We start from the raw sequence: 72089 nt of genomic DNA, 5'->3' as shown, positions 1-72089 counted from the left end.
CAGGGGCTTGATTTTGAAATGCCTTCTTGCATGAGCACAAAACAAGAGGGTGAGACAGTCCTTCACGGGCTTGTCACCAGGCACTGCATTCTCTTCTTCTGTAATGTAGGTGCTCTTTGGCATCATTTTCCAAGAAAGCCCCATCTCATCACAGTTAAAAACTTGCTCCAGCAGGTAACACTTGGAAACCACGAGCTTCTGAAACTTGGTAGGGAATGCCTCTGCTGCCTTAGCATCCAGACTTGCAGCCTCTCTGTGCCTCATAACACTATGGATGCTGCTTCTACTCTTAAAGTTATCAAACCATCCCCTGCTTGCCTTGAAGACTTCTTCATTTCTGTTGACATACCTGGCAATTTACTTACAGGGTTGGTATACTAGGCCTTTGGCTTCACGTAGATAAAGTTCTCAGTCACAGTGTCACCTGCTAATTGCTTCTTTTTTATCCAACCCAGAAGCAAATTTTCTACACCTTCTAGAACACATGGCCATTGCTTTGATATTCTCATGACTCCTTCTGCTGCATCTAACCCCTTTATTTCTTCTTCATTCTTTAATATTGTGCAAATGGTTGGGATGCCTGGGTGGCTCAGTTGGTTAAGTGTCCGACTTCAGCTAAGGTCATGATCTCACAGTTTGTGAGTTTGAGCCCCACGTCAGGCTCTGTGCTGACAGCTCAGAGCCTGCAGCCTGCTTTGGATTCTGTGTCTCCCTCTCTCTCTGCCCCTCTCCTGCTCATGCTCTGTCTCTGTCTCTCAAAAATAAATAAATGTTAAAAAAAAAAACTTAAAAAAATATTGTGCAAATGGTTAATGTAGACTTCTTATAAAATCATACAATTTCAGCCTCTCACATACCTCATTCTGACTTCTCAATGATTTCCTTCATAATCATTTCCTTCTTATTATCACCTTTCTTTTCAACTTTTTTCTGCATGAGAGCTATTGTATACACTCACACAGATGTTGACTACAGTATTAATAAACTCTAATCATTAAATATAGGATTTAATGTAATTGGCATTAAGGCAGCAAAGGAAAGGGTCTATATTTGCAGGTAGCCTGACCTAGAATGAAGCAAAGCATTCCTAAGCTTACTCTTATAAGGAACAGCAAAGGACTCTCCATAGGTGCTTTGAAGTGACAAAAAATACACTAGTGCCAGTGGTGGGCACCTTCCAATGTCTTAAAAATCACTGCTTTCTGCCAAACACAGTGGCCTGGGACCAAACATCTGAGCATGGGAAATGATCACCCACAATCCCGCCCTGGGGTAAGGGGAGAACCATTGGCTCAGTTGTGATCATGTGACATTCAGCATCACATAATACTCATATTGCAAGATATCGCTCGTTTATCAAGTTAAAATGTATTAGAAATGTTTGCTTATCTTGGGGAACATTAGCAGAACAAGTTACTTGCAATCTAAGGCTTTACTGTATGAGTTCTGCTATGTCTTTTAGTTTTTTTTCTTTTTGTATATCCATAGCTCAGATTACCTGAAGAGAATGCTATGAAACTTTTGAGCAATCTAATACGTGAAAAATGATATGACACTTAAAAATGATCTTTTCAGGGCACCTGGGTGGTTCAGTTGGTTGAGTTTCCGACTTCAGCTCAGGTCATGATCTCACTGTCTGTGAGTTTGAGCCCCGCATCAGGTTCTGTGCTGACAGCTCAGAGCCTGGAGCCTGCTTCAGATGCTGTGTCTACCTCTCTCTCTGACCCTCCCCGGTTCACTCTGTCTCTCTCTGTCTCAAAAAAAAAATAAATTAATTAAAAAATAAATTTAAAAAATATTATCTTTTCATATTTTAAGGGCCTTTTTCCCCCCTGTGACCCATCATCATATTGGCTATCTTTACATGGTATGTCTTTTTCTTTAAGAGCCACTTTCCTTTGTTAGTGATATTTTCCTATTGATTGTCATTTACTGTTTGCTATAGTATCTCTTTTCTGCTTTACCAAAGTTTAAAAATGGCATTATTACATTTTATATGGTTCTAATTTATTATGTATTTCTTTTATGGTTTTGGATTTTTTAGTTATTATTAGAAACTGTTATAGATTGAATTGTGTTTTACCAAAAAAGATATGTTGATGCCCTAAGACTGCAGAATGTGACCCTCAGAATGTGACCCTATTTGGAGAACAGAGCTTTATAGAAATAACCAAGTTAAAATGAGGTCATTCCCATGAGCCTTACTCCAGTATGACTGGAGTCTTTATAAAAAGGGGAAAATTCAGTACAGAAACAGATATAGCTAGAGGGATGAGGATGTGAAGAGACACCACCAGGTTTGTGATGGTTTGTTACAGCAATCCCACAAAACTAAAAATAATTAAAGAACTGTTTTTTCCCACTGTCAGGTTTTAAACAAATTTGCTTCTATTTTCTATTAGTGGTTTAGTGATATTTGTGATTTTTTAATTATTCTTTTCAAAAAGTATTTAGATTACTGACATATTAAAAGTGGGATATATTCTAGAAGTACAAATTTAATTTTATCTTTTTCTTCAAATAGGTTTTTCCTACATTATTTATTAGCAAGCCGTTTTTTAAAACAGATTTGAGACGTCATTTTTGTCAATTAGTGAATTTCATTTTATACTTAGACCCATTTCTGTAATTTCTATTCAGTTTATTTCTGTGTGTACCTATTCATGCATCAATATCATACTCATTTTTTTTAATATGAAATTTATTGTCAAATTGGTTTCCATATAACACCCAGTGCTCATCCCAAAAGGTGCCCTCCTCAATACCCATCACCCACCCTCCCCTCCCTCCCACCCCCCATCAACCCTCAGTTTGTTCTCAGTTTTTAACAGTCTCTTATGCTTTGGCTCTCTCCCATTCTAACCTCTTTTTTTTTTTTTCCTTCCCCTCCCCCATGGGTTCCTGGTAAGTTTCTCAGGATCCACATAAGAGTGAAACCATATGGTATCTGTCTTTCTCTGTATGGCTTATTTCACTTAGCATCACACTCTCCAGTTCCATCCACGTTGCTACAAAAGGCCATATTTCATTTTTTCTCATTGCCATGTAGTATTCTATTGTGTATATAAACCACAATTTCTTTATTCATTCATCAGTTGATGGACATTTAGGCTCTTTCCATAATTTGGCTATTGTTGAGAGTGCTGCTATGAACATTGGGGTACAAGTGGCCCTATGCATCAGCACTCCTGTATCCCTTGGATAAATTCCTAGTAGTGCTATTGCTGGGTCATAGGGAAGGTCTATTTTTAATTTTCTGAGGAACCTCCACACTGCTTTCCAGAGCGGCTGCACCAATTTGCATTCCCACCAACAGTGCAAGAGGGTTTCCGTTTCTCCACATCCTCTCCAGCATCTATAGTCTCCTGATTTGTTCATTTTGGCCACTCTGACTGGCGTGAGGTGATACCTGAGTGTGGTAATATCATACTCATTTAGGTATAGAGCCTTTGTAATATGCTTTAATATCTGAGTAACCCGCTCCATCCTCTCTCACCTCTCTACCACACACGTATAAACACACATTTTGCTTTTCTTTATATCAGTGTTTATTTGGAAATTTTTGCCTTTTTTCTTCCTTTTTCCATAGGAACTTTTAAATGAAATTTTCTACCTACTGAATAAAAGTGAAACTTTTTTTTCTAGTGTAATTGCATGACATTTCTAATTAACTTAGAAAGCCTTGGCAGCTTCTGGATATTGAATATTTTTTTTATTCAAGATGATACTATGTCTTTCTTTTTGTTCAAATCTATCTTTCTATTTATTTTTCAGGACTAACTAGATTTTTATTTAGGTTTATGTGTAGGTATTTTATTTAATATTTTGTTGCTATTTTATTTTATTATTTTTTTTTAATGATAATTTATTTTTGAGACAGAGAGAGACAGAGCATGAACGGGGGAGGGTCAGAGAGAGAGGGAGACACAGAATCCGAAGCAGGCTCCAGGCTCTGAGCTGTCACCACAGAGCCCGATGTGGGGCTTGAACTCACGGACGGTGAGATCATGACCTGAGCTGAAGTCGCAAGCTTAACCGACTGAGCCACCCAGGCGCCCCTTTTGTTGCTATTTTAAATGGTATCTTTATATCTATCATATTACCTGTCTGGCTATTAAGAGTGCATATGAAGTTTATTAATATTTGTGCTAATTTTATATCCTACTATTTTATTAAATTACATTATTATTTTAAAAAATTGTCTTACATTTTTTCCTAGAGATAATTTTACTTCTTTTCTAATTTTCATGATTTTTTTTATTAATGCTTACTTATTTTTGAGAGACAGAGCATGAGAGGGAGAGGGACAGAGAGAGGAAGATGCAGAATCTGAAGCAGGCTCCAGGCTCTAAGCTGTCAGCAGAGAGCCTCGCATGGGGCTTGAACCCATGAACCAAGAGATCATGACCTGGGCTGAAGTCAGTGCCACCCAGGTACCCCTAATTTTTATGATTCTATTTGCTGTGTCTGATTATATTTGCAGATGTGTCCAAAGTATTGCTAGTTACAGTGGTCAAGCATATCTTTTACTTGACAATAGTACAAATGACCTTAGAATCTCTCTCTTATGTAAAATGAAGATTTAGGGCTGTTACGTACACAAGCACATATACCAATTTTGCTGTTATTTTAATATCCATTAAATATATGTTTTTAATTTTTTAAATCAGGATTTTGTCCAATCCTTTCAAAAATATTTTGGGTATTTATGGAGATGATCATGTGATTTTTCTTTGGTCTGTAATATGATATATTATGATGATTGACTTCTTTTTTTTTTAAGTTTGTTTATTTATTTTTGAGACACAGAGAGAAAAGAGAGAGAGCACAGATAAAGGGCAGAGAGAGAGATGGAGGGAAAAATCCCAGGCAGGCTCCACACTCAGCACTGAGCCTGATGCAGGGCTTGAATCCACAACCAGGAGATTGTGGAAACTGGAGCCAAAATTAAGAGTCAGATACTTGACAAACTGAGCCACCCAGGTGCCCGTACAATGACTAATTTATTAATATTCAACTGCATGTGACTTCATGTAAATAATAGGGTTTGCTGTATATTATTTTCATCAATTTTCAAAGGCAAGATGTCTATTATTTGTGTGTGTGTGAAATTACAATGTTTGATATCAATGTTAAATTTCTTCATAAAATGAAGTTGAAAGTGCTGTTTCTTTTGAAGTTTAACTTCAATAAGGACAACTATGTTTTATAACAAATTTTATACAAAGACAACAGAAAATATTGTTACTATTAGCTTTGTTAAATACTCTATTATCTACTTCAGATATATAAGATTTTAGTTGATAACATTTCAATTAATATCTGCTCAAGATCATAAGTATTAAAGAAATAATAAATAAATATAGCACTCTGCTAAAGATGCATGTGCTTTTGTCTTTTTGTTTCCTGTTCTGAAAACCTGAAGATGTAGTGGAGAAAAAGAAGGTGAAAAGTCAAGATCAGCACATTTATTGACTTCAAGACCCAACAAAAAAAGGCATGGAATATAAATTCAGTTATTAGGTTTCTGGCTTTGCTGCTTATCCCAAGAAAAAAGTAATCTACAGACCTGTCATAATCACTATTAATTATTCAATCAACTCATAATAATTAGGCATTCAATACTGATGTTTAGAGCTTCTTCTCCTTTAAGATATACTATATGAATGAGTATTCATGCAAACCATAAACTGGAGTGGATGATGTTTTTTGGAAGACTACTCCTGGTATTACTATATGCCACAAATTCAGATCTTCCATGGACATTGGCTTTTTGAGATTTTGCTCAATTGAAGCTGTGAAAAAAACAAAATGTAGCCACTATCCTTGTCTTAAGTTAAAAAATGAAATTATCTGTCACTTAACACTTTCAAGACTGCTGGCTAATAACAGGTGTGAAACTGACAACTATTTTGTCTTAAAAATATCTCCAACAGTGGCAGCGTGGACTCACTTCCATAAAATCCTTAATCACATTGCTTTTTATGGCAAAGCTCCTATATCATTCCTACAATAAGGAGGATATAAATAATAAATAAATAAATAAAATCACACATTCATAAATGAAATTTTAAATACTAAGGGACTAATTAATTTCTAAGTAGAGATAACCATCTCCTGTAATGTACAGCAAAGGTTGCTCTCCAGAGCCATCTCCATTACCTACTGTATTAATTAACTAGGGAGAAAGCATCTCAGATTAAACTTTTATATCAACAAAGTATAAGATATTTATCATTATATGAAGCCTTGACATGCTGTTGACAGATGGAGAGCCTATAATCCTTTGAACCATTAACTTGGAAACCTAAAGTAGTATTAGCTGGTGGTAGGACCAACCAAGAATTTAATATTAGTAACATTTTTTGTACATCGGAATCGGTGGCATTTGAACTCAGTTTCAGAAGATTGACTTCTATCCATTTTCCAATTGCATAATATGATGATACCTGATTTGATTAGATTTTTTGAAGAAAATATAACCTTCCCTGAGCTTTTAACTCTTGTGTCCTATTTTAATTTCTTGGTGATAGTAGAGAGGGAAAAGTGGTCTTTTTAAAAATCAGATTAATTTGGAAGTATGCATGGTACAATCTCAACAAAGTCTAATAGTTAATAGCTTTTATTCCTTATTATTGCTTTTTTCATGAAGTTAATGCTTGTGTTCTGTTGCATAAGGGTTTTGCATGTAAAGGAAATTTTTATAAATTTATAGTGTAAAATAAAACATTTGCTTATGAATCCTTTTCTTTATTTCTTTCTCAGGAGATATGAAATTGTGTTCATTTAGTTCATTTCCTCTGTTGATCCCAATGAAAAGACCCTGTGAGCTTGCCATTATAGTCACACATTTTAAATTCTCTGCATTTTCTCTGCTATTATGTTGACTTAATCTGTGATTTAAATGATTAAGCCATGCAACACTTTCTGCTTTTCCTCTCCCCAATGTTTGTCTCCAGCTGCTCCCTGTTGAAGGTTTTGTTCTCTTTTCAACAGGAAGGAATATCCACCCACACCAGCTTGAAGTGCTTTATTAATGTCAACCAAAGATGTAAAACAGAAAGTTTCCATACCGGTTGCAGATGTAAAATTCTCAACATCAAGCACTTTTTTTTAAAGTAAAAGAAAATAGATTGGGGATGTTAAATAATACGCATTAGGTGACTTCCATGAGTCTTGCACTTTTAGATAAATTATCTCATTTAATTCTCACAACACACTTTCACATGATATGCAATATCATCTACATGGGGGTCTACCTGTGAGAAAAAAAGTAGCCATAAAATTGTAGTACATCGTGAATGACCATCTAGGTAGCAATTCCCTCATTTGAAATGTAAACTACCTTATATATCTTCAGAATATACCCTCCTTCATTTGTCTCATCATAATAGGTGAGGTGAGTATTGGTTTGGCATACCCTGGATTTAAACTTACATTTCTGGACTACAACATTGTGCTCTGCTTTTTATAGTGGGTGCTGGGAAGTTTAGATACTTGCCATCTGTAACCTTTAACTGTAACCCTTAACTGAATCAGAGTCTACGACCTCAGTCTTAGCTGAATCAGAGTCTACAACCTAGAACTGACACATCCAATATACCAGCCTGAAGCTATGACGCTTCAGTGAGTATCACAAAGAAGAAAGAGAAGTTCAGAGTTTACTTCTATAGTGGCAACCACAGTGTCAAAAGGCCCATGGTGACCACTGGAGCAGTAGTGGCAACGGATAGCTATGCTTTTGGCTGCTTTACCTCCCTGTTTCTCTGATTTTTCAGTGTCCAGGTCTCTAAGCTAGCCCTTCAGTAACTTTTCCATTAGTTTGGTGGGCTATTCAAAATGCCCTCTTTGAATCTATGATCTGCTTATGTTATCCAGAGTGGATTTCTATATTTTGCAACCAAGAATATGGATAATAAATCAGATTCCTAGTGGTTAGTGCCAATAGTAGATAAAAGAGTTATAATAAATGAAAGTGACATGATCACCTCAATTCCCAATGGTCCTGATGTTTAATACAGTGTCACAGCTAATAGGAAAAATGAAAAGTGTTATATGTATATTAGTGGATCATTTTCCTGAATATATTTATGCCTCGAGATTCAGCATGTATAACTTAGCAGCACCAATACCAGCATACATTTGCTCATGGTAATTCATACAGGTTTCTTCTTATGAGACACTTATAGTTCTCATTCGGTAATTTTAAATTAAAGTTCTAATTTATTTTCTCTTTTTAGGGGTTGCTTACTTGTATTTATTCAAGAGTTGTGAGCATTGTCTTTTTCTTGAATAATGGGCTTCATTCTCTTTCTAAAACACTAGCATATAAAAAACAGTTCTAATTTTCTGTGTCCTGATTCCTTGTTTTCTAATCTCATTTTAATGTACATTTTAAGACTCTTAGATGCTTAATTGGAACAGGATGCAGCAAATCCAAGCCCCTCACTTAATAGGCACACAAATTGCTGGAGAAATTATATATCTGGCTATGAGAAGCAGCTCCTGGGCATGAGTTCAAGTCTCTATTTTGTTTGTTCAGTGCTTACTATGTTGTAAGAATTGCTCTTATGCTAAGAACTGCTCTTATATAAGCACATGTAAAAGCTTTAATGATTAACTTTAATATTTCTAGCAACAAAGTAAGTGCTATCATAATATCAATTGTATAGATGAGAAAGCTGAGGCATATGAAGTTTGGGCAATTTGTCCAAGTCATCAAGCTAGTGTGTGTCAGAACCAGCAGTCACACACAGGGAGCCCGGCCTCACACTCTGCTCTCCTAGCCACTGGATTCTACTGCCTGCCAGATTTTTTGGGTGCTTGCCAAAAGAACAATCTAAATTATTTGACCACATTTTTATTAGACTTCCTTTTTTATTTTCCAAAGATATGTCTTATTCCCTTTTGATTCTGACACATTTAAAAAAATAATCTTTAAGATTGATTTTTAGGATGGCTTATTTTAAACAAATTAAAATTTATGTCTTTGAAAAGGTATTACCTTATGGCCCTCAAAGTAACCACTTTAACCACCAATACTTCTTTTACTTAAGATATATATGAATTACTGTGAGATAGAAACTCTTTATTATTTGGGGTTCAATTTGTTTTATGCAAACATTTGCAAATGCTTTTCAAAAGCTTTTCAAAAGCTTTTCATGTGTTGATGTGATGTCAAAATACATAACAGTATTATAGACAGGTTATACATCAAGTGATAAGAGTCTGTTTATTGTGTTTTAATGTGATCTGGAAGGCATTCCAAAGGTTAAGTTTTCTAGATATTTTAAGACATCACATCATTTTTACCTTAGTGGATATTGTCCCAGGTTTATGACACTAAAAAGGACAGACTTTGTCCTTTAGACACCATCAGTTATATGTACACTGATACTATATTATAGGTGCAGTGAACATGAATCTTCTCTAAACCTTCAACCACATCTTTTTCATTTCTTCTATACTCCCAATGTTCTAGATGTGGAATATGTGACACAGAAAAAGTCAGTCCATTTTCAGTAGGGTTAACCATTGCAAAGAGTATATAGTGTGCCAGTAGATACAAACAAGAAGAGGGGGAAAAAAGTTTTTTTTGCTTTACTTTTACTTTTTTAGCTTTAAGTCAGCAATAAAGTGTTTGAATACAAAATTAAACTATTTTTATTCATGATTTCTATAATTAAAGATTATGACTGAATTTTATTTTTGGAAACTCATGCTTTAAGTTTTTGTGAGAAGACATTTACCTTTACATTGGCAGTTTGTAAAAAGAAATGTCATAATTATCTATGTATATTTATAAATAAGATCTTTTCGAAATCAGGAAATATAGTAAAAATGTAGCTGGCTCAGAAAAAAAGACTTTACAAAATATCTATTCAAATGATGCAAATTTTAAAAAGTGCAAAATACTAGTGACTATTTGTGAAGTAATTACACACTGGGACAAAGATGTGTTTTCCATGTCCTCTCAGATGATTCCAGAGTCCATTTTATCCATCTTCATCACCTACTTTAGTTTAGCACCAGTGGTCAAATCAGAAACAGTTATGATTTCTGTTACAAGGAGAAGGGGACTTATAAGAAATGTTCAGGTGTGTTTGAACATAGGTATGATAAACTTATATGATTTAGAAATCATTACCAAAATGAAAGCTCTATGTTCAACAAAAGTCTAAAATATTGAAAAAAAACTTCCCTTAAATTATAAAAACAAAAACCTAACAAAGCTCTATAGGGAATTTATTTTTTGTTACGTTATCACTTTTTTTCCTATTTTTGTTTCTTAGAAAATTTAGTATATCTCATTCAATGAAGTCATCCTGAACTTGCTTACTTGTGGTCAAATATTTCACTTGCTTCACAAACAAGAGTGTGGAAAGGAGATAACTCATTCACTCCGGCATATGAATTCATGTTTCCCAAGTCACGTAAGAGTTTGCGAACTTCATTGGAATTTATAGACTGGTATGTTGTGGTAGCATTATTCCTACCCTAAGAATACCTTTTATATAGTACCCTACAGAATAAACTTAATAACCCATGGCTTAGTGTTTTGAATAATGTCAGCAAAGGAATAATTTTAGAGTGATTAACTTCACTGTTCGGTGTTCACTGGGACAGGACAGTACTTTGTTCCTTTATAGCTGTGTTCATATACTAATTTTGCATCTACCAGATTTAATTTCCCAAATGGTTTTTGGAATATGTTCACATTCGGGGGATTGACAAAATGCCTTAGTGAAATCGCCAAAAACTTTGTTATACGCTGAAAGCATTGTAGAAAGCATTTATCATTTATACACATGATTTTGTATAAGGTAAACAATTTCAACAGCTATTTCAGAATATATCTTTTACAATCTCCCCAATTATATATTTATTTGTAATTAATTAATAGTTATTTATATGAACATTTTTATTATACACCTTAAAGTGATGTGTTTCACTTTAAAAATTTTTTTTCAACGTTTTTTATTTATTTTTGGGACAGAGAGAGACAGCATGAATGGGGGAGGGGCAGAGAGAGACTGAGACACAGAATCGGAAACAGGCTCCAGGCTCTGAGCCATCAGCCCAGAGCCCGATGCGGGGCTGGAAGTCACGGACCGCGAGATCGTGACCTGGCTGAAGTCGGACGCTTAACCGACTGCGCCACCCAGGCGCCCCAAGTGTTTCACTTTTAAATTTTGACAGATGACTACAAGCAAGAGGAAAAGAACCAATGAAAACACCTGCCCCCCTCACATACTGACAGGCTGTCTGAAATCTCCAAAAGCTCTTAGAATCACATACATTCACATGTGTGATTCTTCTTCCCCAATTTTCCATTGTTTCCTTTGGGTCCTCATTTCTATTATATTTTCTTCCATACCTAAACATCTTTATCAATCTAATATGAGCAACTGGAGATTTCCATTCTGTTTCAAATTATTCTAATAAACATTTATTGAACAATTAATGTTGTGACAGGGCGAGAACTTGCCTTTTTCCGGGAGAGTAGCTATAACTCATCCAAGTTCAAATTATCCTTCTGCTACTCACCTTTCAATAGTTATTTTCTAAAATAGCCTTCCATTCAGCTAGCTGACAGGGATTCATTAATTCATGCAAACATTTATTCAATGCATGTTTTGCTTTACTCATACTCAAAGATTCAAAAGAAACTTCAAGAAATTCAAGTTATTGTATGAGATAAGCAGTAAACCAATAGTGACAGACATTTACTGTACAAAAAACAAGTCTCTCTCAGGCAGTACATACATTTTAAAAGAGAAACATATTAAGCTAAATTAATGGATTCCTGTTGATGTAATACAGGGCAAGAAGGAGAACTGGGTTTTATTTATCCTAATGTTCTCAATTTGTTTCCATAAACTTTTCTCCCCAAGTAAAGTCTAGACCCATCTCTTAGCTTTCCAATAATTCCCTGATTAAAACTAAACAACAACAACAACAAAAATTCTCTACAAAAAGTGACTTCACAGTGTGTACCCTGTGAACTTAAATATCATGTTAGCATAATCTTGAGCCATCATGACTGGAACTATATAAATAAATTTAATACTTCATGTTAGATTGTAAGGGGCATGGAATTTGTCATTGATATTTAAAATAATTTCCATAAAAATTGTTTAAATAGGTGTGTTGAAATACTGACTGCTCTAAAAATCAAGCTAAACTGATATGACACTTTATACGTAGGAGCTAAAAGTCTCTGAAAGGAAACACTGATGCCAAATGACAGAAGGTCAAAGAAACAACTGAATGAATGAAAAATTTGTTTCTAAATTGATATTATGCAGAAGAAGGAATATATATATGCTACAAGGGACAGCATGAGAGATATGACAAATTCATAGAAGATGAAAAAAAAAGAAAATTATTTTTCAATTAGCCAAGGATTATTGAAATTTGAGGGATTAGGAAAAGATCCCACATATCAGATAAGACTTAAGAAATGGAGATATAATGAAAATTTACTAGGCCATTTTTTAAGGCATTGGGCAAACTGTAGAGTATCTCCATGGTACTGTGTTGGGACTTGAATCTTCTTCAGTCATTCTCTAGAATCACCTTCTCCACGTGTCACATGGAAACCCGGATATCAAATTCAAATGCCGTGTTGCCTTCATATACATTAAAACTTGATGAAATATTTAGAAATACTAAAGGGCTATAGGAAGAGGAAAGACAAATTGCTAGTTTTTGCACAGTCCTTTATCAACGGCATTATCAGACATTAGACTGGCTCAGTGCTTTCCTAAGTTGTTTTTCCTGGCAACACTAGTCCTACAAGATGCTCTGAGGAAAGAAAGGAAGAGGGAACAATGATTCCATTTACAAATTACTTTTAAGTGCTATGTACTTTATGTCTCTTTTGAGTAGCCACATGTACATTAATATATTTTAGGGTACTATCTGAGAAAAGCCTTAACTTTGCTGAGCTAGAAATTTTCAGAATTTATTTGACTAAAGAACCCAAGAAGTCACTTAATACTTATCTTGCTCAGTTCTGACAGTACACTTAGAAAGGCCTTGGTCTGATTGTTTTTGATCCTAGGATCCATCAATATATTTCAGAGGAACTATCAACTCCTCAAATTGTGTACAGAAATTTCTATGTGTTTAAGTCCTTTCATATGGAGAGAGATTTTAATTCTTTATCTAATGTCTGTGACTCTTAATGTTGAAATTCCACTGACTAGAAAAAAAATGGATTAAATCCATCATAGAAAAGTTCCATATACCTAATAATAGTTTAATAATATTTAATTATTATTATTAATATTATTGAGTAAAAATTTGTCTCATTATTATGTATGATTATATAGCACAGTCTTTGTATCTGTAGGTAAATATCTTGATTTAGAGACATCTCTTCTTGGATTAGACATAATCCAAGATTTTCTATAAAGCCAGTTTGTGCTTAGCAAATATTATTTTTCCAAGGAAGTTATTATTTTGAACTTAAAAAAGAAGAAGAATGAATGGAAGTAATGAATTTCTAGCTAATTACATAAGAATGCACATGATACTTTAAAATAGTTTTAAATTAGAAAAAATTCTTGTCATTTTACAATGTTATACAATAAACTAGAAAGTATAAAAATACTGTTAAAATATGCTACTAATCAATGGGACAGAATAGAGTCCAGAAATAGACCCACTAAAATCTAGCAAATTGATTTTTACAAAGGATCAACAGCATCTCAAGAAAGGAGAATCTTTTCAATAAATACTGTTGGGACAAGCAAACTTTCAGGTGTAAAAAATGAATCCAGACACAGACCATTCATCCTTCACAAAAATGAATTTAAAATGAATCATAGACCTAAACATAAAACTATAAGACTCCTCAAAGAAACATGGGAGAAAATCTAGGTGAACTTAGGTTTGGCAATGTCTTTTTAGATACAACACCAAAAGTAAGATCCATGAAAGACAAAAAAAAGAAAAAAAAAAGGACTTTAAAAACTTCTCTGCAAAAAACACTTTTAAGAGAGTGTAAAGACATGCCACAAACTAGAAGAAAATATTTCCAAAATACACAGCTGATAAAGGACTGCATACAAAATATACAAAGAACTTCTAAAACCCAACATTAAGAAAAGGAACATCCAGATTAAAAACTGGGGCAATGATCTTAACAGAGATCTCACTGACGCATGTATATAGTTGGTCAATACACATGAAAGATGCTCAACAGTATATGTCATCAGGCAATTGCAAATTAAAATAAGAATATGCCTTTATGCACCTATTAGAATGGCTAAAATCCAAAATTCTGACAATATCAAATGTTGACAAGGATGTGGAGTAACAGAAACCCACATTCATTGCTGTGGGGAATGGAGTAGCCACTTTGGAAGGCCACTTTGGCATTTCTTACAAAATAAACATTGCTTCCTTTATGATCCAGAAATTGTGCTTCTGGTATATAATCTAATGAGTTGAAAATATATGTCCATACAAGCACAAATGTTCATAGCAGCTTTATTCACAATTGCCAAACTTGGAAACACCCGAGATTTCCTTTATTGGTGAATGGACAAACAAACTGAGGTATTTTCAGGATAGTGAAACTCTACTGTAATGGTGAATACATATCATTACATTTTATCATAACCAGTAGAATGTACAACACAGGGTGAAGATTTCTGAAAACCATTGACTTTGGTTAATAACATATCAATATCAGATTATCAATTATAAAAAAAGTATATAACACTAACACAAAATGTTAATAATAGAAGAAAGTAAGTATGTGAGAGTTAGGGATTATATTGAAACTTTCTATACTTTGTGCTCAATTTTTCCATAAATCTAAAACTTCTCTAAAAATAAAATCTATTAATAAAAAATCCAAATTATGGTAAAAACCAAATATTATAATGTAGTCTTATATACCATATACCCAAATATGAGAAATAATTTCTAAAATAGAAAAATTACTTTAAGTAAATTCAATAATTTTCTTATCATTTTTTCTAGTTTCAAAATTAGTTTCTATTTATGTGTTTGTTTATAATACACTTCCAAGTACTTACAGAAAATTTGGTGTTGGCATTGGTTGTGTATGGGCAATAGTGCATCAAACCATAAACAGATTTTATTCACATGTAACAAATGAGATCCACAGATAGTTATTAAACTCTTTCCTAAAACAAAACAATCTGCTGATTTAAATTATGGTTAGTATATACTCAATGCTTGATGCAACTTCAGATGCCGTAAAGTACTACTTATTTTATAAATTGATTTATTATCAATTACCTGCAGCAAATTTAAGGGTTAAAGAAAGGAGAATTATTGACTAGAGTAATTTTGATAAGTCAGGAACTTTCAGCTGGAAATTATGCCACCTTCTATTATTAGTCTGGCCCAGCTTTTTTGTTTGTTTGTTTTAATTTTTTTTAATTTTTATTTATTGACTTTGAGAGAGAGCACAGGAGCAGGGAAGGGGCAGAGAGAGAAGGAGAGAAATCCCAGGCAGGTTCCCACGCTGCCAGCACAGCCTGATGTGGGGCTCAAACTCACAAACAATGAGATCATGACCTGAGCTAAAATCAGGAACCACATGCTTAACTGACTGAAGCAGGCAGGTGCCCCTCCCTGGCCCAACCTAATGGGAGCATCACTTCCTGTGCATTGGCCTCATCAAGTGAGGCAATATACTTATGCTGACCACTGTATCTGAGACCCATGAACACATGTGTCCTAAGGTCCATTTCAAAATCTGAGATTGATTTGAGCTAACTCTATCACAGGTTCCCATTTTACAGATTAGTTTAGTCTTTTATTAGTCATTTTTAAGGTATGCTATTAAGTGTCACCACTGGGAAAGTAGCTATATTGAGATATACATAGTACTCAGTGTATGGAAGGTGGGAAGGTGGACTGAGATGTTTAAGACAAAAAAATCAGACTAATAAATATGAGGTAAAATACATAAAAGGTCTTGTTTAGGAGGCATTATTTTCGACAATGTAAAATTGCATTAGCTTTATGAATGTAATAAGTTATCATAGTGCTTGTGCACACACACACATCCACACACACACACACACCCACACAAACACACTTGCAGGCAGGGTAACACCATACAAATCCAGACTAACAAATAGAGAACCAGTTATCTCAAGACATTTACTGTAGTTATTTCTTTTTTTTAATGCTTGCTTTCTTTTCTTTCTTTCTTTCTTTCTTTCTTTCTTTCTTTCTTTCTTTCTTTCTTTTTCTTTCTTTTTAACTTATTTAAAATCCAAGTTAGTTAGCATATAATGCAACAATGATTTCAGGAGTAGATTCTTTAATGCCCCTCACCCATGTAGACAATCCCCCACTCCCACAACCCATCCAGTAACTCTCTGTTTTCCCTCCATATTCAAGAGTCTCTTATGTTTTGTCCCCCTCCCTGTTTTTATATTATTTTGCTTCCCTTCCCTTATGTTGATCTATTCAGTGTCTTACAGTCCTCATATGAGTGAAGTCATATGATTTTTGTCTTTTTCTGACTAATTTTGCTTAGCATAATACCCTCTAGTCCCATCCATGTAGTTGCAAATGACAAGCTTTCATTCTTTTTGATTGTCGAGAAATACTCCATATATATATACCACATCTACTTTATCCATTCATCCATCAATGGACATTTGGGCTCTTTCCATACTTTGGCTATTGTTGATAGTGCTGCTATAAACATTGGGGGATGTGTGCCCCTTCCAAACTACATACCATTATCCCTTGGGTAAATACCTAGTGGTGCAATTGCTGGGTCATAGGGTAGTTCTATTTTTATTTTTTTTAAGGAACCTCCATACTGTTTTCAAGTGGCTGCACCAGTTTGCATTCCCACCCACAATGCAAAAGAGATCCTATCTCTCCACATCCTCACCAACATATGTTGTTACCTGAATTGTTAATATTAACCATTCTGACAGGTGTGAGGTGGTATTTCCTTGTGGTTTGATATATATTTCCCTGATGATGAGTGATGTTGAGCATTTTTTCATGTGTCAGTTGGCCATCTGGATGTCTTCTCTGAAGAAGTGTCTATTCATGTCTTTTGCCCATTTCTTCACTGGATTACTTGTTTTTTGGGTGTGGAGTTTGATAAGTTCTTTACAGATTTTGGACACTAACCCTTTATTGATATGTCGTTTGCAAATATCTTCTCCCATTCTGTCAGTTGCCTTTTAGTTTTGCTGATTGTTTCCTTCGCTGTGCAGAAGCTTCTTATTTTGATGAGGTCTCAATAGTTCATTTTTGCTTTTGTTTCTCTTGCCTCTGGAGATGTGTTGAGTAAGAAGTTGCTTTGGCCAAGGTAAGAGAGGTTTTTGCCTGCTTTCTCCTCAAGGATTTTGATGGCTTCCTGACTTAAATTTAGGTCTTTCATCCATTTTCGGTTTATTTTTCTGTATGGTGTAAGAAAGTGGCCAGTTTCATTTTTCTGCATGTTGCTGTCCTGTTTTCCCAGCACAACTTGCTGAAAGAAACTGTCTTTATTCCATTGGATATTCTTTCCTGCTTTGTTAAAGATTAGTTGGCCATATGTTTGTGGGTCCATTTCTGGCTTCTCTATTCTTTTGCATTGATATGAGTGTCTGTTTTTGTGTCAGTACCATACTGTCTTGATGATTACAGCTTTGTAATAAGGCTTAAAGTCCAGGATTATGATTCCTCCTGCTTTGGTTTTCTTTCTCAAGATTGCTTTGTCTATTCAGGGTCTTTTCTGGCTCCTGTTTTCCAATTATAAGATTATTGGCTCTAGCTCTGTGAAAAATGCTGGTGTTACTTTGATAAGTATTGCATTGAATATGTAGATTGCTTTGGGTAGTACTGACATTTTAACAGTATTTGTTCTTCCTATCCAGGAGCATGGAATATTTTTCCATTTTTTGTGTCTTCTTCAATTTCTTTCATAAGCTTTCTATAGTTTTCAGTGTATAGAATTTTCACTTCTTTGTTTAGGTTTATTCCTAGGTATTTTATGGGTTTTGGTGCAATTGTCAATCGGATCGATTCCTTGATTTCTCTTTCTGTTGTTTCATTGTTGGTGTATAGTAACACAACTGATTTCTGTGCATTGATTTTATGTGCTATGACATTGCTGAATTCATGGATCAGTTCTAGCAGTTTCTTGGTGGAATCTTTTGGGTTTTCCATATAGAGTATCATGTCATCTGCAAAGAGTGAAAATTTGACCTCCTCCTGGCTGATTTGGATGCCTTTTATTTCTTTGAGTTGTCTGACAGCTGAGGCTAAGACTTCCAGTATTATGCTCATTAACAGTGGTGAGAGTGGACATCCCTGTCATGTTCCTGACTGGAGGGGGAAAGCTCTCAGTTTTTCTCCATTGATGATATTACAATTGGGTCTTTCATATATGGCTTTTATGATCTTGAGGTATGATGCTTCTATCCCTACTTTCTTGAGGGTTTTTATCAAGAAGGGATACTGTATTTTGTCAAATGCTTTCTCTGCATCTCTTGAGAGGATCATGTGGTTCTTGTTCTTTCTTTTATTGACGTGATGAAACACATTGGTTGTTTTGTGGGTACTGAACCAGCCCTGCATCCCAGGTATAAATCCCACTTGGTCATGGTGAATAGTTCTTTTTAAAAAAATTTTTTTTTCAACGTTTATTTATTTTGGGGACAGAGAGAGACAGAGCATGAACGGGGGAGGGGCAGAGAGAGAGGGAGACACAGAATCGGAAACAGGCTCCAGGCTCTGAGCCATCAGCCCAGAGCCTGACGCGGGGCTCGAACTCACCGACCGCGAGATCGTGACCTGGCTGAAGTCGGAGGCTTAACCGACTGCGCCACCCAGGCGCCCCAATTCTTTTAATGTATTGTTGGATCATGTTGGCTAATATCTTGCTGAGTATTTTTGCACCCATGTTCATCAGGGAAATTGGTCTATAGTTCTCCTTTTTAGTGGGGTCTTTAGTTTTGGAATCAAGGTAATGCTGGCTTCGTAGAAAGAGTTTGGAAGTTTTCCTTCCATTTCTGTTTTTTGGAACAGCCTCAAGAGAATAGGTGTTAACTCTTCCTTAAATGTTTGGTAGAATTCCCCTGGAAAGCCATCTGGCCCTGGACTCTTGTGTTTTGGGAGATTTTGATTATTAAATCGATTTCTTTCCTGGTTATGGGTCTGTTCAAATTTTATGTTTCATCCTGTTTCAGTTTTGGTAGTACATATGTTTCTAGGAATTTGTCCATTTCTTCCAGATTTCCCATTTTATTAGCATATATTGCTCATAATATTCTCTTATTATTGTTTTTATTTCTGCCGTGTTGGGTGTGATCTCTCCTCTTTCATTCTTGATTTCATTTATCTGGGTCCATTCCTTTTTCTTTTTGATCAAAGTGTCTAATGGTTTATCAATTTTGTGAATTCTTTCAAAGAACCAGCTTCTGGTTTCATCGATCTGTTCTACTGGTTTTTTTGTATTGTTTTGTTTGGTTTGGTTTGGTTTGGTTTGGTTTGGTCTCGATAGCATTGATTTCTGCTCTAATATTTATTATTCTCTGTCTTCTGCTGGTTTGGGGTTTCATTTGTAGTTATTTTTCCAGTTCTTTCAGGTGTAAGGTTAGGTGTACCTACCTTCCATGTGCACTGGAGAAGAATGTATATTCTGCTGCTTTAGGATGACATGTGCTGAATATATCTGTTAAGTCCATCTGGCCCAGTGTATCATTCAAAGCCATTGTTTCCTTGTTGATTTTCTGATTACATGATCTGTCCATTGTTGCAAGTGGGGTGTTGAAGTCCCTTACTCTTATGGTATTATTATCAATGAGCATCTGTATGTCTGTCATTAATTGATTTATATATTTGGGTGCTCTCACATTTGGAGCATAAATGTTTACAATTGTTAGGTCTTTTTGGTGGATAGACCCCTTAATTATGATATAATGCCCTTCTCATCTCTTGTTACAGTCTTTATTTTGAAGTCTAGATTGTCTGAGATAAGTATGGCTACTCTGGCTTTCTTTTCTAGACAATTAGCATGATGGATGGTTCTCCATCCCCTTACTTTCAATCTGAAGGTTTCTTTAGGTCTAAAGCGGGTGTCTTGTAAACAGCATATAGATGGATCTTGTTTTCATATCCATTCTGTTACCTTATGTCTTTTGATTGGAGCCTTTAGACAATTGACATTTAGAGTGAGTACTGAAAGATATGAATTTATTGCCATTATGTTTCTTGTATAGTTGGAGTTTCTGGTAGTGTTCTCTGGACCTTTCTAGTCTTTGTTGTTTTTGGCAGTTATTTGTTTATTTAATTTATTTATTTAGTCTTTTCTCCCCTCAGAGAGTCCTCCTTAAGATTTCTTGCAGGGATGGTTTAGTGGTCACGAACTCCTTTAATTTTTGTTTGTCTGGGAAACTTTATTTCTCCTATTCTGAATGACAGCCTTGCTGGATAAAGAATTCTTAGCTGCATATTTTTCTGATTCACATTGTATTTATCCATGCACATTGAACATATCCTGCCAGTCCTTTCTGGCCTGCCAAGTTTCTGTGGATAGTTCTGCTGCAAACCTCATCTGTCTTCCTTTGTAGGTTAATGACTTTTTTTCCCTTGCTGCTTTCATGATTCTTTCCTTGCCTGAGTATTTTGTGAATCCAGTTTTTGTTGGATCTAATGGGAGTCCTCTGTGCTTCCTGGATTTTGCTGTCTGTGTCTTTCCCCAGGTTAGGAAAGTTTTCTGATATTATTTGCTCACATAACCCTTCTTCCCCTATTTCTCTCTCTTCCTCTTCTGGGACCCTTATGATTCTGATGTTGTTCCTTTTTAATGAGTCACTGATTTCTCTAATTCTTAAATAGTTCTCTTTTGCCTTAGTCTCCCTCTTTTTCTGCTTCATTATTCTCTATAAGTTTGTCCTCTATATCGCTGATTCTCTGTTCTGTCTCATCCATCCTTGCACACGTGGCATCCATCCATGATTGCAGCTCAGTTATAGCATTTTTTATTTCATTCTGACTTGTTTTTACTTCTTTTATCTCTGCTGACAGGGATTCTAATCTAATTTCACCCCAGCTTGTATTCTTATTATTGTGATTCCAAATTCTGGTTCAGACATCTTGCTTGTATCTGTGTTGGTTAAGTCCCTGGCTGTCATTTCTTCCTGCTCTTCCTTTTGGGATGAATTCCTTCACTTGATCTTAGCCAAAAGGCCGAGAAGCGATGGGATGAATTCCTTCATTTCATCATTTTGAAGGAAGAAAATGAATTAATCAAGTAAAAATATTAAAATTAAAAAAATTAAAATTTAAAAACAACACACACACATATACACACACACACACAAATCAAATCAATGATGCTAGATCCTAGCATCTGGTCTGGATGGTGAATGGGTGTTGATATATTAGAGAAAAAAAGAGGAAAATAAAAAGGAAATGTTTGAAAATTTGAAAAAAATGAATACAAAGAAATAGAATAAAATGAAATAATGGATGTAAAATAGAATTTGAAAAATTTACAAAAAAGTAAAAAATATAATAGAAACTAATTAAATAAAATATTTTTAATAAAAATTTAAAATAAAAATAATTTTTTTTCTGTATTCAAGAAAAAGAAATGAAAAAGAAAAAAAAAATTGAATAGATGGACCAGTGAACAGACTGAAATACAATCAAAATTACAGCGTTTTCTACTAGAAATCAAACTATGAAGCAGTTTATAGTCTGTAAACTAAGCAGGCAGAGACACTTGTGTTCCTGTAGAGTGAGGTCGGCTGAGTTGTTGGGCCTTAGTGTAATGGATCCATTCTCCACTAGATGGCGCCGCTTAGCCCGCTGGGTTTGTTGTGGTGGATTGTTGTGGTGCTTGTAGGTGTGTATGCTCATGCGGGGAGGGGTGAAATGGCATGACCCAGCTACCCAGTGTCTAGTATTGGAACTCTGTTCTCCCGGATCAGCAATCCTACACCCGGCCTTTGTCTCCGGCTTCCGTCCAGTCCCTGCTTTTTCACTGTCTGTGACCAAGCCGTCAGGTTGCCAGGCGGTACCTCCCTCCTGAGTTTTATCTCAGATGCGGCTGTTTTTCCCGACCCCATACCTCTGAGGGACTGCAGCTTTGACCTGTTCTGCCCCTCTGCAGGAGGGTCTCATAGAGCAATGGCCGGGTGCCAGCCACACCTAGGAATATTTCGGGACCTTGCTGCTGCCAGTGTCCAGAGACTGCAGCTGGGAGCCAGCTCGCCCCAGAAAAATTTCCTGCAATCCTGTAGCAGCAGCGTTTTAGGGATTATGGAAAATCACAACACACGTTTGGCACCAGGGTTCACCCTTAACGTCCTTGTTCCAACACCAGTGAATGTGGCTCTTCGGGGTCCACTGGTGCCTTTGCCTGTGGGAGGGGTGCACAGCCTCTACTAAATGTCCTCCCAGCAGGGAAGCCGCCTCTTCCCATGTGGCCCTAGGACTCCAGACTTCACTCTGCTCCTGAGGATTCGCCCTTCTCACCAGAGCACTGCCAGGTATCAAGCTGCAGAGTTTCAGACTCTGTACTCCCCCTGTTTATAGAGTCTTAGTGAAATTTAAACCCTCTCCTTTTCCTTCCTCCCTGTTTGGTTCAGTGCACTTTCTCTCCAGGTGCTTTTGAGACGGTACTCCCCCCCCCCCCATCTCCATCCTCTCTCAGGAAGCAAAAACAACTCCCTTCCCTCCTCGGCTTCTCTGTCCCCCAGTTTGCCTTCCTGCCCTGCGTACCTGCTGAGTTCTGTGGTTCAGGTTGTTGAGATTGTTGTGTTAATCCTCAAATCATTTTTCTAGGTATGCAGGATCTATAGTTATTTTTTTCTTTAAAAATTTTTTTTAACATTTATTCATTTTTTGAGAGACAGAGTGTGAGCAGGGGAGGGGCAGAGACAGAGGGAGACACAGAATCTGAAGCAGGCTCCAGGCTCTGAACTGACAGCACAAAGTCCGATGTGGGGCTCGAACTCACAAACTGTGAGACAATGACCTGAGCTGAAGTCAGACACTTAACCAACTGAGCCACTCAGGTGCCCCTAGTTATTTTTTTCTTAATGAAGTTTTCTAAACTGAGACATCACAGCTTTTCAGTATGAATTTATGATAGCCTCCTATGCAAATCAGCTTAATATTCTGAACTTCCCATTTATTTCCTATTTCTGCAACCCAGATAGTTACCTCCAATGCAAAATTTTACTGAAGATTCTCAAGTATGTATGAGGTGAATATCTCTTTTATCTCATCTAACAGCAATATCTTTAAAGAATTTGAGTCGTGAACATCCAGTTTTCTTGTTTCTCCTTAGTTTTTATAAAATGATACCCTTATTTTCAGAAACTGATACTTGTCCAGTTTCTCTGTACATTTTCAGTTAATTTCTTGAAATGTTTGATTTCATACAAATGATTAAAAACTTATTGCTTGTTTCAAGTCTTATCTTGTTTAAGCCAATTTGGATAAAGTTTTCTTGGCTATGAGACTCTCATTTTGAAAAGCTTTGATATTTTCAATTTACCACACCAGAGGAGACCCATAGAAATTAATATTTAAACTCACAAACACTTAATCAAGATTGAGACTGTTTCATTATATTCACACCAGTAAAAACAAACAAAAAACAAACAAAAAACAAAAACCCCATCAGGCTATTATATACTTGGAAATTCACTCTGGGTCTGATTTTATTTCTTGTTTATTGTGACCTCAGGCCATGTTAGTTCTTGCTCTGAGTGAAATCCATGGGACTCTGAATAGAATGGAAGGTAGAAAGAGTGACATCACCTCAAGAATGGCATTGTGAATTGTGACCTCCAGATGAGTTTATTTCTCCATCTCACTTAAATCTACTGTTGTGCTTTCCCTGATTTTAGAGGATCAATATGAAGTCAAATTTGGGCAAATGAATATATTTTCAGTATTTAATTTTAAGTATGCTTTACATTATACCAAAAAATCTATTGCCACCTATATTTATTATTTTTCTAATCTCTTACCATCTTTCCATACACAATAATCTATTTAGTTATGGCCAATGAAAAAAGCAAGATAGAGGATATTGAGTTTTAAAATATCTAATCTGTGAATAGTTGGAATGTTATTAATTGATTGCATTGTTATGTTTACAAATTTCCCAGAAATTAGATGGCAAGGGGAGGTCAGTATTTCTCAACATTAAAACACCTATAGTTTCCCTTAATGACTGAAAATATTGGTTTACTTTCCTACACTCAATCCAGCTGCTGAAATATTCCCCTTTAAAATCCTTCACATTTGAGTGTCAATATTCTATCTATGATATATTAGAATCAGGCAAGATGATTTTGTGAAAGTTTATTTTGCCCATTATATAAATAATTCTTCTTCACTTCCAATTATATAAATTGCAACCTGGAATTCATAATAACTTTTCCAACACCACAGGGCTTTTTTCTCTCAGAATTTTTGGATTAGATGGCTTTAGGATTATCATATTCTTTGAGTGTTTTCTTTAAAACAAAGAAGATCAGATTACTCTCTCACTACTTCTGGTATGTCTGGAAGCTCAATGTGCTGTGTTGTATCTCTGCCATAAGGAATCCTAGTCTCTGGTGTGATGTCTGAAGCTGTGTGCAAGGTTAATATCAAAGAACAACAAGATGTTAGCAGGTATTGAAATATACCTACATCAAATGAGCTATTCCTTACAATACAGTCTAGAAATACTTGCATAGTTATTCAGACCTAAACAGATTTTTTTCTCCTGAATAAAGTGGATAATTTTTTTCTTATTCTTGTTCTTCTTTACCTACATAAACCTAATCTAAGAGATTATTCTACTTACCTCTTGTTGGGAGTTTATTTATTTGTCTTCAAACGGTGCTAAATTAATCTAGCCAAAATTCACAGAGTTCACTTAATTTGGGGTAATTATGTAAGTTGTCCAAGTTAAGTCTGTACTTTTAACAGGTTAAGAAATTATTACTAGTTCCACTGAATGAAAGGCTTATTGAATGCTTTTATATGCCACACATTTTATACAATATTTCTGTTCTAATTACACTCAGTTTATAGTATTTCAAAATATATGCAATTACAACCATATCACTTGATTCAGCCACAGGACAGGGTGAGTTAAAAAGTTAGAAGATTGTCTTTTAAGAGTATAAGTAAAAAAGTGGTAATATATTAAAAGCAAGTGAATTTAGTTTTTTAATTGGGGGGAAAAAAAGACTTGCATATGCATGATGAAAATACTGAATGTGTTAGACTGCTGGTTAAGGTGAACATTTCCAAACCACATGAAACCTTGCAATCTGTGCCACTACAGCGATTATAAATTATGTCAGACGTATGTCAGAGGTATATGTGGGCAATAATGTGGAGCTGAGACAGAGGGAGAAGAAAGATCAATTTGCAGTCTGGATAAGGGTCATCACACAGGCATTTGGATGTGTATTTGCAACTCTGCCGACACTAAGAAGAGTGGGGTGACGAGTACAAAGCCAACGTGATGAGAAGCTTATCATCAGAGGTGAATAGTAGTAATTTGCTCAGTTGTGCCAAAGTGTTTTTTGTTATTATAACTTAACTCCTTCCCCATCATCATTTCCAAGGGCCTGAAAAATATAAGGTCTATGCTCACATGTTATTTAAACAATTTATGGGGGCACCTGGGTGGCTCAGTCGGTTGAGCGTCTGACTTCAGCTCAGGTCATGATCTTGTGGTCTGTGAGTTCAAGCCCCGCGTCAGGCTCTGTGCTGACAGCTGGAGCCTGGAGCCTGCTTCAGATCCTGTGTCTCCCTCTCTCTCTGCCCCTCCCCTGCTCGTGTTCTGTCTCTCTCTCTCTCTGTCAAAAATAAATAAACATTAAAAAAATTAAAAAAAAACAATTTATGATTATCTAGTCTTCTGAATTATTTTAATTTCTTCTCATTTCTGTATGGTGATGTAGACAGAAATTGAAATAAGCTATTCCCTCTAATGTGTGTGTGTGTGTGTGTGTGTGTGTGTGTTATCTTTTTGTAACTCTTAGAAATCAGAGGAGTGATTAAATGTTGTATAAATGGGTTTGTGACAGGAAACACAAGAGGAGATTCTGGGGAGAAGATAATGTTCTGTGTTTTGTTTTTAATCTAGATGTTGCTTACATTGTTGTGTTCAGTTTGTAGAAATTCATTCAACAATAACTTCATTGTTTAAGAACTTTTCTTTATACATATTATATTTTAATAAAATGTTCAAGAATTTAGGGGTGCCTGGGTGGCTCAGTTGGTTAAGCGTCCGACTTCAGCTCAGGTCATCATCTCATGGTTCGTGGGTTCGAGCCCCACATCTGGCTCTGTGCTGACGGCTCAGAGCCTGGAGTCTGCTTCAGATTCTGTGTCTTCCTCTCTCCCTGCCCCTCCCCCTCTCACACTCTGTCTCTCTCTACCAAAAATAAATAAATGTTAAAAAATTTTTCTTAAATGTTCAAAAATTTAAACACTATTGTAAAGGAGGACACATTTTGATCTTCTTATGTCTCTACTACTAAAAAATCACTTATTATTGTATATAATTAAAATGTTGCAACTTATTTTCTATGTGACTGACACTAGCAATCAACATCTGCTAATCAAGACCCCAATTAAAAAAAAACCACTAAAACATTTTAAAAATGAGAAGAAATAACTACATTTTATTTATTTTTTATTTATTTATTTTTTTCAACGTTTATTTATTTTGGGACAGAGAGAGACAGAGCATGAATGGGGGAGGGGCAGAGAGAGAGGGAGACACAGAATCGGAAACAGGCTCCAGGCTCTGAGCCATCAGCCCAGAGCCTGACGCAGGGCTCGAACTCACGGACCGCGAGATCGTGACCTGGCTGAAGTCGGACACTTAACCGACTGCGCCACCCAGGCGCCCCCCCGAAATAACTACATTTTAAAAACCATTGTGTATTTCAGCATGCAAAATTACATTTAATTTTTTAAGAAAGCCCCACAAAGTTTGCATTATGATGACTACTCACACACTGAATCGTGAATACTGCATTTTCAAGATTTCCATTTTTAAGTCCTTGGTTTTTGTTTACTCGAGTGCACCATTAACTGCCATAGAATTCAGTTGAGAATCCTGACTAATTTTAAGAAATCAGATCAGGAGAACAGTCATAATTCCAGACTTAGCAAAATTCTTCTGTAAAAGGCCACATAGTACCTATGTTAGGCGTTGTGGGTCAGAGAGATTCCCTCTTCACTACTCAACTCTACCACTATAGAGCAGCCATAGGCATTATGCAAATTAATGGGCACAGGCATGTTCCAATAAAACTTGATTTGCAAAAATAAACAGCAGACACAATTTGATCTTTCTGCTGAGGTTTGCCTTCCCTCAATATATTGTCACAGAAATGAGGTGGAAATCCTAAACCTTTAGGATTTTAGGAAAATCCTAAACCACTGCATTGATGCTCAGTAAAACTGATATGATGTTTGGGTAAGTTGTGGAAGGATGCTACAGAGTCCAGTATGGTTACTTATAATAATTTTCCCCTCTTGCAGAAAGTAAAAACATTCTAAATACCCTTGGTTCCAAAGCCAAACTAAGTATTCTGAAAGTCATAATTGGATATACAAATCCCACAAAGAGAAAGAATTTAAATATACCATAACCTTGAACTACAGCCGTTCTTTCTGTTGCTTAACCATATGGTTTTTATCTTAGGATAATAAAAATAATAAAACAAAACGTCTGCATTTAAATAAGAGGAAAGATAGATTTAGAAAGGTTAAGTAAATTCCATGCTCACAATTGGTGGTATCATTTAGTTGAATAATCAATTTATTTGTTTCCAATGAAAGAATATTCCTAATCTCACTCATTCACCATAACACTCCTGGAGATATTTGTACTTGTCTTTGGGTTCTTTGTTTCTGAATGTTGCTACTATAAAGTCAACCTAATTACCCTTTGTAGTATCTCATACTCTGGAAACTAGAATAGAATGTTAAGCCATATCTCAAACTTACACAAATAAAACTTAAAGATGTAAAGGCAATACCTTGGTAGCAAAAATAGGTGATTTATAAATCTGACTGATCACATGCATCATTTAGACAACCTTTAAGAAATATGGGCTTTGGGGCCTATACCTAAAAATTCAAATGTAGTAGGCTGGAATAAAGCCTATAATTTGCATTTTATAAAGGTTCTTGGGCCACTCTGTTGAGCAGTCCAAGGTTAGGAACTTCCAAACAGAGTCACCATAGTACTTAATTGGTAAAAGCCTGGGTCTCTCCACGTTGTTTATTCTTCAAACCACACAAATATTGTAAGATATTGGCCTTGGCTTTCTCAATACCTGTACTTCTATAAAGCATTTTTTTTGTTGTGAAATATTATACCAACTCAAAGAATATATAAAATGTACTGTGGCAAAAATATAAAGTGAACACCTGGGTACTTAGCATCCAGCTTCAGATACAAAGCGCTAATGAGGTAGACCCTTCTCCAATATCATCCTTTCCTTCCAAGTATAAAAACTATTGTGTATTTTGTGTTTACCCTTTCCTTACTTTTAGGTAGACCATTAGTACATAAAAGTGTATTAATAAACACTTTACAACTAGTTTTTTTTTTTCTATTTTTGAGCTCTTTACTCAGGGTATCAATTTGATTTTCCACTCGGTATCATTATTGTTCCTTGAGCTTCATTCACGATGAGACAAAAAGTTGTTTTTCATAATCACTATGGTATAAAATTTCCTTGTATGAATATAAGACATTAATTTTTTCATCCTTTTGTTTATAGATTGTTTATCTCTTATTTATCTGTGTCTATTTTAGTGTGATCAATGATTTTTTAAAAATCTATGAATATATACATATATATGTATATATGTTTTAAAGCCTTCTGGTATAGTTCTGCAATAGTATGTTTTAAATATACACCTCTTAGTGGGAATGTTATATTGTTAGCATGTCCATATTTAGATTTACAGAATATACAAAATTGTTTTACAAAGTAGTTTTATCAGTTTATTCTCTATCCAGCAGCTTATGAGATTCCCAATTATTGTATTTACTCATCACTTCTAATAATATCTGACTTAAAGTTATTGTCAATCTTAGTGGCTTAAATGACATTTCCTCAAGATTAAAATAAATAATTTAGTTAACATTTTAATAATTCACCAAAGCCTATTAATTCACATTTTCATTTTTTAAAGAAAATTAAGAATTTAACTTTGAGTTTTTAGTGTTTCTTTCTCTGTGTCTTTGTCCATAAATGGCTCTAATTCTTTATTATTTATTTTCCTGTGTACTTCACATATGGGTGATTAGAACTTTTTTTTACCCAAATTGAATTTTATTTTACATTTATTTTTGGTTGTAAAATATCTAGTTTCCTTTTGCACATAAAATTGATATTCATGCCCACACTCATGCTCATACTCATTACATGTTTCAAGAATGTTCTAGTCCTGTGCACTAGTGGATTGAATGTAACTGGGATCTGAGGTAAGGAAGACTTTTCTATCCTTCATGTTTTCTTATTCTTTCTTCTTTTCAATCCCTTCCTTCCTTCCTTCCTATTCTCTCTTTTCTTTTCCTTCCTTCCTTCCTTCCTTCCTTCCTTCCTTCTTTCCTTCTTCTGGTGTTTCTTCTTTTCCAGAGTGGAAGGCCTTCTTCTCCTATTTCTTCTTTTCTCTCTTAGAAGTATTGACAACCTCCAAGAATATAGCTTTTTTCTCCAATGACACTCGAGAAAGATTTTCTCTTATAAAAATATAATAGTAAGTATGCAATTAGAAATATTTAAAAATATAAGTTCAAATCAAAATTGGCACCAGGGTGTCTATTCCTCTTTGTCATTTCCAGCATTATAAATTTGGAATTCTCAAACCTACAAAACCAAATATGATAGTGTCATAGATTTTCCTTGTTATATAAATATATATATACATATATATGTGTATATATGTATATAAATATATATATACATATATATGTGTATATATGTATATATATAAACACTTTATATTTATGGAATTAATCTGCATAGGTATGATAAGGAAAGCACACCACCATGAATTTTTTTTCATATATGCCAATCAGCTATTAACTAATAAAATTTTCAAATTTATGCAAGGTGATCTCAATATTATGTCTCAGAAAGGCATTATCTTTCTATAGATAAATTATCTGCATTGCTATTGTCTACAAAAAACAGAAATATGAATCTTTTACATTGAGTTTCTATAAAAAGTTTGTATACAGTTTGAGTTTGACAATCCAAATTTATTAAGGCTCACACTTAAAATGTTTTGACTTTAATTAAAGAGATAATTAGCTCCAGATGGGTGGAGAAATTAATGATGTTTGCAAAATATTTTTAAACTATCTACTTTTTAAACATGTTTTACTGAAAAGATAAGAGGTGTATAAAATATCATGTCAAGTAAGAGGGAGTCTACATTGTATCATATTTGGACTTCCAAAAATTTAATATTTAACACTTAAAATATCAGTGATTGTGTCAGTGGTCAATAATATTGCTTCACATGTGGTGATTTTAAAATCGTGATTGTATGGAATTGTGTGCAGTTGTGTCTGGAAATGAGAAAATCACCTATAATGTAGGGCTCCATCAGACCCCCTTTTATCCATCGTTTCCCTGCTTTGATCTGCATTGCAGATTGGTCCTTTACTTAAGAACACTTTTATGGGGCACCTGTGTGGCTCAGTCTGTTAAGCATCTGACTCTTGGTTTCAGCTCAGGTCCTGCATGATCTCACGGTTTGTGGGTTTGAGCTCCACATTGGGCTCCACAGCTGGCAGTGTGGAGCATGCTTGGTATTCTCTGCCCCTCCCCTGCTTGTGCTGTCTCTGTCTCTCTCAAGATACATAAATAAACAAAAAAAGACTGCCTTTATTAAATAAATTATTCTATGGATTATTAATATTATCATAATAATATTAATATAATGTTAATTAATATTTGTAAAATGAATGAAACACTTGAAACTTCCACCCTGGTGTGGGCTACATCCTATAAGAAAAGGATCATTATTTTTCTATATAATTGCCATTGTATAGCTAGATAAATCCATCTCTCATCATTGTTTTAATTATTAGAGAAATATACATTAAACTCAGGTTTTTTTCTACTGAATTTATTATGTAGTATAATATCATACTCATAAAAATACCACAAAAATGTTCTTATCAGATTTTCTCAGCAATTGAACATTTCTATAATCCCACTGGTCAATTTTTAAAAGCCAGATAATAGAATTGAACAACTATTTGCTTTGGTAGATGAGTGAAAATAAAACATTTAAACTGGTAGTATGTGCAGACACATTTAGAAAGTCAGTTTCAGCATGACAAATATTACTCCTGTCAAATGCAAAAGCAATAACTCTTACTTTATAGGGCTTTTGCATTTTGTATACAGTTAAATAATGCTCAAATAAGTATTAATCCCTGAAAAATAGGAAAATTAGTAGAAGATAGAACCTTTAAAAACTCGCTGTCCCAAGTAAGGAATAATAATCAACATAACTATTCAGTTATTAAACAATGACCAGAGATAGACCTTTAGAGTAACAAATAAAAAAATATTACACACACACACACACACACACACACACACACACACAGCATCACAGGTTGAAGTGTTGCCTAATATCAGGGCATGCTCATATGCTTTTTACATAATTTCTATTCATGCTTTTGTGAAATTTTTTAAAGCATGTTAGCTAACTGATACTCATAGGTTTTAAAACATGTCATGTCTAAATAACTTCAATAATGTTTAATACATTTGTACCTAAACCACAGCACCTGAGAATCAAGAGCCATCTTAAACAGGGTTTCCTGCTTTCTTTCCTTTCATATTTTGGAGCAAGGGGTTTGTTTTTCTCATTTTCTGATTGTCGGAAATTCTTGCAGCAGCAGCCACGGCATTAGTCTTGGATTCCTGATGGATTTATAAAGCCATGGCAAAGCTTTGGATTTTGCAAATTAAATTATGTTCTCTAAATATCATTGAAAGATCAAACTGTTGGAATATGAGAACTACAAGACCGAAGATAACAGAGACAGGGGCCATAGTGATGCTGGAGTTTAATTTTCTCCTTTCCTGGAAGCCCCAAACTTATTCACAATATTAATGGAACAGGGGGAGGAAGGCTAGAGAGAGCCACAGAAAACCACCTTGAAGGAAATTATGAGGCTGACTTGCTGCCCTAGGAAGACTCTCCAAGTAATATGAATCCATATAAGAAAGGGCAGTTAGATGTCAAATCCAAACTAAATTCTAGAAGCATTTTAACTCACCGCTGTGCAAGAAAACTTAGTTCTTTCTAGTAATGATAGGCCCGACACTCAGCAAAGGTTATTATCACGGTTTTCTGTATCTGCTGGCAACAGCCCATAGGTCATTATCTAAGCAGATTCAAATTCCACATGAGCTGGGGGCAAACATTTTAATGGTATTTTGAGGCATGTACACACATTGTAAAATCTTGAAAATAGTCATAGAATTGTGTATAAATAGTGAGAATACCAGGTGGACCACTTTGAAATGTTTGTGAAAATAAGTAATAAATATATAAAAAATGATGCCTCTATTTTTAGTCATTCAGTTTTGTTTTGTAAAAGTAGACAAAAATTTTAATTTAGTATGTAAAATCTTAGTAGAATAGAAACTGTTTCAAAATTGTGTAAGGATCAAAGCTATGCCTTTGAAAAGAAAAAATCAAGTGTATCCAATACCAGCTATTAGGAGAATATATAATAAAATAAAATTTTGTTGAGCAAAACTATATGAATGAGCCATGTATACAAAACGATTTGAAGAAGGATTTCTTTTTACAAAAGAAACACATTACATGTGTTGTGTAGAAAATAAACCCTTTCCTTGTATAAATAAGAAAATAGGAATAACACAACTGTATTTTATTCTAATATTCCTTCTTATGTATCATCTATGGTTTTACTGAGATAAATGGATACATATATATATATATGGTTTGTAATTTTTATTTTTATATTTTCTACTATTTAGATATAAGGTTTTGTAGGTACACAATACACAAAATATGAAAAATGATTTTAATTTATTTTCTTCTTATATAAAATGGGAAATAACAGTACTTATCCCATAGGGTTACTGTAAGTCAAAAATGGAAAAACATACATGTGATGTGCTTAGCACAATACTTGGTGCAGAACATTTAATAAATGCCAGTATAACCTTTCGGATTAATGTTTCTTTGTCAAAATCTAAAATTCTGTTTGTTTTAATCCAAATGTTTTTCCATTTTATGGAAAAATCTTTTTTTTTTGTTTGTGTGGTATAACAAATTTTAAATCAAAATAGACACTCTGAAACAATAGGTTAAAAAAATAAATTTCAACAAGCTCTTTTTGGATTTACAACACAGTACATCAAAAATCACAGACCAGTTTCACAATTACTTCAAAAATGCACATTATTTACTTATTTTGTTAATTTTAGTGATTTGAGAGAGAGACAGAAAGCCAAGAGTGGGGGAGAGACCTAGGCATCCCTCAAAAATGTGCATTATAACAATTACATGCAAGTATTCTATTTTTTTAAATCTATATAGTAAGGGGTACCTGGGTGGCTCAGTCTGTTGAGCATCTGACTTCCTCTCAGGTCATGATCTTATGCTTGGTGAGTTCAAGCCCCACGTTGGGTTCTGTGCTGAAAGCTCAGAGCTGGAGCCTGCTTCGGATTCGGTGTCTCCCTCTCTCTCTGCTCCTTCCCCGCTCATGCTCTGTCTCTCTCACTCTCAAAAATAAACATAAAAAATTAAAAAAAATAAAATTCATAAAGTAACATTATCTTATTTCCCGGAGAATGTCATATCCTCTGAGTATGTTGCACAAGTGCCTCTATTCTGTATCATCAGGAATATGATTTAAGGTCTAAACTGGCAGGTGTCCGTTGCTAGTTCTGGTACTTTAAGTAACTTTGCATAGGGAAAAAACCCACAAGTTTAATTGTCGAAAGGACAGTAATACAGTGGATTTCTTAGTAATACCCCATCCCATTAACCCAGACAACTGGGCTATAGGAAAGCCTATTTCCTCGGAACAAATACGTTTAACTCTAGAAACTGTCAAAGATTTAATATACCAACATGGAGACAGTTCTTGCTCTACCCATTTCAATTTGTCCCCTGAAAACCTATGTCTACATTTCAGTTAGTATCCACACTCAGGGGCAAAAATTTTGTTCCTGAGTAACATGGCCCTTCCCTTTCACAGATTTATGAACAGTTAGGTTAGGAGGAGAGTTTGAGTGTGTGTACAGCATTCATTCTAAAGGCACTAAAAACTTATCGTCTTACTTTTGCATGGACGGATGACTTGCCACCATATCAAAAAGAGGGAAATCTACACTGGAAAATATTATTTGTGGCAGTATCTTCTAAAGGTGATTTTCAACAGCCACTTATAATCTCTGAAAGAATAGTGGATTAGAGTTGTGTTTAATATCGATGAATATTTTTGAATAACTGCTTTATAGAAGCATAGCAGTGAGATCCTATTTTAGCTGCTGAGAAGCACGGCCTGTTAAGAACAATTCCTGGGGTGAAGACAATCACAGTCCTGACGGAGACAACAGGTCAACAGGGAGACAAGCAGAGTGTGATGCAGAGTAATGCTGACAAACTGTGCTGATCAGGGGAGAGTCATAGGCCATGGATGGTGAGGTGGCAGAATCAGACTAGGAGAAAGTTCCTGCATGAGGTGGAATCTCATCTGGAAGCATGGAGATTGGTAGGAGGAGGGGGAAGATCTATTTGAAGCAGAGAGGTCTAATGGGGCAAGTGTGGAGATCCATGGGTGTGCTCCAGCTAATTTACATAGTAACTCCCAATTTCTGTGCAAACCATTCAACTCTTTGAATTAATATCCTCACTATAAGTTGAGAACACTAAAACATATCTGCTATTTCTTCCGGATGGGTTTCGTGGAGGAAGAGATCAAATGAAATAGTACATGTAAGAGTATTTTTACACCCGAGAGTTCAGTGAGAATATTGGTTATAGAATATAATTCTATATAATTATAGAATTAGGATGATTAGTGTTTATTTTAGTAAACTAGTTACTTATTCAGCAATTTTTTATTGAAATACTGCTGAAATATTTAAGGTTTACTGAGTTCTTACTTTATTCCGGCTATTCATTCCAATATACACAACCACTCTATGAGCAGACTTTAATTACCCAAGATCACACAGCTAGTATTTGATAAAGCCATGATTTAAACCCACTAGTTTGGCTCCACAGCCCAAAGCTCAACTTCTAAGCTTACTATATCACAATATTATGCCATTGTTATCCATAACTTGGTATATGATGTATCTAGTGCTAGGAATAGAGGCATAAATAGTGTGGTTATTGCCTTCAAGGATTCAGTCTGTAGGGCCAAAGGAGTATAGTGATTAGGATAAGGGCATGACTGGTATTACTAGGTACAAAGGAAGGTTGTCTAGTTTAGACCAGGGATGTGAAAAATCATATGTGAGGATGTGGTAAGGGACTAAAACATGAAAGATACTTTGACAGAATCAGGCAAAGAAATTAGGAAGGACATTTCAAGCAGAAAGCCTAAGGATAAAGTGCCTGACCATTCATTCTTGTTTGTCTAGGACAGTCCCATTTTACAATTATTAATAACATCCACTTAAACTCTCAGAAGTGCCCTGGTTTGGACAATAAATTATACCGCCACCACACCTAAGGGCACGGACACAGAGTTGTAAGGAAACATAGTATATTTGAGGAAATGCAAGTGATTTATCATAGCTAGAATTCACAATATGTGATAGGAATTGTGAAATGTTAGGGCGTCCAGAAATAAAGCACGAAAGGCCTTTCTCCTCACATGAGGAGAGTTTAAGTTTCATTTTAAAGGTGATGGGAAGTCACTAAAAGGTTTTAAGCAAAGGATATAGTGTGGTTGCCTTATACTTTGAAAGATCACTCTAGTGTTTTTATGAGACTGTACCCCATGATGTAAGATTAGAGAGAGGAAGAAAAAACCTTCATTCGACACCTATTTATCAAGCCCCTACTATGTGCTGGCATCATTCTAGATTCTTAGTATACATCAGTAAATAAACTATGCAAGATCCCTGTCCTCATGGTGCTATCATTCTAGAGGGAAAGGCATGCTAACAATAAATATAATAAATGAGTAAATGCAGAGCAGTGTAAGATGGATTGAGGTTATGTTGCAATTTTAAATCAAATGACCAGGGAAGGATTCCAATTTCCTATTTGAGGAAAGACCTGAAGATTTCAAGGAAGTTAGCCAGTTAGACATTTGAGAAATGCCCCAGCTGGAAGGAATAGCTGGCATAAAAACCCTGAGGTGAGACCATGGCTGGGAATTCCAAAGAACAGTAAGGTGGCTTGTGTGGCTGGAGTAGGGAGGGCAAAAGGGTAAAAGAGGGTGCCAGAGAGGCACTGGGGTCAAGAGCACTTGGGACACTGCAAGCCATCTTAAAGAATTTGAGTTTTACTCTGAGTGACATAGGGAGTCATTGTAAACCTTTGAACAGAGAAATGATGCACTGTGACTTAATGCTAATAAGGATTGCCTCATCTGCTGTGTTGAGAATAAACTGAGCAAAGGGTGGTGCATGAAGGACCAGTTAGGATACTGTCACAGGAATCCTGGCTAGAGATTCTGGTCCACAGTAAAGGTATCCAATCAAATGGACACAATAAAAAAAAAAGCACAAATGGTGATCCTGCTATCAAACGAGACACAGCTGAGGCCAAAATTAGTGAAAGAAGAGAAAGACCCTTTAAAAAGTGAAAGGCCATACTTTACAGTGGATATACAATGATTTTGAAGAACTATGGGTCAAATAAAAAGAATGCTTCCTATAAGCAGATACTAAAGAGAACTCAGTGACAAAGTGACAGAATATATTAAAAATATATTTTAATTACTTTTAGGTCAAGTGCACAAATACTACTAAATATATGGGGAAAGATTTTAAAACTGCCTCGAAATCCAAATGCAAGGAAGAAAGAGGTTGTCAAATGTAATTATATATTTAAGTATTTGTACTGTGACAACAAACACCATAAACAAAGTCAAAAGAAAACTGACAAAGTAGGAGAATACATTTGCATATAGATCACAAAATGGCGATCTCAGGATGCCTGGGTGGCTCAGTTGGTTAAGCAGTTGACGTTGGTTCAGGTCACAATCTCATGGTTCATGAGTTCGAACCCTGCATTGGGGTCTCTGCTGTCAGCACCAAACCTACTTCAGATCCTCTGCCCTCCTCTCTATCTCTGCCTCTCCCCCCGCTTGCACTCTGTCTCTCTCAAAATAAATAAATAAACAAACATTTCTTTAAAGTGCTAATCTCTCTAACATAAGAATGAATCCTTAAAATTTGATGGAAAAAAGCATCCAAAAGCCTTATTTTTCATTAAAAAATGGGTAAAACCCATGAATAAATGATTCACAGAGACAGATATAAAAATAGCTTTTAAACATAGAAAGGTATTCTGGATCCTACCCATAATAAACAAATAATAAAATTTAAACTACACTGAGATATTACTTCTTAATAATTGACAAAAAATTACTAATGCCTGATCACAATGTAAAATTGTGAGCCCTTAGCCAAGTTCCAGGTCTAAGCCAATATTCAAATCCAGAAATTGATGATTGAAGGAGGTACTGTGGGAGGAGGGCTCTACAGCACCACCTTAAGAGTGTACAGCAAGTATTTCCCCATGAGGGAATTTGAGCAGTGGAAGGAGTAAATGGTAGCAGTCACTCTATTTTCTCTGAGCCAAATCTCCTTGGTTCACCTCTGATTTGAACAGCAGCTATATGGTGAAGAGTGCAAGTGAGGCTTACCTTGAATTTACAGCATGACACTTCAAGCAGAGTATCTTTCTACCTCTGGCCCTTCTTCCCCAAGGCCTTGGGAGCCTATGTAGCCCCAGTGCATTTCAGCCTGGGGGTTCTGAAATTAGCGCTCTTGGGAGTGCCTTCAACCACTAGGAGGTTAGAGCTGATGGATCATTTAGCCTTTCAGCAGACAATTCTGCAAAGCACACTGTACATTTCAGGATATTCTGGCAGAGTCCTACTCTGTTGCCCACAGCAGGGAAAGTGAAAAGGTACTCTCATGTTGCATATTAATCTTGCTCTGACTCCATTTGCCATCTCTCTAGCTTCCTGGGATCATCTCTAAATAAACCACCAATCCTATGTCTTTCTCCACCCCAAAACACTCAGCCTACCTATTGTGTGTGTGTGTGTGTGTGTGAAAACTCCCTTTTTGTCAATAACATGAAGCAATTCCTTTAAAGATTTTTGTTCGCTTTCCTTGTAACCACGGACATTTTAAATGCAAAAAAAAATGATTTTGGTTCCCCTTGAGGAAAAATATACTCCTTGCTTTCAGTAAAAATAAATGTATTGTCCTTAGCTAAATTTCATCTTGCTATTATATAACTTGAAATGATTTTGATATTTACACATTCCAGTTTCAAACTTGGAAGCCACTATCTTATCAGTACCAAAGCATATATTAACTTGAAAATCCACTGCCTTCATTTTACTCATGGATAACACTGAGCTAGCTATTACCTATTCCTACCCTCTAACATTTTTATTCTTCTAAGAGTTTCTCTGCATATCAGGAGTAAGAATCATAGGAACTAAACTTTCCAGACTCTTTTAGCAGAAGATATCTGGTTTAGATTCTAATATGAAAGGTTTTGCTTTATTTTTTTTAATTTAAAGTTTATTTATTTTGAGAGAGAGAGAGAGAGAGCGAGCATGAGCAGAGGAATGGTAAAGAGAGAGAGAGGGAGACAGAGAATTCCAAGTAGGTTCCATACTGTCAGTACAGAGCCCAATGCAGGGTATGAATTCATGAACTGGGAGATCATGACCTGTTCCAAAATCAAGAAAATGACACTTAACCGACTGAGCCACCCAGGTGCCCCCAAAAGTTTTTTTTTTCTTTAAAACATGGAAAGCTGTAACAGAAAGAATTAAGCAACTGCCTTACCAGTGCCAGACACGTTAATTTCGGAAGAGGGCAGGCTGGAGGTTGTGCCACTGGCTCCTAGAAGTCCTCCTGTAAGTCGACTACTTAGATGTTTTACTTAGAGACCATTGGCAGTTATTTTCTATGATTCTCTCCTTCCTGGATTGCTGGAAAGTCAGTGGCCCTTTGCCCTTTCACTTCGCAAACCCTTTCAAGCTCTCTAATTCCCTGTGTTAAATCCCTTCCTGTTTGAAATACTTAGAATGCATGTTATTTTCCTGACAAATTTATTATTGGTAGTGAGGCATTTAAGAAAAATTGAACATTTGGACAATTTTATCTTGTTTTATTATTATTACTATTGTTGGAATCATGTATAGAATATTTGGATTCACTACATAATTTTAATAATTTTTATTCAATTTCTCAGGTTATTTTCTAGCTCAGGGGTCTACAAACTACTGCCTGCAGAGTCAGTATGGCCATGATCATTTATGTGTGCATTATCTATGTCTATATTTGAATTGCAATGTCAATGTTGCATAGCTGTGACAGAGAGACTATGGCTCCCCAGAATAAATATATTTACTATGAGGACCATTATTGAAAAACTATGATAACCACTGTTCTAGACCAATTAATTTCTGCCAACAAATTGCACATAGCTCTATAGTGTAAGATGGGATTTGATTGTATTGTAACATTCTTGTGGCAAATTTAATAATAAAGCCTGCTGCCTAAATGTCACAGAAACTTGAAGTTGTATATATTAGGAATGGAAAATTGTAAGCCAGAAGATAGGAGGCTTTGAAAGTGTCTTTTGATGATACAGCTAAGATTTGCTTAGTGGCTCAGAAGCACCAGATATTGTGCTACAGCACTTTACAAGCACATGACAATTAAGTCATGTGCTTACATCAGTCTGACATAGTTGCTGTTTAACCAAGGAAATGAAAAAGAGAACAATTATGTTTCCCAAGTTCATGTAACTAGTTAGTAGCACTAAACTCAAGTCTGTTACCAAACTCTGTAATGTACCTATTACTAATTGTTAAAATACGTGCTATGATAAAGAATCAACATATTTTTATGAAGGAGATTTTACACTGCTCTATGATATAACATTTCACACTGAAATAGAAAATGCTCATCACTGTCAGTCGTGTTGCTAACACCACATACATTCTTTGTGTGTTAATAGCTACTCAAATCCTTACATTGTAACATTTCTAAAACTGAAGACTTGGTGTGATCTTGGAAAGCAGCTGGCATAATGTATTTCCCATTCTGTCAGGGCCTTGGTTAGATGTTTCCTCTGACTAGGCTCTTCTCATTACATATCAGGCTGATGGTATTAGATGAGTTTGTGTCTAATTAGAGAAGTGATACCAATCTGGGGAAAATGAATCAAGGGTTCTAATGTCAAATTCTGCCTGTGTGTGGTGGGCACTCGGATAGGGTGCAATTTTCTATGCTGATAAAAACTCAACATCTTTTCCTTGAAATTGGAAAACTAATTTCTATACATGACACCTGAGATCATTTGAAATGAAATTCAGAACACCAGAGAACAATTTGGCTGCCTTAACTGCTTGACTGGAAAGCACTCACTTCTCAGGATTTAGATTTTCCCCTTAGGGGCATGTTGTTAGGCCTTGGAGAAGGCTGGATGACATCAAATTAGAATGATACCACAGCTTTAAAAAAGAAAAAAAAATGATACCACAGCGTTAGAATATGTACACAAACATGCAAGCTTTTCTAATTTTATCGTCCACTTCTTAGTACATGAGAGTATTGGTAATGCACCTTGAAAATGGGTAAATACATCAACAACTTGGTAACCTTCATGATAGTTATCCTATATTAAATACATACTAGCATATACAATTTGAAGAAATGTTGCTATGTATATCAACTGATTTTTCAGACAATTGAGTGAATGAGTATATGATACAACTAGATCTAAATCTTATGAAACTTGTTACAGGAAATCATTTTCAGAAAACTAATCAACCAAAATATTGATAATAAACATTCTGTTCAATGGAATAACTGATTTTCTGGAAGTTACCTGGTCATTCCTACAGAAACCGCTATGTACAATCTTCCCAGAAAATACAGTTGGAGCACATAATTTAAATTATGAACTTTTCATTTTTGTTGTTACTCAACATTATTTTTCAGAGAAGTTTAGATTTCTGTTCATGAAAATGACATAAATTCTTTTTACTTGTTAATATTTATATTATTTATTTTATTGTATTCTATTTTAGTTTAGTTTAGCTTATTCTGTTTTTTCATTATCATAAATATTCTTTTTATTCTCCATCACCTATTTCACCCATTCTCCCACCCCCCTCCACCTCCTCCTCCCCTCTGGTAAACATCAGTTTGTTCTCTATAGTTAAGAGTCTGTTTCTTGGTTTGCTTTAAGGTTATCAAGTGCCAATATTTAGGGCCATTAAGTTCTAACCCTGTTTGTATAACATTTGGCACACACAGGCTGTTAATGATTTGAAACCCTTACATTATTCTCCCAACTAATTACTCTAAAGTGCTATATATAAGACTCTTTCCACTCCTGTTGAGCAGATGCACACTTGATTTGCTCTTATTAGAAACATGCATAACATAGGAAAAATGTCAAAATTCCAAAAGGTAAATTTCATTTGATTGGATAGAAAGTCATTTGTCTTAATTACTTCTGACACCTTCTGCATTATGCTATGAATATCTCAAAAGAGAGAGCTCATCTCCTTTAAGAGCAGTTCATTGAGAGTGACATGCTATTGTCATTATCTGAGAATTCTAAAAACCCACTTGAAAAATCTGGGAAAACAATGAAAACCACAGCCTAAATGAAATTCAGCTGTGCAAAGCGAGATATGTCAAATATTAGTAGGTAACAAAAGATTTTACTTAAATGCATGTAAAATATAAAATTGCATTCAACAACTATTTTTCTTAAATACATGTGAAATAGAACTTCAAAATTGTCAAATTTAGAATACAAAAAGGTTGTCAAGCAATTGTATTTATATGTTTGGTAATTATATGTATATTATGGTTAAGTCATGACATCCATTGATCTTGGTGTAGAAAAATGTTCACTTGCCTCATATGATGCTATCAGCCTTCATCAGTTTGAAATAACATAGCTCTTAGGATGTCACACGATCAGGCAGGGCTATAATCACAACTGTTTATTCAAATATCTGTCACTGGGGATACAGAGCAAAACATGATTAATAGAAGGCAATTGTGAATACCCTAGTGGTTAAAATTTTTCATTAGTAACTAAGATGGGTTAAGTTTACAAATTACCCAAAGCTGTGTGAATAAGGATGAAGACAGGATTAGAAGTGAAAGTGACTATTGAAAATTTGAACAGTGATCTGAAGCAAAGGGTGGGGGTGGGAATAAACAATAAAGATAGGTTAGATACTGAGTCTGAGTTAAACAAAAAAACATTAGAAACAGAAGCTGGAAGATTAATTATATTTTACACTATATATGTGGTTAGGTAAATTGCACAAGGCATACAAATGCAAGTACATTAGAATGCAGGGAAGAAGGTTATGAGGGATAAGTGAAGTACTACCAATTTCTGTACACAAGATCTATGGGCTCTATATTCATTCTTGTTCTCCATGTTAGGCTACCTCCAAATACTATAATATCTATTGATTACCACATGGATGTCAACTATCTTATGCACATTTTTGGCTTGATCTTAAGATTACTTATTTTTGCTTTCAAACATTTCCTAATTGTGACTGTGCATTATCTACCTGACTTTCTTGCCCTCTGATCCAACAAATACATGCTGATCAAGTTACATGTACCTCTTCCCTGTCCCGTCTCACTGCTGAACTTGAACCGTGGCTTTTCCTTACTCAGTCCTGGTACTTTCCACCCTTCAACAATCAGCTTAGCTCTTTCCTCTTTAAGAAATACAACACCAATTAACCCAGTCCATATGAGGACCAAAGAATTGGCCCTCTACTAAATTCTAGTAATGGAAAGAAGCTTTAGGATCACCTGAAAATAATCCTGTCATTAGGTAGATATGGAAATGAAACCTAGGTATGAGTTGACCTCATCTAGTTAGTGGAAAATTATCCTTTCGTCTTCCATAATTTCTCGTGACTTTTATTACTTAATTAGTAAGGGAGACTACACAGTCTTCTAAAGAGAGCCCAGGCACTGGACACAAATCTGTGTTTGAAGACCAAATCTGCTAATTACTGATTTTGTGATCTTAATAAAGTTAGCCTTAGCTTTTTTTTTATCTTTAAAGTGGCAACGATCATGAATACTCCCAAATGTTATCATAAAGATTTAATAAGAAAATGAAAGTGATCTCTCTGTCTCATTGCTTTCCACAGTGTTTTCTAAATGTTATGTAGCTGATTGCTTAATTTGTGCATGTTTATTTTTCCCAACTTGTGTACACTTTTCTTTTTTTTTAAATTTTTTTAATGGTTATTTATTTTTGAGACAGAGAGAGACAGAGCATGAGTGGGGGAAGGTCAGAGAGAGAGGGAGACACAGAATCTTAAACAAGCTCCAGGCTCTGAGCTGTCAGCACAGAGCCCAATGCGGGGCTCAAACCCATGAGCTGTGAGATCATGACCTGAGCCAAAGTCGGAAGCTCAACCAACTGAGACACCCAGGCACCCCGGTGTACACTTTTCTAAGGCCTTAGTAGTATGTTTAGTTTTTTCATTGTATTGCTCTCGTTAATTAACCTGATAATTACATATTAAGGACTTGGTACATATTTTTAATGGATTTAACTCCACCTTTATGTTTCTTCTTGTTATTCTCTTATTCAAAGTCTGTTCATAAAGGACATAGAGAACATGGATGCATACACGAGGGCTACTCTTATCAGCTGAACACACGTGCCAAAAAGGACAACTAAAAAAATCAAAGATTTTACCACCAGGATTATATATATATACACACACACACACACACACACACGCACACACACACACATACACACATATTTATATACACACATCTCTCTCTCTCTCTCTCTCTCTCTATATATATATATGTATGTACATATATGTACATATATGTATATATATACATATATATATGTGTGTGTGTATATATATATATATATATATATATATATATATATGCTAACTCAGTCAGCTAAACATCTGGCTTCAGCTCAGGTCAAGATCTCATGGTTCATGGGTTCAAGCTTTTCATCAGGCTCTACACTGAGAGCATAGAGCCTGCTTCAGACCCTCTGTCTCCCTTTTTCTCTACCCCTCCACTGTCTCTCTCAAAAATAAAACAAATAAAAAAATTTAAGTATATGTGTGTGTGTGTATAAATGTATATGTGTATATGTATGTGTATGTGTATATACATACACATATAAATACCAAGCATCCATTTACCAATGTTTCCCAAGAATTTTAAACACTGTTATGTGAAATAATAACTGTTGTTTTTTTTCCATATATATTAATCCAAGAGAAAATAGACGTTATAACATTGGGGAGAATTTTTCATGGATGTGCTATTGTTAAGCACTGGAGAGTTTTATGAAATTACATTTTATAAATATTTTTCTTAAATGTTTTAAAGGGAACATACTTGTACTTTTTTTATAGCTCTTTAGTGACAGGACTCTTGTGCAACTAGACTAATATTCTTAATGGATTTATGACATTGTGGTAACATGGGCAGAAGTACAAAAAAAGAGGCAATAATATCATCACACAGAATTTCTGTGACTAACTAATTTTGCATAGTACTTCCTTCAGTATTATTATGTTCTGTTTAATGTAGCAGAGGTGAATTTGAGCATGGAATGAATTATATGAGCACTCAATATTTGTTCAATCCCTGATTCTATAGCCTAGTATCATGCAATACTCCCATAGGAATACTTGGTAAAAAAAAAAAAAGTCAAAATATTAATTGGTCTGTTAGAAACACTTGAAAATAGCTGCAATTCTGTGTTATGAAGTGGCATCAGTGAGTCACAAATATTAATAAAAAGTGAGTTCCAAAATCAGTAAGTAAATGTTTAGTGTTATTCTAAGCTTTGATGTGCACAAATACTATTTAGGTATTTTAATAAGTGCTACTAAAACTGAACTTGGGATTGCAAACATATTGATGTATTTTCTTTAAATGTAGTCACTAAATACAATAAAATTCCCATAATTTAAACCTAGGGGCAAGACAAAATAAAATGGGTTGAATGTTGTTTCGTAATGTCATAGCCAGGAAAAGACACTTCAAGTTTAAGGTTTCCTTTTTTGCCTCCTTCCAAACATTCTGCCACTTGATGCGAGCTGAACTGTTCCCAAAGTTTATGAAGACATGAGAGACATTTTATTTTTTTTTATTTTTTTTTTTTCTGAAATTTATTGACAAATTGGTTTCCATACAACACCCAGTGCTCATCCCAAAAGGTGCCCTCCCCAATACCCATCACCCACCCTCTCCTCCCTCCCACCCCCCATCAACCCTCAGTTTGTTCTCAGTTTTTAACAGTCTCTTATGCTTTGGCTCTCTCCCATTCTAGCCTCTTTTTTTTTTTTTTTCCTTCCCCTCCCCCATGGGTTCCTGTTAAGTTTCTCAGGATCCACATAAGAGTGAGACCATATGGTATCTGTCTTTCTCTGTATGGCTTATTTCACTTAGCATCACACTCTCCAGTTCCATCCACGTTGCTACAAAAGGCCATATTTCATTTTTTCTCATTGCCATGTAATATTCCATTGTGTATATAAACCACAATTTCTTTATCCATTCATCAGTTGATGGACATTTAGGCTCTTTCCATAATTTGGCTATTGTTGAGAGTGCTGCTATGAACATTGGGGTACAAGTGGCCCTATGCATCAGTGCTCCTGTATCCCTTGGATAAATTCCTAGCAGTGCTATTGCTGGGTCATAGGGTAGGTCTATTTTTAATTTTCTGAGGAACCTCCACACTGCTTTCCAGAGCGGCTGCACCAATTTGCATTCCCACCAACAGTGCAAGAGGGTTCCTGTTTCTCCACATCCTCTCCAGCATCTATAGTCTCCTGATTTGTTCATTTTGGCCACTCTGACTGGCGTGAGGTGATACCTGAGTGTGGTTTTGATTTGTATTTCCCTGATAAGGAGCGACGCTGAACATCTTTTCATGTGCCTGTTGGCCATCCGGATGTCTTCTTTAGAGAAGTGTCTATTCATGTTTTCTGCCCATTTCTTCACTGGGTTATTTGTTTTTCGGGTGTGGAGTTTGGTGAGCTCTTTATAGATTTTGGATACTAGCCCTTTGTCCGATATGTCATTTGCAAATATCTTTTCCCATTCCGTTGGTTGCCTTTTAGTTTTGTTGGTTGTTTCCTTTGCTGTGCAGAAGCTTTTTATCTTCATAAGGTCCCAGTAATTCACTTTTGCTTTTAATTCCCTTGCCTTTGGGGATGTGTCGAGTAAGAGATTGCTACGGCTGAGGTCAGAGAGGTCTTTTCCTGCTTTCTCCTCTAAGGTTTTGATGGTTTCCTGTCTCACATTTAGGTCCTTTATCCATTTTGAGTTTATTTTTGTGAATGGTGTGAGAAAGTGGTCTAGTTTCAACCTTCTGCATGTTGCTGTCCAGTTCTCCCAGCACCATTTGTTAAAGAGGCTGTCTTTTTTCCATTGGATGTTCTTTCCTGCTTTGTCAAAGATGAGTTGGCCATACGTTTATGGGTCTAGTTCTGGGGTTTCTATTCTATTCCATTGGTCTATGTGTCTGTTTTTGTGCCAATACCATGCTGTCTTGATGATGACAGCTTTGTAGTAGAGGCTAAAGTCTGGGATTGTGATGCCTCCTGCTTTGGTCTTCTTCTTCAAAATTCCTTTGGCTATTCGGGGCCTTTTGTGGTTCCATATGAATTTTAGGATTGCTTGTTCTAGTTTCGAGAAGAATGCTGGTGCAATTTTGATTGGGATTGCATTGAATGTGTAGATAGCTTTGGGTAGTATTGACATTTTGACAATATTTATTTTTCCAATCCATGAGCAGGGAATGTCTTTCCATTTCTTTAAATCTTCTTCAATTTCCTTCAGAAGCTTTCTATAGTTTTCAGCATACAGATCCTTTACATCTTTGGTTAGATTTATTCCTAGGTATTTTATGCTTCTTGGTGCAGTTGTGAATGGGATCAGTTTCTTTATTTGTCTTTCTGTTGCTTCATTGTTAGTGTATAAGAATGCAACTGATTTCTGTACATTGATTTTGTAGCCTGCAACTTTGCTGAATTCCTGTATCAGTTCTAGCAGACTTTTGGTGGAGTCTATCGGATTTTCCATGTATAATATCATGTCATCTGCAAAAAGCGAAAGCTTGACTTCATCTTTGCCAATTTTGATGCCTTTGATTTCCTTTTGTTGTCTGATTGCTGATGCTAGAACTTCCAGCACTATGTTAAACAGCAGCGGTGAGAGTGGGCATCCTTGTCGTGTTCCTGATCTCAGGGAAAAAGCTTTCAGTTTTTCCCCGTTGAGGATGATGTTAGCTGTGGGCTTTTCATAAATGGCTTTTATGATCTTTAAGTATGTTCCTTCTATCCCGACTTTCTCAAGGGTTTTTATTAAGAAAGGGTGCTGGATTTTGTCGAAGGCCTTTTCTGCATCGATTGACAGGATCATATGGTTCTTCTCTCTTTTTTTGTTAATGTGATGTATCACGTTGATTGATTTGCGAATGTTGAACCAGCCCTGCATCCCAGGAATGAATCCCACTTGATCATGGTGAATAATTCTTTTTATATGCCGTTGAATTCGATTTGCTAGTATCTTATTGAGAATTTTTGCATCCATATTCATCAGGGATATTGGCCTGTAGTTCTCTTTTTTTACTGGGTCTCTGTCTGGTTTAGGAATCAAAGTAATACTGGCTTCATAGAATGAGTCTGGAAGTTTTCCTTCCCTTTCTATTTCTTGGAATAGCTTGAGAAGGATAGGTATTATCTCTGCTTTAAACGTCTGGTAGAACTCCCCTGGGAAGCCATCTGGTCCTGGACTCTTATTTGTTGGGAGATTTTTGATAACCGATTCAATTTCTTCGCTGGTTATGGGTCTGTTCAAGCTTTCTATTTCCTCCTGATTGAGTTTTGGAAGCGTGTGGGTGTTCAGGAATTCGTCCATTTCTTCCAGGTTGTCCAATTTGTTGGCATATAAGTTTTCATAGTATTCCCTGATAATTGTTTGTATCTCTGAGGGATTGGTTGTAATAATTCCATTTTCATTCATGATTTTATCTATTTGGGTCATCTCCCTTTTCTTTTTGAGAAGCCTGGCTAGAGGTTTGTCAATTGTGTTTATTTTTTCAAAAAACCAACTCTTGGTTTCGTTGATCTGCTCTACAGTTTTTTTAGTTTCTATATTGTTTATTTCTGCTCTGATCTTTATTATTTCTCTTCTTCTGCTGGGCTTAGGCTGCCTTTGCTGTTCTGCTTCTAGTTCCTTTAGGTGTGCTGTTAGATTTTGTATTTGGGATTTTTCTTGTTTCTTGAGATAGGCCTGGATTGCAATGTATTTTCCTCTCAGGACTGCCTTTGCTGCGTCCCAAAGCGTTTGGATTGTTGTATTTTCATTTTCGTTTGTTTCCATATATTTTTTAATTTCTTCTCTAATTGCCTGGTTGACCCACTCATTCGTTAGTAGGGTGTTCTTTAACCTCCATGCTTTTGGAGGTTTTCCAGACTTTTTCCTGTGGTTGATTTCAAGCTTCATGGCATTGTGGTCTGAAAGTAAACATGGTATAATTTCAATTCTTGTAAACTTATGAAGGGCTGTTTTGTGACCCAGTATATGATCTATCTTGGAGAATGTTCCATGTGCACTCGAGAAGAAAGTATATTCTGTTGCTTTGGGATGCAGAGTTCTAAATATATCTGTCAAGTCCATCTCATCCAATGTCTCATTCAGGGCCCTTGTTTCTTTATTGACCGTGTGTCTAGATGATCTATCCATTTCTGTAAGTGGTGTATTAAAGTCCCCTGCAATTACCACATTCTTATCAATAAGGTTGCTTATGTTTATGAGTAATTGTTTTATATATTTGGGGGCTCCGGTATTCGGTGCATAGACATTGATAATTGTTAGCTCTTCCTGATGGATAGACCCTGTAACTATTATATAATGTCCTTCTTCATCTCTTGTTACAGCCTTTAATTTAAAGTCTAGTTTGTCTGATAGAAGTATGGCTACTCCAGCTTTCTTTTGGCTTCCAGTCGCATGATAAATAGTTCTCCATCCCCTCACTCTCAATCTAAAGGTGTCCTCAGGTCTAAAATGAGTCTCTTGTAGACAGCAAATAGATGGGTCTTGTTTTTTTATCCATTCTGATACCCTATGTCTTTTGGTTGGCGCATTTAATCCATTTACATTCAGTGTTATTATAGAAAGATACGGGTTTAGAGTCATTGTGATGTCTGTATGTTTTATGCTTATAGTGATGTCTCTGGGACTTTGTCTCACAGGGTCCCCCTTAGGATCTCTTGTAGGGCTGGTTTAGTGGTGACAAATTCCTTCAGTTTTTGTTTGTTTGGGAAGACCTTTATCTCTCCTTCTATTCTAAATGACAGACTTGCTGGATAAAGGATTCTTGGCTGCATATTTTTTCTGTCTAGCACCCTGAAAATCTCGTGCCAATTCTTTCTGGCCTGCCAAGTTTCAAAAGAGAGATCAGTCACGAGTCTTATAGGTCTCCCTTTATATGTGAGGGCACGTTTACCCCTTGCTGCTTTCAGAATTTTCTCTTTATCCTTGTATTTTGCCAGTTTCACTATGATATGTCGTGCAGAAGATCGATTCAAGTTACGTCTGAAGGGAGTTCTCTGTGCCTCTTGGATTTCAATGCCTTTTTCCTTCCCCAGTTCAGGGAAGTTCTCAGCTATGATTTCTTCAAGTACCCCTTCAGCACCTTTCCCTCTCTCTTCCTCCTCTGGGATACCAATTATGCGTATATTATTTCTTTTTAGTGTATCACTTAATTCTCTAATTTTCCCCTCATACTCCTGGATTTTTTTATCCCTCTTTTTCTCAGCTTCCTCTTTTTCCATAACTTTATCTTCTAGTTCACCTATTCTCTCCTCTGCCTCTTCAAGCCGAGCTGTGGTGGTTTCCATTTTGTTATGCATTTCGTTTAAAGCGTTTTTCAGCTCCTCGTGACTGTTCCTTAGTCCCTTGATCTCTGTAGCAAGAGATTCTCTGCTGTCCTGTATACTGTTTTCAAGCCCAGCGATTAATTTTATGACTATTATTCTAAATTCACTTTCTGTTATATTATTTAAATCCTTTTTGATCAGCTCATTAGCTGTTGTTATTTCCTGGAGATTCTTCTGAGGGGAGTTCTTCCGCTTGGTCATTTTGGATAGTCCCTGGCGTGGTGAGGACCTGCAGGGCACTTCCCCTGTGCTGTGGTGTATACCTGGAGTTGGTGGGCGGGGCCGCAGTCAGACCTGATGTCTGCCCCCAGCCCACCGCTGGGGCCACAGTCAGACTGGTGTGTGCCTTCTCTTCCCCTCTCCTAGGGGCGGGATTCACTGTGGGGTGGTGTGGCTCGTCTGGGCTACTTGCACCCTGCCAGGCTTGTGATGCTGGGGATCTGGCGTATTAGCTGGGGTGGGTAGGCAAGGTGCTCGGGGGCAGGAGGGGCAGGCTTAGATCGCTTCTCCTTAGGTGATCCACTTCAGGAGGGGCCCTGTGGCAGCGGGAGGGAGTCAGATCCGCTGCCGGAGGTTTGGCTCCGCAGAAGCGCAGAGTTGGGTGTTTGCGCGGAGCGAGCAAGTTCCCTGGCAGGAACCGGTTCCCTTTGGGATTTCGGCTGGGGGATGGGCGGGGGAAATGGCGCTGGCGAGCGCCTTTGTTCCCCACCAAACTGAGCTCTGTTGTCAGGGGGCTCAGCAGCTCTCCCTCCCTTTGTCCTCCAGCCTTCCCGCTTTCCGAGCAGAGCTGTTAATTTCTGACCTCCCAGACGCTAAGTCGCGCTTGCTGTCGGAACACAGTCCGCCCGGCCCCTCCGCTTTTGCAAGCCCGACTCGGGGGCTCTGCTTGGCCGGCGAGCCGCCCCTCCGCCCCGGCTCCCTCCCGCCAGTCCGTGGAGCGCGCACCGCCTCGCCGCCCTTCCTACCCTCTTCCGTGGGCCTCTCGTCTGCGTTTGGCTCCGGCGACTCTGTTCTGCTAATCCTCTGGCGGTTTTCTGGGTTATTTAGGCAGGTGTAGATGGAATCTAAGTGATCAGCAGGACGTGCGGTGAGCCCAGCGTCCTCCTAAGCCGCCATTTTGCCGCAACCCTCCGAGAGACATTTTAAAAGTTATGAAGTTCATGACCTTTGTAGCATAGTAATAGATTCAAGATGATTTAAAGCCAAGATATTTAAATGTAGTGAAATATTATTATTTTTTAATCAAAGGAGTGTTTTATTCCCTTGCCCATTGTCAAACCACATCTATTTAGTGAAATATTGTGGGCATTTATAGATACACAGGCTATGAAAATCTTTTGTAATATGTTTTCAGAGATTCCAAATATCCTAGATTTCCCCCTTTACCCCCTTTACCTTTACTTAAACAACTGTGACAGAATTGTCAGTAAAGATGAATGTCCTTAATGAGAAAATGATCACAGCCTCACAAGGAAACTACAGAGAAGAGACCTAACCCTCACAATCCATTAAATCAAGACGTCCTTTCTGAAGCCAAACACCTTGCTCTAAACTCTATCCTCACTGTTAACTTCCTGGAAAGAATACTTGCTCTTCGTCACTATCAAGAGCCTCTTCACTATTTATAGTGTTTGAGTCTCTTCCCCTAGCTCTAACATTCATGTCTGTAGGCTTTACTAACCTGGTTCCTTTAGCCTTTTCTCCCAGGGCCCATTTCTCCAGTTGTTAATCATTTTTATTACTCCTCTTTGGTTTCTTTCCAAATTCTCTTTATCATGACTCAGTTAGGTGATGTCAAATGAAACCCACTATGCTAATAAATATTTGACCAGTGCTGGAGTTAAGAAGAAAATGTCCTTTGTGATTTATACAGATATTAGTCACCTGAAGTCTCCTCAGCTAAGGATTAAGGATAGTGGAGCTTTGAATTCTTGAAATCTGGCCGTAAAATGGCAAAATCAGGGCATTTTAATTGTAGGGAGAGTTGGAATGGTGAAAGCAATTCAAATTATGTAGGAGGCTTAGCATTAAGAGGAGTAAAAGACAGGGGGTGCCTGGGTGGCTCATTCGGTTAAGTGTCTGACTTGGGCTAAAGTCATGATCTCACAGTTTCTGAGTTGGAACCCCAAGTTGGGCTCTGTGCTCACCGCTCAGAGCCTGAAGCCTGCTTCCGATTCTGTGTCTTCCTCTCTCTCTCTGCCCCTCCCCTGCTCGTGCTCTCTTTCTTTCCCAAAAATAAATAAACATTAAAAAAAATTAAAAGACAGAGATAGAAAATCCTGACAGAATGTTCTAAGGAAAGACTTAAAAGTAAAATGAGAGACAAAATATCAAGAACCAAGAAGAAACTGGAATGCAATGGGAGAGCCTCTAGATGAAGTGGTAAATTCTTGCATGAATACAATACATGAAGTTGAAGTCTCCCTAGTTCACTATTGCTGTTCAGCGGCCTGTTTTTTGCAGGGTCAGAGCAGAGTGAATCCACTGTATATTTAAGGCAAGGGTTACTTCTGTTGTAGTTTCAGAATACTCAGACATTTTGCCAGTTATTAAAAATATGTTTAAAGTTGATTTCTTTGTAAGTATTCCATATACCGCATGGTGCAATTTTGACTCATGTAAGGCAAATGCTCAGTCTCAAAATATCTCCTAAAGGGCCATTCATTTTGAGATTTTACCAAAGTAAAGATCTTATTTTACCAATTTGAGACAACGGAAATAGTACTTTCCTTCTTGCCTGTCGTATATAAACCTAGGTTAGTAATTTTGTCTATTTTGTTCACTGTTGTATCTCCAGTGCCTTGACTATTGTGGCAGCTCAGTAAACATTGTGGCAGCTCACTAAATGAATGAACAGTATTCTCCTCTGGTTTCCTGTCTTGGTGAATGGTGATTTTCTATCCTCAACTGTACCACATTAAAACTGAAGGCTCATCCTTGATAGCTGTTTCCTGTGTCTCATTCTTCTCATCCAGTTCTTCCCCAAGTGCAGAAGTGTCAACTGTCTACCTGACCCCTCCTGTCCCTTTCTTACATGTTTGGCTCATTTCATATCCTTTTTACTACTCACCTGATTTGTGGAAGTTGGTTTAGAACTCCTCCTTTCTCACTGAGACAATTTTCCAAAATACTGTCAGAATAATCAATGTTGTCTTTCTAAAATACAAGCTTGATTGTGACACATCCCAACTTTAACAGTTTCATATTGGATATGGAGGAGAACTACTGTGTTGGCACATGGGCTCCTTGCTGTATTTACAAGTCATTTTCCTGTTCTCCTTTCGTCTGGTCCTATTTTCCCACCCAATACGCTATAATCATTTACAAAGCTTTGTAGTCACTGTACATCATTATACTTTTTGTACATGCTATTTTATCCATCTAAAGTTCCAATAATTATCCCCTTATTGACCTTATGAAGATAAAAAGCTTCTGCACAGCAAAGGAAACAACCAACAAAACTAAAAGGCAACCAACGGAATGGGAAAAGATATTTGCAAATGACATATCGGACAAAGGGCTAGTATCCAAAATCTATAAACAGCTCACCAAACTCCACACCCGAAAAACAAATAACCCAGTGAAGAAATGGGCAGAAAACATGAATAGACACTTCTCTAAAGAAGACATCCAGATGGCCAACAGGCACATGAAAAGATGTTCAGCATCGCTCCTTATCAGGGAAATACAAATCAAAACCACACTCAGGTATCACCTCACGCCAGTCAGAGTGGCCAAAATGAACAAATCAGGAGACTATAGATGCTGGAGAGGATGTGGAGAAACGGGAACCCTCTTGCACTGTTGGTGGGAATGCAAATTGGTGCAGCCGCTCTGGAAAGCAGTGTGGAGGTTCCTCAGAAAATTAAAAATAGACCTACCCTATGACCCAGCAATAGCACTGCTAGGAATTTATCCAAGGGATACAGGAGTACTGATGCATAGGGGCACTTGTACCCCAATGTTCATAGCAGCACTCTCAACAATAGCCAAATTATGGAAAGAGCATAAATGTCCATCAATTGATGAATGGATAAAGAAATTGTGGTTTATATACACAATGGAATACTACGTGGCAATGAGAAAAAATGAAATATGGCCTTTTGTAGCAATGTGGATGGAACTGGAGAGTGTGATGCTAAGTGAAATAAGCCATACAGAGAAAGACAGATACCATATGGTTTCACTCTTATGTGGATCCTGAGAAACTTAACAGGAACCCATGGGGGAGGGGAAGGAAAAAAAAAAGAGGTTAGAGTGGGAGAGAGCCAAAGCATAAGAGACTGTTAAAAACTGAGAACAAACTGAGGGTTGATGGGGGGTGGGAGGGAGGGGAGGGTGGGTGGTGGGTATTGAGGAGCGCACCTTTTGGGATGAGCACTGGGTGTTGTATGGAAACCAATTTGTCAATAAATTTCATATATTAAAAAAAATTATCCCCTTATTTTCTTCAACTTCTTCTGTTCAATAAACATATTTATGTTTTCCTTAGCAGCAGTTACCACTGGTGACCAGACATCTCTGCTTAGAAATTTTATTCATTTGGATTTCCAGGAATTGTCATTCACTGCCATTTTCTCATCCTCCAATAACAGCTTTTTTGAGTGTCCCTTTATCATTCCACCTCTTCTAATATTTCAACTATGAAAACATTAAATACTCAGGGCTTAGATCTAAACCCTGATTTCATTTAGTTCTATATTCCCTTTGTTGGCAGATCTCATCTCAAGTGTGACTTCAACTTCTTTTTTGTTTTGTACTTTAAAAAGCAATTTTTTTTAGCCCTGTTTAGACCTCACTAAATTATATCTGCTACTTAGACATCCCTCTGAGCTCTAGACATGTGTATTCAACTGGATCTATCCTCCTGGATAGCTCTCATGCACCTGATACAAAAAAATATTCAAACATGTACTCACTTAACCTGTTTTTCCTCCACATTTGTCCCTTTTTAGAAAGGCAACAACATCCTGTCAGTTGCTCATCCAGATTCTCCCTCTCCTTCACTCTGTAACTCTAACTTTTGTCTGTCCCCATGGCCACCTCCCCAGTTCAAAGCATCAATATCTCACGCCCTTAACCTAGAATTTCAATACTATCTCCCTTAGAGCCAAAGGGTTTTGAAAATGCAAGCCTGCTTGTGTAGTTTCACTTCTTAAATCCTTTCTATGCCTTTCTATTTCTCTTAGGTTAAAAGAAAAATGTGGCCCTGACTTACAGCACCTACTTCCCCCATTTAACCACCCAGACCCTATCTGTGTTGCTGTTTCTCCTCTGTCCATGTGGAGGTGTTTTTGGCTTGTCATAATGTCATTGGTTTGTATTCTGTAGACCAATGGTGCAGTTACCATTCCTGTATACGTTTCCTTCCCACACTGCAAGATTCTTAAAGTTAGGATATACCTAACACAGAATCTGGAATTTATTAACTGTTTAGTAAATATTTGTTGAATGGCTGAAAACTAGAAGCCTAAATGCTTTAAAAGGAGGTGCATTAGGATTATGCCTAGAATTTTTATGCCTTAAGGACACAATTTAAACATTCTTTACTGTGAAAAGAATACCTCTTTTATCAGGAAAATAAGGGTTTCATTTTTTATCACAATGTTTAGCATCATTACTCTCTTCATTATTTTGTTACAATGTTTTCTATATGCCTACCACTATAGTAAGCACTTTACAAATATTATTATCTAGTATTATTCATATAAACTCGGTAAGATAGGTACTAATATTGACCTCATTTTATAAATGGTGAAACTAATATTCAATGAGGTTAAATAACTTCCATTAATATCGAATGCATATTAAATATTAAAACCAGGGCATGAATATTTCACTGTGGAGATCCTGTTCAATCTCTCTGCAATGGTTTTACAAACATAGGATTTCTTTTGTTTACATTTACCAGTTTAAATTCTCTCTTTTTTATTCTGTTGTGACAGTGAATAATTCAGGATTTAGTGCCTTATTGCTCTGCCTCTGTCCAAATTTAACTTGTATATTAAAGCCTTTAATTTGTGGTTGAAAATAACTCCACTTATTTTCTCTTTTCTTTGTGTTCTCCTCCTTCTCTCCCTTTCTCCCTTCCTCCTCCTTTCCTTTCCCCCTTCCTTCCTTTACCTCATTTGTCACATATGTATTTAATACTCATTGCTAGGTAGTTGACTAAGCAATGAAAAACATAAAAAATACTTTCTAAGCTAGCTTCCCCTTCTGCTACTACTTCTCAGGTTCCACATGGACTATTCACAGTTCTTGTGAATTTTAATTAGAACCGTGTGTCTTTTTTAGGTAAAGAGTGTGCTTAAAAACTGTCCACTACTTTCCACTGAATTTAGAATAAATCTGAGTTGATTTGCATTTCCTCCAATATCCCCTTAGGAACTACTTACCTTCTCCCTGATCTGTTCTCGTATCACTGTCGTTCTTTGTCACTGTTCTCCAGTCATGCAGATTCTGTGTGAAGCCAGGTTCCTTCCTCTCCAGGACTTTGCCAATGCTAACCCCTCTGTATGAAACATCTTCCACAACGTTTTGACTACTTGTTTCTTCTTTCCATCCTAGGTTATCAACTTCAACCTTTCTCTCAGAATAGTTCTTTCTGACCATCTATGCTAAAGTAGTTTCTTAAACCCCCACGCATTCTGGCTAAGTATTTTTCTGGGTTGTTTTTCTAAGTTGTCACTATGTATTTGTGTGTTCATTCACCTGTTTATTAACTGTCTCCTAGCCTAGACTGAAAACTATAGGAAGTCAGGGACCATGTCTATTTTGTTTACAATATTGTAAGGCATTTCGCATTGGGTCTGGCCAATAAATATTCATCGATTAAGTGAATACGTTAGTTTTGCAGTTTCAGATGTTAAAGTAAACTTGACATGCCTTGCCGTTTCTTGCATCCCTGAAATAAATGATTCAAGCTTTGCGAAGAAAATGCTTTGGTCCTTTTCTCCACTCATAGGTTGACAAGACAGCACAGACTCTCAGGTCCTGGTGCCAATTCAGAGGGCTCTGGTTTTGCTTTTATCAGATACTGAGAGCAAAGTCGCGGGACAGCGTGATGTCTTGTGTTCTTTGGCATGTCAGACTCCAAGCAGATGGGTTGGGTAGCGTCCAGCGTGATTCAGATCTTCAGTGAAGTCCCAGGGGACAATCAGGAATGGTCTGGGGGCTGGTAGAGCTGCAATGCAGAGAACATTCATGGGTTGAGACAATTCTCACAGTTAAATCTTAGAAAAATTAAAACAAAGTATTACCCTGAATACGTCGTGTAAACTTAATGGTGTCATTCAAAGTAGACCCAAGTGTCATTCTTTTTGTACTATACTCGCTAGTAGTCAAAACTCATCCCCTGTCAGACACTCTTTCTAGCTAATGCTCATTAAGATGATTCATTTATTTAACATCCCCTTGATGCTTACCTATTGGCAACATATCCATTGCATTATAAAAATATAATAATTTAAAATAATTTCAGAGAGAGTTATAGAATTTTAGAAATACCCTTTTATTTTGAGCCAGGAGAATGCATGCCATTTTGTGACTTTGGACACATTTGGACAAATGACTTCTACTGCATGGGCTTCTATTTGTCCACTTATAAAACTGGGATTATTGTGCTGCTTACTGACAGATTTCTGTGTATTCTAACAAGATAACACCTGAAGTTTTTAAGAACTATAGCAAATATCAAAGGTCAGCTTTTAAAACTCCATTGGTATCAAATCAACTTTAAGCTCACATTCAATTTTTTGTTTTTGAATTTACTATTATCTGATGTTTTAAAATTAGTCTATGGACTTCTGTTATCTCTTTGATTTACTCTAAGCTGAGAAGAACTTCTCCCAGTTTCTGCTACCCTACTCCCCACTAGCTAAAAAGACTTGCATGATAGTTAGGCTTTGGAGACATAATGAGTTTACAGTGATTTTTCTTTCTTCCATAGAAATTAGACAGAAACTCTTCCCCCCATCCTTCTAAGTTTCCTACTATTGTTGTTACAAGTTATGACAAATTTAGTGGCTTAAAAAATACACACACATTTTTTTTTAATTTATAATTCTGGAGGTCAGAAGTCCAAAATGGATCAGCATGGTTTCACTCCTTTTGGAGGCTCTGAAGGAGAATCTGTTTCTTTGCCTTTTGCAGTTTAGAATCGCCATAAACATTCCTCAATTTATGGCCTCTGCTTCTTTCCACAAAGCCTGCAGTGTAATATTTTCATATCCACTTTCTCTCTCTCTCTGATTTCTGCTTTCATCATCACATCTCATCTTCTGACTTTACTTATGAACTTCCTAACCCCTCTTATAAGAATTCTAGTAATTATATTGGCCCCACCCAGATAATTGAGAATAATCTCCCAATTTCAATATCTTTAATTTAATCACATCAATAAACTCCCTTTTGCCATGTAAAGTAACATATTTATAGGTACCAGAAATTAGGAGACAGAGGCAGTGGGAAGGGCACAAACCAGCTTACCAAATTCTTCTTTTCTTCTTTCCCAAATATCCAAACTGGTGAGGGATGTGTCTGACCACACAGTATCAACTCAAGGCTAATCTAGCCCAGCATCATTATTACTTCTTCTTACGCTGATGCACTCAGCTTGCTTCTCTCATCATTTCACTGCTCTTTGCCGGCTATCAGATATCCCTGTCCACATTGTGCACTTATGGGTGCCTCATAGCCCAGATTTCCAATAGCCATGTTACCTGCCAGTACTGTCAAGAGCCTCTGTGGTTGAAGGTCACTTTTCATTGAAGTCTGGAATATTGCTGATAATGCTGATTACTGGGTACTATTACTTTCTCTAGGTCCAAGAATATTTCTAGCAAACTCCCAGTTGGTACAAATATCTATGTGAACAATAATTGGAGAGATTTCTTAAGTAGAGGCATGTGTATACGAAAGAAAGATTAATGTCTTAAGTCAGTGCTAGAATGTTTATATGTAAAATTTTCTTAACTAAGCATATATGCCTTATATTGGGATCCAAGTAGCAATTTTCATTTTTTCTTCACTGAAAATCTACATAAAATTTTACCCAGGTGTGATTGAGACTTTTTAATGTTCTGTTAATGTATTGTTATTTTATTTTTAAAATACTATTTTTTATTTTTAAAATTTCTTCATGCATTGGTGGATATTTTTCTATTCTTTTTTGCATGATTGACACTGTTCATGTTCCATGATAGTTTGAATTTTAAAAAATGACTTGTACATAATAGCCTTTCTATCTGTAGCAGAGAATTTTCAACTGTATTCATTCTCATTTCAGATTTTATTTTTTTAAGTTTATTTATTTGTTTTGAGAGAGAGAGAGAGAGAGAGAGAGAGAGAGAGAGAGAGCTCATGAATGGGAAAGGGGCAGAAAGCAAGGAAAGGAGAGGGTCCCAAGCAGGCTCTAGGCTGTCAGCACTGAGCATAGTGAGGGGCTTGATTACAGAAATGGTGAGATCATGACCCAAGCCTAATCAAGAGCCTGATACCTAAACATCTGAGCCACCCAGGTGCCCTTCTAATTTCAGATTTTAAATAACAGAACCCCTGTTAACTGATTTCTTAGTAGGTTATGTGTTTCTACAATATACTTTCTTAAATGTATTCTTTAAATGCATTCTTTCACTCCAGGTTCTCCAAATTCTTTTCCTTAAGCATCCAGCCCATTTTCACATGTCCATTTTGTGTTGCTTATAAACTTTGATCTGGGGTTTCAGTGGTTTGTAAAAAAAAAAACAAAAAAACAAAAAAAAAACCATGGCCACTGGTTTTCTTGAGCCTATACTCCAGTGAGAAAATAATCACATATATTGATATTGTATGCATGCAAAGAGTTATTTCTACCAAAAGTAAGAATGTTTGAGGTCATGGGCCTGGTCTAGTGTTTCTGCTGGTTTTCAACAACACCATATCTAAATGCCTATAGCATACAGTGGGAATGATATGAATATTTGTGACTGTCCATGAAGGAAGATATTTACCTATAGAAACATGGAGCAGAGGAACACATAATTTTATGAGAAATCAATACCCTCTTGAAAAATTAACAGTATATAAACATGAGGCATTCTCATGACAACCTGATCTAGACACTTAGGACTCATTAGATACAATTATTTTTAATTAAAGCTCTCTGTTTTCCCTGGACCTCATTTCTTTCAACAAAACAACTTTTCATGATTACCCATGTTTATTCAAGTTTCTTTTCTAAGATGAAATAGGACTTGTAAAATACAATTCAAAGAAATGTATAAATGTAAAAAAGGGAAAACTTTGGAACTACATGGTCTGTAAGGAGCAGGTTATGACATAGAAGGTTTTATAAGTGATAGAGATACAGCACAGTATAAAACCACAATACTTTGGGGGAAAGCCAGCTGCTGTTTCTTGAATTTTATTTACTAAATGAACTCAGTACTTTGTTGCTTAATTGAGCTCAAGATAAGAATACATAATCTAATGCCAGACCACAAATTTTCTGACAGGAAACACATCATAATGCCTAACTTAGAATTCAAATTATAAACTAGCCAACCATCATGGAGCCATTTTTCCTACATGGTGAGTCATCTAATTTACAACTTAGAAAAACAATGACAATTCATGTTCTAATTTTATTTGTGATGCTTAACAATGTTATAGAGCATGTAAGTGTTTTCTCTGTGCTAAATTTAAAATCAATATAAATCAGATGTGTTTGAATTACAAAACTTTTGCAATAGAAAAAAATAACAGCTATATTTTTAATGTCCATCTTTCATAAGGTTTTCTTTATATCAACAAAAAAGTGGAAGCTGAATTATTTTCAACTTTAACATACTACTAGATAGATAGATAGATAGATAGATGATAGATAGATAGATAGATAGATAGATAGATATAACTAACCATTCATGTCTCTAAATGGAAGAATGTAAATAAATACATTAAAGAAGGATTCTCAGTTTTGTTTTAAAGTGATTAGATTCCTTTTCCAATATTAGACAAATGGAATACGCCACTGCAATAGGCTCATGCTATTATTTTTATAGCTCCCATGTCTATTCTCTTCCCCCAATTAATTCTCCACACAGTAATCAAGAATGTTTAAAAACGTAAATCATTTCATATTACTTCTCTGCTTACACATCACACTATCCTTACCATTGCTTATAGGATCCTGCTTCATATATCCTTGTCTAATTCTCTGGCCCTATCTTCTGTCATAAACTCACCTTACACGTCATGTCTCAGTCTAAGAGGGATTTTTAAGTTCTCTGACAATTCCAAACTCTTTTCAGCCTCAGGGCCTTTGCATTGACCAATCTGTACTAGAACACACTTCTTCTATGGCATACCTGGTTCTACTTCATCCTTCATTTTTCAGTTTGAACATTGCCTTGTCAGAGAGTCTTTACCTCATCACTCAATGTTAGGGAGGTCACCACCCCACAAAAAAATGGTCACTGAGATATTTGTATTCTTTCTTACAACTCTTTTAGCTTTTCCATTATGGGAATTTATTAGTTTATTTACTCTATTCACTAAGCATGAAGGGTAGGATCCAAGTCTGTCTTATTCAATATATCCTTAGCTCTAGTACAGTGAATGACATTTTTAGGTTCTTTTTTTTTTTTTTTAATTTTTTTTTCAATGTTTATTTATTTTTGGGACAGAGAGAGACAGAGCATGAATGGGGGAGGGGCAGAGAGAGAGGGAGACACAGAATCGGAAGCAGGCTCCAGGCTCTGAGCCATCAGCCCAGAGGCCGACGCGGGGCTCGAACTCACGGACCACGAGATCGTGACCTGGCTGAAGTCGGACGCTCAACCGACTGCGCCACCCAGGCGCCCCGACATTTTTAGGTTCTTTATAAAAATTTGTTGACTAAATTGCTAAGTGAATGAATAAAGGAGAAAAGTCTGTTGCATTTGTCCCATAATGCTCATCTTTCATTGTCTCTGAGATGGTGAGAGAATGTGCGGCAAAAGGGGAATATCCAGGACTGTTGCCCATCTCAGCATGGGATTCTAGCAGGTGTGGATGAGTGGAGTTTCTGTTGAGTCAGGATGCATTCTTCAATTTTTGTTAGGGTTTCCAGAATACAAACATGTAGTTCATATATTATTGATTATAGTCCAGCCTTCACTAATGGAGTGTAGTGGATCCAGATGAACACACAAGGAGAATTATGTATCAGTAGGTGCCAGATGCTTTAGCTGGATCACCCTCCTATTGGCATGATCGTTGGTCCTGGAGGCTCTTCTGGGCTGTATGCATGCACTGGAATATTCTGGTCAGGGAGGGCCGTATTAGAAAATCACTGATAAGAATCTGTATTTATTTTTGAGAGAGAGAGAGAGAAAGTTTGGGAGGAAGAGATAGAGAGGGAGACACAGAATCTGAAGCAGGCTCCAGGCTCCAAGCTGTCAGCATAGAGCCCAATGTGGGGCTCGAACTCACGAACTGTGAATCCATGAACTTAGCCAAAGTCAAACAAACATTCAACCAACTGAGCCAAACAAGTGCCCCTGAAACTCCTTTTGAATGAGAGAAATGTAGTGTATTAAAAAAAAATGATCTACACTTAAAAATTATTACACTGAAGGTATAAAAGAATAATTAAAATATAATATTATAAAATATAATTAAAATTTTTTTTCTGAAAAAAAAGATGAATTAATTCCTTCTGTGGTTTTTACAGCAAAATCTTAAATTCTTGCTATTAATGATAGTATTGGAGCCCATAAGGACCCAAGAGTCTTGGCTGAAAATCGATGGCACAATTAGAGGAAAGCAATATTAACATCACTACCATCAACTACTTTTGCAATCTCACTACTCAAAAATAAAAGAATCCAGGACTAATAATATCAATGGTTAAGTCTAATATTTGAATATAGTATACCCAGTAGACTAAAATAATACAGTTTCAAATGCAACATGGATGGGTATGAATGGGATCACTACCACTGCATGATATTTACGTCAATTAGTAAAGTAGTTTTTTAAATGTCCATAGTTTTCTACAATCTGAGAGATGGTTATGAAATACAAATGATATACTATCTAACTGTTTAATTTTGATTTCTGTGTCACAAAATATTGTAGTTCAGTTCTTTGTGCAAATATCAACTTTTATAACTTTTGACAGCTGTAAACATCAATTTTTATTGTTAGAATATTAAAGTTGTTTAGATACAATTTTGAATTATATAGCCAACCACAATCAATATCAAGCACTTTTCTGCTCTAGAGGTTTCTTAACCTAGTAGGATAATTGCTTTTACCATGACAATATGCTTTACTAAAATGTGTATTCATATAATCATTACAAAGATAATTATATCTTCAATGTTGAATATAATTATTTTGCAATAATTATCACAATAAAACCTGAATATGACATTAAATGCATTAACTTCCAAAATACAAAATCAAGCTATTCAGTTATGTAATAATATGGATATAAGTATGTCATCATTCAACTATTTGCAAAAGTATTCTGTTCATGAATCTAACACCTTTATAGCCATCACTTTTTATTTTGTAAACTCTTAAAAAACTTTTAATCAAAAACAAGTAGAATTAATCAGTACAGCCATTTGATCTCAATGAGAAGTCATGCTTTCCCTATATGCAACTTCTTTTTTTTTTTTTTTTTTTTAACGTTTATTTATTATTGAGAGAGTATGAGCATGGGAGGGACAGAGAGAGGAGGAGATATAGAATCTGAAGCAGATTCCTCCCTATATGCAACTTCTATAGATGCCTGTATTAAATCCTGTTTGGTTTCAGTACTATTGTCTTAAAATAATGTTTAACATGAATTAGATGCTAATATTGTTACTTTAACATTTTTGTTTCTTGTGCTCTACATGTGATCAGGGGTGTCCCTGTTGGATGATAAATGTCGGGGTGCATTTGGAGAAAGTCGGGGTGCATTTGGAGAAAGTTATTTATCTTCAACATTTTAAGGAAACAAATTCAGCGTATTATTTCTCATTAAACTTGGATGTTTATATTTTTAGTACATTACTACTTAAGAGATCTATTGTAACATTTTTTAAAGTATTGCAATCAGGAAAAACAAATAAGTAGTCTTACACCATTCAGTGAAAGATGAAACTTCTGAGGCAACAGTATTCAGATTTTAAGCATCCAGGTTCTTAATAGGTTCTGCAACAGGACTACTGAAACCTTATTTCCCAAATTCCATATACACGTAACAATAATTCCTCATGTTTGCTCCTGGCCCTCTTAACTGTTCAGCCTGGTGGCCTCATTCATTTCAGATGCCAAGGCACAGGCTGTGCCCTCACTGGTTAGTACAGCATATTTCCTGCCACATAAACTACTTCCCTCACCGGCCCAGAGAACAGAAGCACACAGTCCACTGCTCACATCTGAACACAAACCGTAACACGACTAAGAATCTTTCACGCCATTCTTGAAAGAGAGGTATTAGTAATGTAGTATCTAGAAAGAGTTAGAGGAAAAAAAAAACCTTTTATCTATCTTTCGGTTTTGGCCAGTTGTAAAATTTGGGAGCTTTGTTAAGTTTACAAGTGTCTCACATTAGTAGATAAGACTATGGCAGAAGTTTACAAAGTGGAAGACTACCAAAATCAACTATATAACAAAAAATACTTTGTTGAATATGAAAAACCTGTAACAAATTCCAAACTTGATGTGACAACAGGACAAGGGTTGCGAAATGGGACTGTCCAGCCCAACTATAAACATATGGTGATTCATCTATGTGTGGGGAAAATCCAAATCTATAAAATCAACCAGGTGTATATCATGTATATCAGCCAATTCCTAGATTCCTAGATATAGATATAGATATAGATATAGATATAGATAGATATGGATATATAGATATATTTTTTTTTTAATTTTCTGAAGTGGATCCAGATCCTGATATGGAAAGGTATTTGTGGTAAGATTCTACATAATGTTTGGAATGCCTAATGTAAAAAATAGAGTTCTTGGATATTTGGTTCTACCTCTTGTAGTTTTTATGATATCAGAATCCCTTTACCTTATTTGCCTCCAGTAGTAGCATTTCCATCATTTATCTGTGCCTAACTTATTCACTAAATACTATGACATTCTCCTACATTTGAGGTATAGCATCCGTGCCAAATGACCACACTGCAGCCAAGCTGAGTCTGTGCTGGAGTCAGAAACACTCATGATACTCATTTCATTTTGTGTGGAAGATTAGATAACTGAAACTATAATCCAAGAATATTTGAATTAGTCAGATTCTCTGGTGTCTTATTTTAATTTGTAGGCAATGGCAAAATCATAATTTGAAAACTAAATTTTATTAGAGTATTAGACAGTAGTAGTTTTTACATGGCATGAAGTCCAATAGACAACGTTAGCCACTTCACTTCTCCTTCTCTACTTCAGAACCTAACCCACCAAGGTTTGATCTTTGTGTTAACTTAATCTGAACTTGTTCTTACTGCTTCATTACTTCCTTAATAGGAAAAATAAAAGAATAGGTCTACTCCTATTCTTTATTTTCTAAACTACTTTTAGAAGCCATTATGATTTGACTATGGACCATCAATTTAAAAGACTTTGTATCCTGACTATGATTACTTGGAATTGCCAGATAATATATAAGTGCTTCAGGTTTTTACTCTTAAACTGAAAAATTATCCTTCCTTGCAGTGTTTCAGGGAAACCTAATGGGTAAATGCATGTGACTGTCCCTAAAAATTATGTGATGCAGGGTCAGCTGGGTGGCTCAGTCAGTTAAGTGTCTGATTTTGGCTCAAGTCATGATCTCGTGGTCCCTGGGTTTGAGCCTCACATAGGCCTCTGGGGCTCTGTGCTGAAAGCTCAAAGCCTGAAGCCTGCTTCAGATTCTGTCTCCCTCTCTCTCTGCCCCTGCCCCACTCATTCTCTGTCTCTGTCTCTGTGTCTGTCTCAAAAATGAATACACATTAAAAAATTTAAAAGAAAATTTTAAAAAATTAAAAATTACATGATGCAGAGAAAGGGTTGAATAAAGGAAAGGTAAGTTGAAACCTAATTTTGAAGCAGTACTCAACTTTTGAAAATAAATATAAAGAGGTTATACATTCATTGCCTCACATATATTTATTGAGTATCTACTATATGTCACTCTGCAAAGCACTGAGGATACATGAGTAAGGAATGTTAAACAAAAAAAAGACAGTGCCTCTATCCTTATAGAGCTTAGAATATTAGTGAGATTCTAAAAAAAAATCTAGACAAAGGTTAAGCCAATTTCCTTGTGATCTAAGACCTTTCCACTGCAAGTTTTTCTCATGCCAGTGCCATACTTTTGCAGTCTTAGAAATATAGACAGGAATCCCTCTGTAACAAAGCCTTTAGCTTTGTCATATAGTAAGCAGGTTTACTGAGTTTCTTCCCTTGTCAAATAACTGATTAAAATTGGTAGCATCTAAAAGACATATACTAGAGTATAATAAAAGGTGAGAGAAAAAGAAGATCTCATTTATCTGGTAAATAAGAGGTTTTTGCACCTGCTCAAAATGACTTTTGGTTGGAACAAACTTTTCAAATGTCAGGATAATTCAGAGTGGCAACCGGCAAATATCCAATTTTTCACATGATCAACTAAGCCAAACCTCAGCTTCTCCAACTCTGTAAGTCTATCTATCACTAATTGAAAAACAGGAGAAAACTCAAATAATGGCTACAACATTTGAGTTAAGAAATCCAGAGTCTAGACTGCATTACTTTTCATAGGTGAAATGTCTATTCTGGACCTCTATAACTAAACTGTTTTCACTTTTTCTGGTTGATTAATAAGGCTCAGAAGTTTTATTTTCCCTGGAACTCATCTCCTTTGTACCTACAATCTTAGGAGAATTTCTACCCGAAATATAATCATGAACATATATTTATTATTTTTTCACTAAAACGTTAAAGTAAGAACTATATCACACTAAACCTCAAGTCCAATCTTTTAAAAATCTGATTGCCAAACAACATAGTAGGTAAAAAATTATATTTCTTGAAAATGTTTGTAATATTCAAAACATTATGAAAAATAATACCCAAAAGACTTTTTATTAAATCTTGGTGCAATGAGATTAATTTAATTTATTGATAGATAAAACATTATTCAACATTTTTTTATATTATAGTGATAGGCTTGATTGCTGATTTAATGGACACTAAATTGATGGTAAAATGCCAGTTTAATTTGCTCAATCACTAAAAAAAAAATGTATCCAAGGAAATAAATTAACCAAATATATCCCTCTTTCTCTCCCTCTCCATCTTATTAACCCAGTATTTTCCAAAAAGGCTTTCCTAATGTTCAATTTCTGTAGAAAAATACAAATTTCAGAAACCAGTTTAACAAAATTAGCAACAACAAAAATAATCATTATCTTGTCATGAGTTGGGTAAAATATCCAAACTGTTTGAATAGGGAATCACTTGCCCCAATTATTTCAAAATAATTTGTCTAAATTCAAGTTGAAATAATAATTTATAGAAATATTAACTTCAAATTACAATATAAATATATGTTTTTTTCTAATGTCAACAGAGCTGTATGCATAGAAAGACATACATCCAATTAGGTGAACAATTAATGGAGACTTAGTTTAACTGCATCAAACCCAATTTTATCATCCAGATAAAATCTAGTAAACTTCTATTATGGTCTTCAGACAGAATTTTTTGCAGTGAGAATAGGAATTGTATAGGCTGTAATGCTGTACGTGTTATACAAATGATTGTACCCAAAAGATGAGAAGTCGAGCCACAAATCTGCCCGAAGCCATGACCGTATTCCAAGCTCACCTAGTCTAAAGAGAATATAGCATTTTCTTAATTATTTAGTCCAGAGAATGAATCTTTATCTAACTAGTTTGGCCTTGGGGAGAGCATGTCAATTTAATTACATCTAATTATTCTGCTTTGGCTAATATTTATGGTGTCTACATGGACTCTGGAAGAATGGGATATGAGAATTATTTAAGAAATAGGCCAAGAGATCTTGGGTACATACATATTAGCAGAAGAGAGGAATGCCCTTAATAAGAAGGATTTTCATAAATAAGTCCTTATAGACTTTCAAGTCTAACCTAGGCATGCAAATTAAATAGCTCTTAAATTTAACCTTCCCCCTGAGCATGTCTAGGCACTAGAACAATGTAGATTGTACCTGCTATGAAATTATAATTCCAATTAGAGAGCCCCTATTCTGATCTGGGAGTGTCTTACAGTCATGTGGCCACCTTCAAAAAAAGAAGTGGAAGATGAAAAAAAAAAGAAAGAGAGAGAATGAAAGGTGGGGAAAGGAAAGGAAAAACAAAAGAAAAATTATATGGAGGTTTTCAAACCAAAACTGACACAGATAGTAAGTACAATGAATAAAATAAAGTGGATCGTTATGTAGGATGCTTTAATAATAATACTGTTATCCAGATTAAAGGCCTGAAATTTATTAACAAAAATATAATTTGTTATTTATTATTAGTTTCACAAGTTGATTTCCTCTAAGAAGCAGACTCTGAAAAAAGCTTACTGTGCAGGAAGGTAATTGAAGAGGTCTCTTCAGATGAACATCTGTGAGACAGGGGAATGTAGGTTTAGGGAGAGGGAAAAAAAATGAGCTGTGTTTTGGTCCCAGTGAAGGTCTCAGATACCTCACAGAAAGCTTTAATGCTGAGATGGACCATCAGATTTGTCTTGAGTTAGGGAGAGGGCAGTGGGCATTTACATTTCTGCATGACCAGCAGTTTCGGGTTATGGGATGCTACTGATAAGAATTGTGACTTTGAGTAAAGCAGTTTGATTCAACAAAAGCTGTTCCTAATGATGGTTGACAGTTGAAGACTGTGTTCTGGTAGTTCCCCCAGTAACTGGGGAAATAAATCCTCTATTCCTAAAGAAGGATTTGAGCCAGGGCAGAGACTAGGGTGAGGTGAGTAGGGTACCAAAGGAACGAAATTCAAGAAGGTGTTGACTTGTATTTCTTTGAGAATGAGTATCTCCTTACATTGTGCCCTTTGTTCATCATTGCCCCACTTTAGTGCTGGCCTTTTTCAGGACACTGCATCATGGATTCCACCACAAACCACTCTTATTTTGTTCAAATGCACTTCCTTCTATCAGGTCTGAAAGTAGTGCCAATAGGACTCCAGAGGGTTCCTCCTCCTGGGGGAACTTTAAAAAATAAGGTTTAATTGAGTGAACTATCGTCCCAGTGTTCATTGTTGTGAACATCTACTGTAGCTGGTCACAGGTTGTAAATTATGTAATTATCTACTATCCATTCTAGATACCACACCCCCTCAGACAGCATCTCTGTTGGCCCTAATGACCTTTCTGGGGATATATTCCAAATCCTCAACCTTCAATAATCTGTGCCCTTGGGCACCATGTCCTTTTCAAGACACAGTGTCTACCCTTGTTTATTTGCTGTCACCTGGGCAAGAGAATACTAAGAAACACACAAGTGAATTATCTACATAATATATATTCCTCTTGTGTCCACTATGTAACAAAAATCCTGTCTCCAATTTCCCCTCCATCACTTTAGTTATCCTTACCAAGATTGTACTCTTGCCTGACGATGTCTTGTGAAGATCCTAAGGTTCTCAGGTGGTAGCTATGACTTATTGTTCAAAGGTATTCTTGCAGTGTCCCTAGTGGACATAATCTACCAGGAACCAGAACTTCTGAACTCACAAAGCCTAAATAGAAAGCACAAATTTTCTAAGTGGGTCATTGGCAGTGGTAGTAAAAGGAACCACGCCTGTGCTTGGCCCTTGTATGTTCAAGCAAAATATTCTACCTACTGGGGACACCACACAATGTGTATATTTAAAGTGCATATTACATGTTACCATGTAATACAAAGATCTTCACACATTATGCTTTCTCCTATATATCCTACCACATGCTTTTGCCTTGAATTTCTTTTTTTTTTAAATGAATTTCTTTTTTAATTAAAAAAAATAATGTTTATTTGAGAGAGAAAGAGAGAGAGAGAGAGAGAAAGCACAAGGGGGGAGAGGCAAAGAGGGAGAGAGACACAAGATTTGAAGAAGGCTCCAGGCTCTGAACTGTCAGCACAGAGCCCAATGCAATGCACAAACTCAGGAACTATGAGATCATGACCTGAGTCGAAGTCAGATGTTTAATCAACTAAGCCACCCAGGTGCTCCTTACATTTTTTTAAAACTTTTATTTATTTGAGAGAGAGAAAGACAGAGAGAGAGAGACAGAGAGACAGAGACAGAGAGAGACAGAGAGACAGAGGCAGAAAGAGAGGGAGAGAGAGAATCCCAAACAGGCTCCATGCTGTCAGCAAAGGGTCCAAAGCAGGGATCAAACTCATGAACCAAACCATGAGATCATGACTTGAGCTGAAATCAGAGCTGGCTGCTTAACTAACTGAGCTACCCAAGCACTCCTTGCCTTGTATTTCTTTGATCCTTATTTCTAATCTTTATCCTTCTGGATCACTGACCAACCAGGAAAATTATTGGATATTGTCCATGAATCCATATATACTCTAAATTTGAGTCACTTATTTTGCAACACAGAATGGATACACAGGTGTATAGGACAAAATCCTGCCCATTGGGCAGATTTTCCCTTGCAAATGTCTTTAAAGAAACCTTCTGAATGAAACTGTTGTCAATTGCTGTCCATTTATGCTAAGTACACATGTATTGAGCTGATCTATCTATTATCCAAGTCTGGGCTTTTTTTTTTTTTTGCCATAGTAATAAAGTATCCCCCATGTGGGTGTGAATTGAGAGACAGTACTTGTGCAAGAGTTGTGTATGACATAGGGTTTTTTGATTACTTGTTTGTGGAGCTTGCCTGTGCCCTCTGATCCTAGATATGCTACTTCCATCTTAAATAGATAGTTGCTATGCTCACCTGAACTTAAAACTTATTGGGTCAAGAATAACTCTCGGGGCGCCTGGGTGGCGTAGTCGGTTAAGCGTCCGACTTCAGCCAGGTCACGATCTCGCGGTCTGGGAGTTCGAGCCCCGCGTCAGGCTCTGGGCTGATGGCTCGGAGCCTGGAGCCTGTTTCCGATTCTGTGTCTCCCTCTCTCTCTGCCCCTCCCCCATTCATGCTCTGTCTCTCTCTGTCCCCAAAATAAATAAACGTTGAAAAAAAAAATTAAAAAAAAAAAAAGAATAACTCTAACTTCTTGTTCTGCATTGCACATTTCTAAGTGTGCAACATGCTGTCTCCATAACCCAAAGAAACCTGCCATTCAGTGTTTTCCCCTTAGGGAAGGAGGTACAAAATACAATGGTTTGTCCTTTACTATAGAAGCAATGCCCTGGGATGACTCAGACCACTGAACTCCTAAAAATTATGGATGGGCTACATCTCTGAATCTTTGCAATGTTTATACACAACTGACTGGAATGCTGTGACTTGCCAGGGCTTTGTATGTGCTGGCCACATTTTGCTATGTATGATGATATTAATATATCACCAACTGGTTTCACCCGTGTTTGATGTTCTGGGGGATATCTCAATAGTCCAGATATGTTACAGTCCACATTATATTATAACAGAGAAGAAGAATTAACACAGCAAAATCTATGAATATATACTATTATTTATTTTGAGTGAATGTGAAGTAGTTCTGATTCTCTACCTTCACACCACAGGAAAGAATGCATTCGCTTTATCAGTACCTACATACCGTGTACCTTAGGAGGTATTTAATCTGCTTTAGCAAAGATACCACATCTGTCATGAAGGCTACAGTGAGTGTTACTTCTTGGTTGAATCTCTGGTAGTCCACTGTCATCTTCTAAGGTTTGTGTGATTTTTGTAGGGGAAAATTGGTGAAGTAAACAAAGTT

Source organism: Prionailurus bengalensis, chromosome B2 (genome assembly GCF_016509475.1).
Source record: "Prionailurus bengalensis isolate Pbe53 chromosome B2, Fcat_Pben_1.1_paternal_pri, whole genome shotgun sequence".
NCBI lineage: Eukaryota > Metazoa > Chordata > Mammalia > Carnivora > Felidae > Prionailurus > Prionailurus bengalensis.
Note: the sequence above shows the minus strand (reverse complement) of the source record.